The sequence below is a fragment of the Hippoglossus stenolepis genome, chromosome 24 (assembly GCF_022539355.2).
Source record: "Hippoglossus stenolepis isolate QCI-W04-F060 chromosome 24, HSTE1.2, whole genome shotgun sequence".
In the NCBI taxonomy this organism is placed as follows: Eukaryota; Metazoa; Chordata; class Actinopteri; order Pleuronectiformes; family Pleuronectidae; genus Hippoglossus; species Hippoglossus stenolepis.
The window spans coordinates 4,803,237-4,859,539 of record NC_061506.1 but is presented as its reverse complement, the minus strand read 5'-3'; the positions used below and the strand labels follow the sequence as shown (position 1 = coordinate 4,859,539).

General features: G+C 43.6%; 2 protein-coding genes across 6 annotated transcripts in view; both read right to left on the bottom strand.

Annotated features, from left to right (window-relative positions):
- Positions 1–281: 281 nt before the first annotated feature.
- On the bottom strand, positions 282–46,338 carry ptgfrnb (prostaglandin F2 receptor inhibitor b). Of its 2 annotated transcripts, none has more exons than XM_035150071.2 (15): positions 45,951–46,338; positions 41,127–41,239; positions 40,553–40,811; positions 34,490–34,897; positions 31,914–32,312; positions 24,429–24,575; positions 24,170–24,330; positions 23,886–24,006; positions 22,978–23,197; positions 22,710–22,897; positions 18,503–18,622; positions 4,814–5,000; positions 4,575–4,693; positions 4,430–4,480; positions 282–3,178 (listed from the first exon to the last, which is right to left on the bottom strand). In XM_035150071.2, exons 1-15 carry the CDS (start codon positions 46,000–46,002, stop codon positions 3,066–3,068), a joined length of 2,658 nt encoding a protein of 885 aa, XP_035005962.2. In that variant the 5' UTR covers positions 46,003–46,338; the 3' UTR covers positions 282–3,065. The 2 variants fall into 2 exon arrangements, with proteins under 2 accessions (XP_035005962.2, XP_035005963.2); XM_035150072.2 differs by having other exon boundaries at positions 18,515–18,622.
- Positions 46,339–49,012: 2,674 nt separating this feature from the next.
- The window catches only part of si:ch211-132g1.1 (T-cell surface antigen CD2), a 12,723-nt gene continuing 5,432 nt past the window's right edge, over positions 49,013–56,303 (bottom strand). For 3 of the 4 annotated variants that reach the window (XM_035150074.2, XM_035150076.2, XM_035150075.2), the window contains 8 exons: positions 54,728–54,823; positions 52,299–52,607; positions 52,124–52,197; positions 51,812–51,980; positions 50,885–50,953; positions 50,631–50,708; positions 49,802–50,109; positions 49,013–49,650 (listed from right to left, as the gene is read on the bottom strand). In XM_035150074.2, coding sequence (XP_035005965.2) covers positions 49,564–49,650; positions 49,802–50,109; positions 50,631–50,708; positions 50,885–50,953; positions 51,812–51,980; positions 52,124–52,197; positions 52,299–52,607; positions 54,728–54,806 — 1,173 coding nt within the window. In that variant the 5' untranslated portion in view covers positions 54,807–54,823 and the 3' untranslated portion in view covers positions 49,013–49,563. Of the gene's footprint in view, positions 49,651–49,801; positions 50,110–50,630; positions 50,709–50,884; positions 50,954–51,811; positions 51,981–52,123; positions 52,198–52,298; positions 52,608–54,727; positions 54,824–55,634; positions 55,906–56,303 lie in introns of those variants that run through there. The other variant, XM_035150073.2, reaches the window with a different exon arrangement.

Here is a 56,303-nt window from a genome sequence, read left to right as displayed (position 1 = left end):
AGGGTAAAATGTGGGCCAACAAGGACGGCGGCCATAATTAAATAACCGCGGCTTTATTCTGACTGAATCCACTGTGCCAGCTGTGACGTGCGATACAAACACTTCTGGTGGCGCTTTAGGTGAAGCCCAGTAGTGTTATGACCAGACTTAGCGCCCCCTATAGGCTGCAACGTCCATTTCCAACCAAGAAAACAGCATTATCGAATGGAATGAACAATAGACTACAATGATGGATGTCGTGACAATACCGTTAACTTATAATAATCACTTTACAAAATGAGTACATCTTACAAATCTATTTATTTAAAAAAACATAATTCATCATACTCATTGCGATAAAATGATCAAATGAAAAGACACTGGGGAAGCTTTGCCGTGACGTGTTCAGTGGTGCGTCTCAATGCTTTAAGAGATAAAAGCCCAGAGCTCTATTATTCACCTGTGAGCTCATGTACGTGTGTTAGTGATAGTGGTAAAAACCTATATTGAATATTTCCACAGCACTAACACAGAGTGGGCTGGGTTCATGGACACCTACTGGAAGTTTCTGTCACCATCAATCAAACCAAAACACACATCATCAATATTTCACAAAATAGTCAGAGGAATAAGCTCTAACGTCCAAACAGCAGCACCGATCGAAGGTTTGTTCTGGTATCCAATGTGGACGTCAGATTTCTTCCCTTTTGAGTTGATTCAGATCAAATATTGGTTTAAAATAAAGAAAAAAAGTTTAACCATACAGTCTCATATTGCTCATAAAGTTCTGATAGTTGCTTAAAACACCTTGTAAAACTATTTCAAATACATAAAACAAAGCTCTGTCCCAGCCCAGCCGGCCCGGCAGGTCATATTACTGAACTAACAGGTTTAATTGGATCCTGCTGAGTTTGAACACAAACTTCCTCACGTTGTGTGTTTTTACTGGAACTGTGGGTGTGTGTGTGTGTGTGTGGTCAAACACGATACACCAGTCACCACAAGTTCATTCACTTGCCATTAAAACACTCGTGCAAGATTTCAAACACGATTTCTTTCAATTTTACCTGTTAAGTGCACTGTAATAAAAGAAAAGAAAAGAATAAGGTAGAGATAAAACATCTTCATTTATTTGAAAAAGGGGGCGCAGCTCGTTTTGAGCGTCGAAATCTCTGAAACCACTTACAAAGGAACATTTTGAAAACATGTGCTTGTTTGCAGGCATTGGGTCGGGCACATGTTTAGCTTAGCACAAAAACATGTAAAACAGAGGGGACCTGCTAGTCGAGGTGCGTAAAACATCAGAGTCTCATTGATGTTTGTTGTAGAAAAATGGGCGGAGAAAAAGTAGGTAATTCAAAGTTGTCTCTGCATGGTTCTCATCACGGTAAGTAAATTAGGAGGTTATATATATCGTAAATGTGACTTATTATTGCTGTACGGAATTTGTTAAAACTGTACATGAACAAAAATGTTAACAACAGTTAGTGATTTCAAATCCTCCAACTATTTCGGGGGGAAAATATTTTTTTCCATCTGCCACAACAAATAGTTATACCACTGCCAATTGTCAGTTTTACATTTCGGTTTGTCTCTGTTTTTCCAACACATTCTCAGAACCAGATTGGCCCCTTGCTCCTGTTCTCGGTCTTTATGCTAAGCTAAGCAAACCAGACTCCGGGTGGAAAGGTCTTCAGAAAAAATTTATTTAAAAAAAGCAAATAAGCATATTTCTCAAAATGCGTCACCAGTTCTTTTAAAAGCCTCAAGATTTTCCTGCTCAAAAAGTTTCTGGCTCCGCCCACACTCTCGTTACACCAGTCGCGTCTTGATCAGGGGGAGTGACAGCTGGGTTTAAAGATCTGGATGTGGGACGCTTTGATGTCATCAAAACGAGACCCTGCAAAAGGGCTCGTGTTGCTCACGACTGACATCATTCCGCCTTGAAAAAAAACAAAACAGTACATGCAACTCTTTGTCTCGCATACTGTAACACAGCGCTCACACACGGTGTACGAAAACACACACAAGACTCAGGCAAAGATAACAGCTGGATACACTTCCGAATACCTATAAAAGAAGAGTGCTTGTTGTCGCCACTTTAAGCAGCTGTTCAAGTGTTGATCTGGCAAAAGATGAACCAAGCACACGTCGGTTTGTTCACATGTTGGCACCACGTACAGTATTTCTCACACACAACACACACTAACTGCATATCTCCTTGTAAAGCTTAAAAATGTCTCTTGATTTAAAATCTCTTAATTTTCAAAAAACTAGAGGTGAGAATAAAGGTTTATCTTGTCCCTTGGTTAAGGTAGGAATACTCTGGGGTGGGAGTTCTAGTGCAATGCCTCTCATGTGGGGAGAATACGTGGAGCACTTTTGTTTTGTTGGACGTCTGCCGCCCGGACGAAGGCGACGCTCAAACCGCGACCTCGTCCGGGGCACAGAAATAAGGCTCGGGCTGCCTAAAACATCAGCCTCCGCGAATACAAAATAACTTCAGCCATGTGATTGAAACCCGTGCAGACACAAAGTCCAAACAAACAGGTGAAATGAAACGCCACCTCCGTCTCTCCAACGCCCAGCTTCCCAAATTCAACAGGGTACGCTGGCGTGCCTCTGAGATCCGATAACAGGATCAGGAAGACACTTTGCAGGAAGCCATGGCGTTAGAGGAAATCAAAAAAAGGAAAGCATGTCGTCCAGCCTGAGTGCTCCACTTGTAATCCCTAGTGGTTACAGAGGCAGCAGATGTGTAAGTGGTCCTTTATTCCCAAGTGGCAGTGATGTCTCAAAAGTCTCCTGTCCCTCCAAACTGCGGACAAGTCTCCAAGGCTACTTCCTCGGCGGTCCTTGTAAAAAATAAAAGCAAACAGTCCCCTGGTCCTCCACTGCAGAGCTAATAAATCCAGAGCACCTCAGGTACACTCCCGTTTCCGAAGCGGTACGCCGTTTTACTCCCAACGTCCGTCGCCCGGAAACAGCTTCGTGTCCCAGAAATCGTCTACGGGCGTGTGTCTGTTGAGTGTGTGGTGCTTCCTGTGAGCGCTGCTGCAGTGTGAGGGCGCGGGGGAAACTGTTTGTCAGTCCATCTCCAGGTCCATCAGTTTGTTACGCGAGCGTGGAGTGTGCGTGGTGTTGCGGCAACAGCAATGGGCGCAAACCAGACCCAGGACCAGAGAGAAGAGGCCCACACCTACAGAAACACAACAAAGTTAAAACGAAGCCATGTTCCCTCTACTAGGAGCGTTACGGTGGCCAAGCAAATCATCCACTAGAGGGCAGTGCAGAGGCGAAGGTGGAGGAGGTTGTGATAATGTTCCTCTTGGTAAAGTAACTCGTTAAAGAGTTAGGCCATTTTGAAATTTCTTCCTCATGTCCTATGATGGTTTCTCTTGAACTATTGGCTACACTCCCCCCCCCCCACGATTTCCTGTGGTACTGCCCGTCCGTTTCCGTATATAATATCTAACGTGAGCTTAAATTTGCTTAATTTTCTCCAGAACCTCACCTGCACTGCGACTGAACCCTTGTCTCTTCTCTGGCTGCCTCCTCATTGCTACTGGGATGAAACTTTTAGGGACCGACTCAAAAATAAATCCTTAAAATGACTGACTCATGCTAAAAGCTGCATTCAGACGAGGGACGGACATTTCTTGTTGAATGTCCCCCAGCCAGAAAAAGCAGTATCAGTTCCCTTTAAAAAAAATATCCGATCGTTTTTTTTTTCCCCGGCTATAAAAAGACTGATCAAATTCAAATTCTTGCAGCTGTCAGACTCGTGTCCCGAATAACAGCACAGTCAGCGAGTGAAGTGCAGAGCGGCACAAAAGAAGAGTTACTCCGGTCCATCAGTCAGCAGTTTCAGCGGAGATGTCCACGCTGACGGCGAGCATCAGCGAGCAGTTCCATCCTGTCCCCGTGACTTTGGGGCAGGTGCCACACTCCTCTGAACAGCTGCTGCATTTAAACTACGCTTCAAACTCAACATTTGACTTTTAAAACTAAAGAAAAACTCCACATTTCAACAGATATGAAGCAGAAGTTGATAAATTGTGCGGCTGTTTTCATGACGTTTGCAGACAATCATCTACAGTAAATACAGCATTGGAAGAAAGACACTTCTTCAGAGCTGATTTATTCTCAGCGGTCGACTGGACAGATGTTGAATCCGACTTGTCAGCGCTATTTAAGGACTTTGGCAGAATCAGAGATCAAGATATTGCTCTTGAGGAATGTCCTGATTTAAGTTTTGTTTCATTCCCCTGTCTGTCTGTCTGCCTGTTTGCTTGTTCGACAGCAGGATTACGCAAAAAACTACGCAAAGGATTTCATTGTGTATAAATTCGGGCGTGGATCCGGAGAAAGGGGCGGATGCAGGAACTTTTTTTTATCACTGTCTTTAACATTGCGAGATAATAATCAAACAAAGGATGTGTAACATTACCTATTGAAGCTGATGCACCGTATAGAAGAGGTAACTGTAGAGAGTCCCACACTAAAGAAGAAGCAGACAGAAATAAAGTTTAGCATTTTCAACTTTTTTATGGTATTAGTGTGGCCATGGTGTGAATTGCACGCTCGCTCCTCACCAGCGAACTGGACCGTGAGGAAGACTCGGGAAGACGTCAGCTCTCCGGCTTGAGTCCAGGCTCCCGTGGAGGCCGACAGGTACCAGGGCGTGGCCACGCAGTAATACTCACCGCTGTCACTGGAGAACACAAGACACACACAAACACATGTTCAGACGCCGCAGTGCAACTATGATGTGGGATAAACACTCCCGCCCACAGGGACCACAACATGTTTACCCATAAACACACTCACTCACCCGTCCTGAGTGCCGAAGATGTTCATCAGGTAGGTGTGCGTGTCCCTGCGCTCTATGGCAACTTCGCTGGAGGAGTTGCGCTCCTCCGTCTTCACGATGCCGAAGCGGTCGACGCTGGCCACCTGGGTCGTCGTCTGTCCACCGCGCAGCCTGGTGAAGAACCAACGCACTTCGTACGCCAGGTCGTCTGAAAGACACGAGCGGCATTCATCAAAAAACAGCACACAGCTCCAACTATCCTTAAAATAAGTGTTTATATGTTTCAGTCATGTTGAATTAGATAAATATGTGTGAAGAAGACATTTTGGAAGATTGTCTCATCCTGCTTTTGCAGCATATTCTGCACCACAGTGAAATGTGAGCACGGATGTCACTCTGTCGGGGGTGTGCTGCTTCAAAACAGGTGAAAGAAAAGACATTTAGACCCCGTTCAGACTCCACCTGCGATCCAATCTGGTCTAAATGAACCCAAAATGCAGCCTGAGATCTGTTTCACTTGAGCGCTCCCCTTCAGTAGCATCACTTGTAAAGGAAGTAGCATGTTATCACTCCTATAATTCAAGGCATTTCCTCTTTAGCCAATCGGCACAGAGAAAAAGAGGCTTGCGCGCTTGTGCCGACTTCTATTCGTGCAGGATGACGTCAGCCCTGAAGAGGCAGCGTTTCTCCAGGAAGCTGGAGGACGTGTTTATTCCAACCTTTCATCTGCATCAGCTTTCATTCAGAGTTACCTATGACATTATGGAAACTGGGGAGGAGAGCGTGTTATTTTTGGATGTGCAACGCAGCCCTAATTTCACTATGGTAACTACAGGAGAGAAGAGGAAAATAAGGAGGATCAGTCCGAACCTACAGAACAACTCCATTAAACGCTGGACATGTGTCACAAAAAGAAAGATGTAGTGACGACAAAAGAAATAAAACAGGGACCCGAGAGTTTGTGATAATAGATGTAATCTTTGGAGAAGGGGCGAGCGAGCTAATTATTTCCAAGAGAAAGACGTGTAGAGAGAAAGAGAGACAGAGACAGGAGGCAAGAGAGACAGAGAAGCACAAACTAGTCATTAGTCTGTCAGGGAGAGAGTACGAACACACACACACACACACACACACACACACACACACACACACACACACACAAAACCCCATGGAGCCTTAGTCATCCTCTGTCATTTCAGAGACAAATAGAGAATACACATGAAAAAAAAAAAGAAAGGAACATTTGGGAACGACAATGCTGGAGAAAAAAAATAAAAAGAAGAGACAAATGGTGATGGAAAACAATTATGGAGGGAGATAAAAAAAACAAAAAAGGAGAGTGAGAGATGGAGAGATGGAGAGATGAGGAGGAGGAGGAGGAGGAGGAGGAGGAGGAGGAGGAGGAGGGAGGGAGAATGGAGCGAGCATAATGAAGAGAACGAGTGAGGAGAAGAGTGAACGCACCCAGAGCAGAGTAATGAATCACATCTCAATTTCTCTCCCCCCTCTTCACTAATGGTTTTAATATCCAAGTGCTACATCATTAAAAATCAGTAGTAGTACAACAGCAGCAGCAGCAATAATAATAACTTAGGCCTCTGATTCAGTTTCAGGTCCCATGGTCCTAATCTTCGAAGCCCCTCAGTCTTCACATTTACAGCACGGTCACAAATACGTAATCGCTGGCTGAATGTGGGGATGGGACGGAAATCTGTGTGAGATCTGTGTGAGATCTGTGTGAGATCTGTGTGAGATCTGTGTCAGTTGAGGTTGGACGAGCGGTTTTTGGATCGTGAGAAAATGTGCAGTGAAGGACAGAGGAGGATGCTGGCTTTGTTTTGGGCGAGGAGGAGGAGGAGGAGGAGGACGTGCCACTAACAGCTAAGTGGGGATCAACCACACAAACGTTGTTGCTATTGGCTGAGGCTGTGACGTCGACGGGCAAAGTTCACCAACCGAGTCGCTGCCTAATAAACGTGAGGACCAATCAGCTAACAGCCCTCACCTGTGCTGATTGATCCTCTGTGGTGCAGGTGCTCTCCCAGCCCCCCCACCTCCACAATGGCCTAATAATAACTTCAATCTAAACCAAATATTATAATATATATATATATATATAAATACTTTACATGATGTACAGGTATACATACAAAATTAGCATCTAACCATCAATTTACTGTGCGACATTCATTAATATTACTGTACTTTAATTATCCTTTAATTCTGTATTCGATTACACAGAAAACTTCCTTCCAAACTGAATGAAGGACAAAACTTAAGTTTCTAAACTGCTCTTGCAGATTTCAGTGATGATTATTTCCATTTGATGCATAATTTAGAATAACAGATAGAAACACGGTCAATACGCAGTAATCCAATTAAAGCGACAGCAGTAAATTTGCAAATTCATTCTTGTCCGGCCCGCTGAGATTTCTCTGTAAAGTCTAAATCCTTCACTTCCTGTTAGTGGAAGAAGTGGACACGCAGACGCAATTATGGCAAATCAGCTGCACCGCTTCTCAATTAGCTGGAAGGATTGGGTGTCGTCTGGTGGGGCTGGGAGAAGTCGACTAGACTGAGCGTCCAGGGGAAAAGTTTAAGATCGCAGCTTTAAACGCGACTTCAAATATTTCCGTTTGTTTAAAATGGCATCTGCCTTTTAGACATGTTGCTTGAATTAGTTAAAAATCAGTATTTTATATTTTCAGTGCACAAATTCAATATCTAATACAGTATTTGTTATTTAAATTAATGACTTTTAAACCTACAATACCTTAAATAAATCCCTGTAATAATGGTAAATTTGTATATATTTCTATTGGGAGGTAAAATCTGAATTCAAATTACTTTTATCATAGTAATTATTTTAAAATTAGACACCAGATTTGCACAATAAAGAAAATAAATAAGTGTCAAAGACATAAAACGTCCTCTCACTTTGTAAAATCGGACAAAAGTGACGTGATGCCGGTGATGCAGATGCATTAGGACAGAGTAGACTGGTGGGTGGGCGGGGGCATTTTTACTTGCAGTAGCCGAGCGCTCCATCCAGCCAACGAGGAGGAAACAGGAGGTGACACTAAGGGAGGGTGAACTGGCCGGCTGACCGACCACACACACACACACACACTCACTCACTCCAGACTCGCTGACCAGAATCAACTGATGAGCAAAGTTCTGACAGTGAGGGAGCGATGAGTTAGCCGTTAACCTCCTGAGGAAAACCCACACGGCTCCTCAGTGCAACATTAAGACGCCATCTCTGCAGGGAGCAGCGCTTCTCACACTCCAGCTGCAGCGATTCACCCAAAACCGAGCACAGAACTAATAATGAAACAATCGTCAAGTTTTAAGTTGCTTTTTCCTCATTTCTCATCAGTTTTGGGGCAATAAAATAAATTGGTGACATCACTTTGGGCTCTTGGAAACTGTAATAGATATTATTTTTGACGATTAAAAGCTCAAATCGGTTTAATCAAAATGCTCCAAGCTGTTTTCTCCTCCACCATATTGTCCACACATGAGGCTTTCCCCCGCAGTAAGTCTATCCTCCACTGAGACCCTCGGCGCAGGCGGAGCGAAACAGAGCGAGGACCCCTCAACATACCTGACCCGTCCGCTACTCAGGGCTCCCATCTGCACATGCTTCAGTTTAGGAAAAACAAGTCGAGTTCCTGTTTATCTAAAGTGGAGGACGGCTTTGGTACTTTACTCTAATGCAAACACAAACATGAAAATATCCTGTGGCAATGTTGTTGGAACATTTTTAAACATATCGCTGAAAAGATGCAAGAAACCTGAGACGTAACGGGACCAGACAAGTTGAAAACCATCCATCACAGTTTGCAGCCGGACGCCCTGCTTCAGCTGTGACCTGTTGTGCAATGAGGGATCGTCAGCGACACTTCATGAGTGACAACTTCAAATTTCACCTCCTATTGAAGTGGATTCTTTGGATAAACTCTTGGTTTGTTTGCTGGCCTGAATGTTGCAGGTCAAATAGGAAACCCGGCTGTTTTAAACCAAATTCATCCTTTAAATAGATTTTATTCTCGACTTTACATTACGAGAAGTGCATTCCATAAAAGAAATTACATTATTCTAATGACAACACATTTTATTATATTTACTTGAACAGAGAGGACGGGATTTATGAAACTACTTTAAATCCTTTCCATAATCGCCATGACTACATTCTTCTATAATCACATCATTTACAAAACTGCCTCGCTGACAGTGAAAAGACACTGTGACGGCCCGATAACACCAGGTTAGAGTCTGACACCGCCGTTAATGATCAAAGAGACATTTTGCATAATTCCGCGGGACTGACACGTGAACTCCGCTTGCTTGTTTCTGCCACGACGCCAGCATTTCGAGGAACGGAGATATAATTAGAAAGCCTCTGCTTCCTCGCAGTTAGCCTCCATCCCTCGCTGTCTTTGTTCTTGACGAGGGAGCGGACAGAGAGGGATGGGGAGTGAGGGGGGGGGGATTTGAGATACTTAGCAAGTGAGGAGATTATTGTGTTTATCGCACAGCCACGGGAGGCACTTGAACGCATCTCAAACCGTATCTTCGGAGAGCATGCCGTATCACCAGAGACACCGTCGCCCTCCCTCGTGGGAGTATCTGATCCGTCACCGGCGGGCTGACTCACACTTGCCCACAGCTGTTGCTCTGCTGAACGTAGACATGCAGCCGCCCTCCCCCCAAAAAGGACCTCTCTACCCCCCGTGTACGACCCCATGAACTCGCTGACTCCCACCCAACAGTCACCTCATAAGCTACAGGCTCTGTGTGCACTGTGCAGCTAAACCAGGATCCATAGAGAAGTGTGCGTGTTGCTCCAGACGTGTGATCGTTGCTTTGTCGTTTTCTCCAATTCAGAATGTCATTGCATTTAGAGGATGAATGTGTGATTATCTGTCCACAACAAGTAATCACTGCTACACAATGTGACATCCAGCATAAGGCCTCAGTGAGTCTTTTCTCATTTTTTCCAATCACCACATCTCGCGTGTGGAAATGTGTGTCTATTCGTACAAGACCACATAAACACACAAATATCACGAGAGACGCAGTTGGGGCGCGGCCTGTGACGGAAGGTTCTTCACCTCGCCGTTGTGTTTGGCTTTTCCAGAACAGCTATAAACACGTCCGCCGTTAGACGTGATCAGTTAAACATACTGAACTCTTAACCCAACCCCACGGCAAATCAAGCAATGTCCACACGATGTGATGCAGCCTGTGTGAGAGGCCTCGTCTCGGTGATCCTCAGAAATGTTAACACTAACAAATACATTTTAAAGCAACATTGTTCCTGGTATGCTGGTATGAGGATGCAGCTCTATGCTCCAGAGCTTTTAACCGTTTTTTCATTGTTGACATGAGAAAAATATAGAATATTAACCTTGTACATAAAATTTGAACGGCAGAGTTACGGCAAAGCGTCTGTGTTAAGTGAAAATCAGCTGTCAAAAGTTTCCGGCGGCCGTAATGAGTCGGCTCATTAATGGAAGACAACACCAGCTTCACCACTGTGTCAGCCTCATGACTAACAACGCAGGTTTAGGCGCGGCAGCTTCAATGAGCGGGAGCGGCGGGTTGGTGGAGGTGGCGGTGGCGCTACATTGTGGTGATTGGATGGCAGCGGAGGAACTACAGTGCATCTCTAATAGAATATCTGGCTCCTGTCTGAGCTACTAAAACTAAAATGGCTGTCTGTGGAAATGAAGACGGTCTGATTGGATTTCTCTGGATTAATCCCTGGAGGAGAGTCCAAGGCGTTGAAGTGCCTGAAACACACACACACACAATTACCACCAGTGCTTCTAATGAAAGTGTGTGTGTGTGTGTTCTCTGCTCCATAAAGCACAGCACAGCACTAGTAGAGTGGAATACTAAACACTATAAAAACACTTATCAAGTCGCGCAGAAACAAAGCAACTGGGAAGCAAAGTTTCCCTCGTTACTCGCCGCGCTGCTTAATACGACCTCTGGTAAATAAATGCAAATGTTACTGGAGATGTGTCATGTTCTGGTTGCAGATTCACGAGGGCAGATTTTAGCAGGTAATTACAAACATTTTAAAAGATATCCGATTTTAAATCTTTAAAAAAGCAGAGAGAAATCCATTTGTATGGGTTGTATGTTAAATGCAGTTATTTTTTATCTATCTACTATTATAGTTTCATATCAAAAATGTGTAGTCCCAAAAATTTTTATTATTGGTAAAAATTATTGAAAATATCGTGACCTTAAAACATCACAGGAGCGAGTCGGCAGCCGGCGTCCATCTTGAACGCACCTATTATCACCACCTCCTTTTGTTTGTTGACAGGTAACCTCGTCTCTGTGCTGCCCTCTAGAGGACGTATTGCTTATAACCATGCCAACATAAAGGACGTACTTACGTATCTTTTCATACGGAAAGGAAGCAAAAATGTACCTTTATTACCTGAACAAATCTTATCCCCCTAAAATCCTCAATTTCTTTCGGATTCCTTTAAAGCTGCATCTTCGCTCCCATTCTCATTTAACTGAAGACCTAATGGAGTGAAAATGATGGCGCCGCTCTGCCTTTCTATCTGCTCAACATTTTCAATTTGTGTTTTACTGTCACCCCGTCCTTTCCTCTCCTCTTTCTCTCACCTTCCTGCTTATACACCACTCCCCCGTATCCGTCTTTCAGTTGGGATGGCAACCGTTCGCTTTACTTATTCACAACAGGATAAACATCCCGAGCAGTTCAGATTTATAGTGAACCTGAGAAGAAGAGGTACTTGAGGCTGTCATCTGGAGGCCACTGAATATTCAAAAATGATTGTTTTTGACAACAAATGAATAAATAACTAGTGAATAAGTTCCCTGAAACTTTTAACTGAATGTTTATTTCATGCATCCAAGTTCGTTTGGAATGAAACAAGGACAGAAAGTGTTTTTTCCCACTATAACTCAAATATGGACATTTTCCTGCTTAGTCCTTCAGATGTAAAAAGGCAAACTCATCTGCGTGCAATTTTCTAGAGTTAAAGTCTGCAAACAATTCAGATTATAGAGTCATATATAATTGTCATATAATTATATATTAGTAATCAGTTTTACGTCAGAATTGCTACAATGTGCTGTAAATGTTCAAAAATTACCGATACATTTATAGTAATTTGTATTATTAATCAAAGGTCGACAGTATCTGGACAGAATCAACCAAGTCATCACTGTAATTAAACATTAATCGTACAAGTAACCGTCAGGAATTTGACCACGTCATACTGTGAAACCGGTAATCGCGTCATCTATGGAATGTGTGACAAAAAGCTACAAATGAAAGGTGTGTAGTTCACACACACACACACACACACACACACACACACACACACACACACACACACACACACACACACACACACACACACACACACACACACACACACACACACACACACACACACACACACACACACACACACACACACACACACACGAGAGACTAGTGTACACATGTTCAGAAACCCTGCTGGTATTTCTCCCAGAAAAACAGGGTGCATTTTGGGAAGAATTCCTGAGTCACGTCTTGGATCTAGACTCCCAGTACTGGTGCAGCTCTGAAGCCACAAAACAAAACACCTCAATCAATGTTGTGTTTACTAAAGCAGCTTTGATTGATTTAACTCGTGTGGAGCCAATATCAAATAACTGTCAAATGACAAGTTCTGCCTGCATCTTCATATCCCAACATCTGCAGCTGATTTTCAGGCATGATAGCTGACAAGGAAGTGAAGCAATTACCGGTCACATTTTAGTGAGGTGCTCACCTGCTCCTTTAAAAGCACAGGAGCAGGTGATTAACACCTGGCAAACATAAATCTTATGGTAAATATAACGATACGTCCGTCTCTCTCCTGTTTTGGCTCCTCTACCGCTCATTCCCTCCTCGGTCTCTCTTCAGCCCCCTCTCTCCCCTCCGCACTCACCAAATTACCCAGCTGTCTTTCCAAGGCCGACAGGCAGCCGTTAATTAGCCAATCTCACGCTCCGTTAGCCAGCCGCGGAGACAGAACGAGGTAGGGGAAGAATAGTTGGCGAATAGATGGAGAGAAGTGGGAGTGAGGGAAGTGGAGGGAGCGAAAACCAGATTGTTAAAGTGGAAAGAGGAGTGAATGGAGGAGGCAGTAAATGGGGGAAGAGTGGCTGGAGAACGGCGTGCAGCGTTTTCCTGAAAAGAGCGACGAGAGAGGAGGGAAAAAAGAGCGAATTGTACCGAGGAGGATGAGGAAGAGTAGCTGAAGAGGGGAGAGAGGGATGAAAGGAGGTTGGAGAGCGAAGAAGATGAAGTGGTGAGGTGATGACAGAAAGTGACTCACTTCATTAACTGTTTCTGGGGAATTAACAGCGAGCTATATTCAAAATGAACTCACTTGTTGCAACATAATCAGGTTAAAATCTCCACTCAAACTGAAATGAATTGCACAGGACGCCATGATTGCACAGCCTCTATTAGCACAAAGGAATGAATGATATTACTGGGAAAAAAAACCAAGCGTCTCCAGGGGTGTGTGCGGCTCTAAGAATAGAAAATCAGCAGCAAGTTGTTTGCTAAAACGTGTAAAACCCAAGGAAATATGAAACAAGACACTGGTCAGACAGGGGGTGGCGACTGGGTAGAGCAGCACGTTTCCCATTGCCGCATGCCAACACTATGGTCCGAACGTTTTTACCATCCACACAGTCAGACCTCATAGCTTCAGCTGCTGTTGTTTCATGCATTGCAGCTCTCTTAAGCTTGTGTACCTGTCACTCAGCATCTGTTGCACGTGAGGGTGACCTTCGTGCATGTGCACCCCCGTTACTGCTATAGATTGAACGAATTCTGTGGGAAACGCTGAGGTCTTGCAAAAGGAAAAGCTCTGGAGCAACTGACTCGGACATTTGTGTCCTCACATACAGCAGCTCTGGAAAATGATCAGAAAAATGTGTGGACTTCTGTGCACGTCTGAACGCAGCTCATGTGAATCTCTACTTTAGAGATTGTTGTTCCTTTACACGGAATCAAGATGGAATCTTGCCTCACGGTTTCCTTTTCCTGTTTGGCTGATGCATTCTTTGGAGGCTAAAAGGAAAAAAACATGTATATGTGTGCGTGTGTGTGTGTTTGTGTGTTTGTGAGCCAGTGGGGAACAAAGCTTTATTTCCTCGCTGCAGGAGCTGAATGGTGCGCTGTTATTTTAACAAGAGAATTTCAGAGCAGCGACAGAAAAAAACACACACACACCAATGCATTGAAAAGCCCCAAACTGTCAGTTTCAGCTTCAAAAGAGAGAGAGACAAATATCTGTAACGGTGATGTCATCCCTCCACCACTGATTTTTCAAGTGTGCAGCGTCGCACTAACACACACTTCCATGACTGCAATAACATGCCAGTCATTCCAGGGGTAATGAACGCTGTGCGTCTGCACGCCGCAGCACGCTCAAACAACAGCGAGGCAAAATGTAACACAGGGTCAAGAAAATAGCGACAACATCACATGTGTTCAAATTATATTTACTCACTTATTTTGCTAAATGACAACACTGATCCAGTTAACGTCGAGGACGGCTCTTGACATCAACTCTTCATTAACCAAGGTGCTGCAGACTTGACATATTTTTCCCACATTCACTTCCGGCGTGAACGAAGTGACGACAGGAGAAACAATTAATGTGAACTGAAAGCAACAAATCTCATGTGAGCCTCTGTCGACCAGCTGCTGCCCGAGGGTAGCGATGTGTCAAACTGCGAAGTGCGACTTAGACGTTAACGAGATTCAATGTCTCGTTTGCAACCAACAATATGCAAATGTCGCATCAGCTCGTTCTAGTGACGGACGGTCGGACGAGCTCAGCCAATGACCCCGTGACCGATATGACTGGGCCTCAGTGTTAGTGAGGAACAAACCATGGTAATAGTTAGTGACACAATTAGACAAACTCGTTCGGTGGCTCGGCTCAGCTCTGGTAGCGTGAGGAGGTCGGACAAGGAGCTCAGAGTAGAGCCGCTGCTCCTTCACGTCGATAGGCGCCAGTTGAGGTGGTTCGGGCGATTTATCACGATGCCTCCTGGCTGTCTTCCATAAGTGGTTTATCAGGCACACTCAACCGGGAGGAGACCCAGGGGTAGACCCAGAACTCGCTGGGGGGGGGGGAACACACACACGACACTACACATCCCATCTGGCCTGGGAACGCATCAGAATCCCATAGGAAGAGATGGATGTTTGGAATAACCCTGCCTAGCCTCTGATTTATCTCAGACATTTCAGTCACTGTCCCCCACAGCGTCATATAGGTTCCATACAGGCAGTCGCTTTGGAAATGCTCCTTGTACCACAGCTGCAGTCGCTTGTAGGTCACACACATAAACACACTGTATTTACCTGTGGGTCAACGGCATCGCTAATAAAAGGCTAAAGCAGCAGCCTGACTAAGAAGAGAGGAATAATGAGGCATATTTTATGTGCGAGTGTGTTTCGCCCATCATAAATACAAGCTGCAACAGGAGAGCACACACACACACACACACACACACACACACACACACACACACACACACACACACACACACACACACACACACACACACACACACACACACACACACACACACACACACACACACACACACACACACACACACACACACACACAATTCCTGAAGCTGCCTTATTGTGTCAGAACAATGAGCTACAAAAGGTGAAGTAGGAGGCAATCTACCACTTATTTATACACACACAGAATGTAAGAATACATGAAGGGACAAAGGTGTGGAATATGCTGTTACACCCAACAAAAGTCTCTGTGTGTGTGTGTGTGTTCTAAGTGCCCCAGAGGAAGTGAAGTTTTGGCCGTTGGCCGACACGTCAGCGCCGCACCTTTGTTGACACGTCACTCGATACCAGTTTGCTAATTGGTCTATTAACCTGCTGTCGTCGTTCACACTCGTGACACTGTCGCTCTCTGTGCACGGCCTTGTCTGAGAAACTGAATATCTAAATCGCTCTGCGCCGCCGAGCTCCACCGTTGTACAGAAAAACAACAACTGTTAAATACACATCAGCACTGTTGCAGTGGGTGACCCGTTCCCTCACATGTATCATAAACACGAGCTCCGCGGTTCATTTGAAGTCAGTCCCACATTAACCATCCTGCTGCAGTCACCTACTCTTAAGGAAATTCACTGAGCTTACTTTAAAAACCAAACTGTATATATGTGAGCCGTTTTAACAGATTTACAAGACAGACAAACAAACTCTGTTAAGGATATTTGTTGATAAAGAAACATTTAAAACCCGGCAGCCTTTTCCTTCACATGTGTATTTATAGACCTTATAATTAATTCTATGTCAAGCAACACATTTCTAGAGAAAAAAACTAAACAACAACAATAAAACCAAATGCCTCAGATTGTATTGACAATGTGCCTCTGGGCACAAATGCATAAGAGGGTCCCACCAACCCCCCGCCCTGTTCCTCTGTTGGCTCTTTGCAGGTAAACCGCTGAACCCTATTGGATGAAACCGCAGCAGAACTAACATTAAGAGAGACAATCTAAATCCTGCAAGATTGGTTTTTCCTCAACAGAAATTAAAACATCATAAAATAACATGAAAAAGCATCAAAGCAAACACGCGATGCAGGTTTTACTGTCCAGCTGGCAAACACATGTAATACACTGCAGTCAGTGTGCAGCTGTGTTAAGTACACAATGAACCAAACCCTGTGCTCCTACGCACTTCAGATACTCAAAAGTTGTTGCAATAGTCTCAGATTGAGATGAATGAGGAAATGAGATAACAGTTTGGTTCCTAAGGTTAGTTCCTTAAAATGTCATTGTTCCCGAGTTTAATGACAATAAAGATCTTTGGTTCCATAGTTCCTGGAACGTTTGGTTTGAAAAAAACGTCCCCAGGTAAAACGTGGTGTGCACAGTATGCAAGGCATCAGTTTTGAAGGGCGTCGTGTTTTCCTACGTTCATTTATTTCTGGTCTTTTTCAGCATCGGACTGGTACTCGTTATCGTAACCTATAGTTTCAGGACACCTGTAACTATAGGTTGGAATATAAAACTTACACAACTTCTATAAACAATGTGTTCGGTGCTAAAAATAACAATAATCACACAATATATTCATGAATTGCTTCTGTCTTTTCTTCCTTCCTGTAGTGAGCATGTTCATGCGGAACTCTGCTCTCAGCTGTGATACTGAGGGTGTGGGGGGGGGGTTTCTTCCCATGGTGCAGCTGTCTGTGCGCACACGCTCCACAACCTCCAACGCACCAATCCCTGCAGCGTTTCACTGTTAAGTGTTTATGTATGGGCATACATTACAGGCAGGCATGCATATGTACACAAGCGCACTGCTGCGAAGACACAGGTGCAAAGAAATGTGCTCGCATATGTCCGAACACTGCAGGAGACGGTGTTCCACTCTGCATGTGTTTGCACAATTATTTCCAAATAACCACACACACACACACACACACACACACACACACACACACACACACACACACACACACACACACACACACACACACACACACACACACACACACACACACACACACACACACACACACACACACACACAATGAGGGAGGACGTCTGCAATGTGCCTTATCTGCTCCCTATGTGGACGAAAGGTTGAAAACACATGTTGGACGGTAAAAGAAAGATGCACAGAGAGGAAAAGGAGGGAAAGAAATGGTGACAGATGGAGAGAGGGCGGTGTTGAGCGACGTCATGCGACACGTTTGAGTTAAAGGGTATGGAGCGACGAGGAAGAGGAGGAGGGAGGACAGAAGATGGATGGGTGTTTGCATAGTGGGGTGGGGGGTTGAGAGAGGGAAGAATAGATTAATGGAGAGAAGAGGGGAGGAGAGGTCGAGTTACACTGCAAATATATATATTTTTTTAAAAGGCAGGCAACATTTTTTTAACTCTAAATCTAAAATGATCCATTGTTGGTTTAAAAATATTGATTAGTGCAGCTTTAAGTATATTTAGCTGCTAATAGTTAAGCAACATTTTCAAAGAAGGAATTTTTATTACTCAGGGGTGTTTAAATTTACCTGCAGTGAAAATAATCATGTTTTTTAACCTGTTATTTCTACATTAATCTAATTAGAAGCAACCGCGATCTGAGAATAATACGGTTTAGAATGGAAGCGTTACTATTCTCACAATTCTCGCAAAATGTATCACCAGTGTTTCCAGTGGCAAACACACACAGTTAAGAAAACAAAAGCATTTACAGTAGTCGTGTGTGTGTGTGTGTGTGTGTGTGTGTGTGTGTGTGTGTGTGTGTGTGTGTGTGTGTGTGTGTGTGTGTGTGTGTGTGTGTGTGTGTGTGTGTGTTAACAAGAGCATGAGTGAGACAAAGCATATTTTTCATCTGTACAACTATTTGAAATGCAGGAGTCACATCATTCTTATTAGCAGCGCGGCTGACAGGTTGGCAGGTGCAGAACAAGTACAAAGAGTGTGTGTGAGAGTGTGTATTAGTGTGTGTGTGTGTGTGTGTGTGTAGCTACATTTACATTTTGTGTGTAAAAGAAAATGAAAAGTTCAGACAACACAAGAGAAAGACAGACAGTGAGTGATTGTGATTTGTAGTGTAACATCTCTGTGTTGTCTACCTCTGTGTGTGTGTGTGTGCGTGTACTGTACTTTGTGTCGCACCGGTCTTTGGTGAGGATCCAGAGACGCTGAGCGAGCACTCCATCTTGGCTGTTCTCGACGGATAAACACTGGTGTCGTCTGATTGGATGGCGATGGTGAAGGACGGGCCTGCAACAGAAGCACATGAGCTGAAATCAGCTTTATTCCACAAACACATTGGACGCAGGCAGCAAACATCAGAGAAACTGAGTGAGATGAGAAGGACTCGTTTAAACACAGGCCGCTTTTCAACCTGCGCACACTGTAATTCTGCTTTCATGTCCCCGAGGAGCGCTGGATGTGGATGTGAGCTTCCAGGGAGAAAAGAGTTCTCGAGCTTTCAGATGGCAAACGCTGCTTTAAAGTCGCGACGTGTGATTCGATGTGATGTGTGGACGTCAACAAAGAGAAACCAGCTGTGGTGTCGATATAAATAGATTAAAGAACGCGAGCTGGTAACACGTTCACATACAGTCAGCGGTTACGGAGAAGTTTATCAATAAGATATGTGTGGTCCGCAGTATAGCTCATAAAACCTGCCTCCTCCGCGTTAGCAGAATGGACAAGGACCCAAATGAGGTAGTTCTCGTCACACTGATGTTTATTTTCCGGTAAGATTAACCACACGTGAAGCCACGAGGAATGTTTTATTCGCCCCTTCGCTCGCTTTTTGGCGATCATGGAAGTCAAGCAAGAATGTAGCTTCTCTCTCATGCAGAAGTCATAGTGTTAGCAAACCAGCCTGGGATGCTACTAAAAAGCTCCTCATATTGTTCTCTCGTCTGTAAAACATGAAATGAACAAATTGATGACATCAAGTCAGTTTGTTTAAGGGTGTAAAAGTCGCCGCAGCCATGTTATTGTGGTTTCCTGTGTGTGGATAGTTTCTCTGGTAACATTTAAGTTGTTCTGACAGTTTTATTCCCCGGCCAAGAACGCCGCATTACTCACACTGTCATGTGCGAGCAAAGCGCTGTAAAATGCACGTGCTCGTAAACGGCATGCGGACGGATATAAAACATGCTCGTTCGGCCTCGGCCTCTCGGCGAGCTGTAAGTGAGTCAATCAGTCAAACAGGAGCATTCAAGAAACACTTTAGAGGGTTCAGTCTCCAAATGAGTCACGCAGCCGATATTTACATCTGGGCTGCTGCGGCCCGGAAGGTAGAGCCGGACGTCCACTGATCAGAGGGTTGTGGGTTTTTCCCAGACTCCCTCAGCGTGTATGACGAAGTGTCCTTGGGCAAGACACTGAAGCCTAACTTGCCCACGAGTACGGACAGAATATCCATATTTGTACCTTACGTTGAGCATTAATGAGCCTTTAAGCAATTTGAAAGCTAGAAAACCACTTTATAAATTCAGTCTATTAACAAATATCCATAGTTGCTTCTTAGAGGGAACATTTATTTACTTTGAGGGGTTTTTTTAATCGTCACCAGCATGTTTAGAAACTAATTTATTTCTGTTCTCTTCACTTTCTACAACTAGAGTTGTTTCTTTTAAGTCTCCGACCATTACAGGACCATGTTTACTGTAAACTGCTGCGAGCGTCCTGCAGCACCCCCTCCCCAAACAACTTCAGGATGTTTAGGGACGTAAAGTCCGTGAAGATCACTTTAAACCCGTCGACTGCTGTACTTCACGTCACTGAAGAATAACGTCTTAAATAGTGTCTTTAATTTCAGTGTTTGAAACCACTTCCAAAGCTGCGTTGTCTCATTAGTCTCAACGATGAGCGATGCAGAATTCATTAACTCCTACAATAAATACTCAAACTGCATCATTGCTCCATTTCAAAGGCTGAAGATAAATGAAGTGAATGAAATGACTTTTCTTTTACAATGTGGGTCTTTTGTTTGGTTATTGTTCTGATATTTATGCACCAATTTCAGCACTGAATCTGTCCCGTCTGCTTAATTATGTAAACCAGTTACTTGGAAATGAAAATTTAAAGAGAAAACACTGTACATCTACAGCTGAGTGCAGCTCGGACTGCAATTTTTGGTCCGACACGTGCAGCATGAAAAATCAAGTAGATAGCCCAGGGGAACGTAACCGGACCCGAATAGAATTTAAAAATTCCGTGCAACCCCGGCCCGGCCCGTCTGGACCCATCGGGAATCCTCACTCAGTCAAATCCGAAGGTGGCCAAGTCAAATTATTTGGATTACACCTCCAGCTTTTGTCATTTTCAACTAAGTGGTTTAGATTATATGACAGAACTATGGACTTTAAAATCAGATCCAGGTTGTAAAAAATACAGAATTTAACTTTTTTACATATTTATCAATGGCTCGATTTAAATCCCGGTTGATGAGGTTGCATTTTTCCCGCGGCTACACCATATGTATGTTGCTGTTCTACCGTTAAAAAAAAAATCACTTAAACACTTAATTATTTAACAGTAAATGTACCGGTGAGACTTTGCATTTCCACATATGTCCTCGCAGAAGATCCCCGTACAGGCTGCAACACCACAACACGTCTGAAACATTCAAGATACAGCTGGAACCTTGGGAGGCATGCCAGTTGCCAGCGTGCATGTGCTCGAAACACACACACACACACACACACACACACACACACAGCTTCTGTCCCCTAAGGCAAGCATAAGGGGTTCTTGCAAAAACTGCCCAGCTTGAAGCTTTAACGCTGTCAGAGAGTGTGTGTGTGTGTGTGTGTGTGTAGGGGTATTGCACTGTGTGGGGTCAACTCAAAATGTTAGACTTGGACACACACACACACACACGCACGCACGCACGCACGCACGCACGCAAGCAAGCAGAGAGAGAAAAGAAAAGCAGCGGTGCAGATCTCTGCAGCTGGCTGATTGGCCAAAGGGCTTCACTTTGAAGATGTCCCAGAGAAGGAGGGAGGGAGGGAGGGAGACAGTGGGGGTGAGAGAGAGTGAAAGGATGGCGGAGAGAACGGGGGAGGAAAAAAACAGCAAGCGAGAGAGACGGCGAAAGAGGAAGTTATGCTCAAGGGCTCCTGTCCTCCCCAGAGAAAGACAGATCGTCTTCAGCCTCCTCGCTGCCGTCTTTCCTTCTCACTGCACCGTCCTTGTATGTGAAAATGCAAACGTCCGAGTCAGTTGCTCTTTCAGCCAGCGCCCCCGCCAAGTCAAATGTCAGAATAAAAGTTGAAGAAAGCAAATATCTCAGGATGAAAAAGAGGAGCCATACACATAAAATGTCCATCTGATATTATTTGAGATTTAAAAGCGATATGATAAAAGTGAGAATGTGTTAATTAGGGAACTTTATAAGGTGCTGGTGTGTGTGTGTGTGTGTGTGTCTGTTTCCAGTCTTTATGCTAAGCTAACAAGCTCCAAGTTCGTTATTGGTCTTCTCTTTAATCAGATTTGTTGATGAGGTTCCTCATGTTTCCTTCCTTCTTTCACATCTCCCTCCTTAAATTGTCTCTTCTTCCTCTTTTCTACCTTTCGTACCCCCCTCCTCCTTCCACATCGCCGCTGCCCCTCGCTTTCTCTTCCTCCTCGTTGTCACCTCCCTCCTCTTCCTCCGCTTCCCGTCTGACGCTCCTTGTTTTTCCTTCTCCTGTCTCGCACTTCCCAGTCAGATCAAAGTAAGTTAAGTAGGCCAGTGGCTGTGGTGGGCGTTAAAGGGCTTAAGGTGTGTTTGTGTACATGCATCTTTATCTTTGAGCGTTATTAGGGAATTTATGTTGCTTATCATTAACTGTGTGTGGGTGGAGGATGTGAGTGTATGTGTGAACAGAAGTGCTAAATATTTCTATTTATAGACGTTTACTCCAGGATTTCCAGGGTAATTGCAGGGACTTAACACATATTTAGTCGCCAGTATTTGCTCAGAAGAAATGATTTGAATTAGTAAAACGGCTTTAAATTAATCATGAATCCCGCCGCAGTGTTAGAAAGTAGTTCCTCAATATTTGGTCTTTTGTCATGCTCTTTGTGCAAAGCCTGATTTCAGGAAAACTCATTAAACGAAACCAACGGCATTAAAAACAAGTGAGAGGAAACTTCAGTGGTGAAGTAAAGAGACATTTAGAAACACTAATACAGCTCAGTGACAATATTTAACTTTGACATAAAGGGAGTAAAGTGGGCAACAAAAGGTTCTTTAAGTGGTTTTTCCGTTTTAAATTCACATGTGGAGGTTTACTTTGAAGCATTACCCATGAGCCTCTGCAGTCACGACAAAAGACCAGAAAAACGTGCGCGGACCCACCATTTTCTTGGAAGTCGATCCTGACTTTGTTCGACTCGGCGCTCGTAGCTTTGGTCCAAGTTTGTCCCGGCTGCTGTTTCGTCCACGCTGTGATGTCACACCAGTAGAAACCTCTGTCGGACAGCTGGACACCAGCGAGGCGAAAGCGGAACTCTGCCGGGCCGGACTTCGCCAGAACTAAACTGTCTCTGAGTGGACAGAAGAGAGATGTAAGCAGACACCAGTACATTGTTAAAATGTGAATGTATAGATTGTTGTAGGTATATACCTCCTGTTGGGGTCTGTGGCTCCTCCGTGCTGCACCACATTATCGGGGCTGAGAGTCATGATGGTTCTCACGTTGCCCTCCAGGCTCTCCTGCGATTGGATGAGCACCGAGTAGCCGGCCTCCCCGAGGTTCTCAGTGGTCACGGTGCAGCTCATCTCGAAGGTAGCCCCTCCCACTGAGGCTTCACGGACACGTTTGGCCACGACGTTCAGAGACGGACCTGAAAACACAACCGGCCCGTCGATTAATCGGCGAAAACGACTTTGACAAGGACATCATTCATCCCACCGCGGTGTCAGGAGGTGAGGAAATCCCCGACAGGCTGACAGGAAGTGATAGGCGATTACACTGATTCAAACAGGCTCACATACACGGAGAGCAATAGAGTTACATCATGGCTCAATTAACTGAGGGCAGCAAGTTCAGCGTGTGCGACTGAAATAGAGACATGTTTGTGTGCGTGTTGTGAAAAAGACAACGAGAGGTCTGTTGTTGTGAGGAGGGATTTTTCCTGTGAAGTCTGGAAACCACATCTAGACATTAGAGCTTATTCATAAAATGTAACAGCGGGGTTGCTCTGACTGGTTGGAGTTTAAAAAAAAAAAAATCATAAATGTGAGTTAATGCTTAATTCCTTTTTTTTTTTATCTCTCCCACAAGTGACTCGTTAAATCGCAGAATACGACCTTGAGTAGCAGGTTGCATGTTACGTGCAGAGACAAGGAACGATTAGAGAGAAACAAAAGTAAAAGTTGAAGAAGTCCATTATGCATTAATAAACTAGAGCCTGTGTAGTTTGTTGTAATGTTTAGTACAAATCGTGTTATTAGAAATTCATCAATCTACCATGCTTTTCTGATTTGCGTTGAATTCTTATGTGTGTATTTGATTTTTTGGTTCTTCCTTACGTTTGGTATCCCATTGTACAGTCACCGGCGAGCTCTTGTGCTCCGTGATCTTCACCATATCACCCTGGCTGCTGGCGCTCCACGCAGACACGGTGCAGGAATACTGGCCCATGTCGATCTCCTGCAAAGCAAAAGTGAAAACTAGTCAGTCATAGACGTCACAGAGTTGCTGGTTTCACTGTTAGAAGATAGGATTATGTTTATTCCCATTAAACTGTCAAATATCGGTAAATATTGAAATCACAAATGTTTCTGTCTGCCACTCTTCGTTTGAGTTTTCCCACCTGAGTGCGGAGGATTCGCAGTTTGAACGTGTTCGGCTGGACTCTGGTCAGAGACATGGCGCCGCTCTTCAGCCGGTCGGAGTACATGGCCCCCGGCAGCAGGTTGCCACTTCCGTCCAGGGAGCCGATGTGATGCGAGGTCTTGGCATCACCCCCTACTCCTGCAGGAGATCGGACAGATGAAAGAGTCTAAAAATGTTTCATGGCAATTCTATTAAAGATTTAGAAAACCAGCTGAGGTAAAAAAAAAAAAAAGTACCTGGAAGCGCGGTGTGTTCCCAGGTGATGCCCAGTCGGCCTCCCAGGGGTACGTGGGTAATGTTGGTGACGAGGCAAGCCAGCTCTGTGGGTTCAGCTGTCACCTGGGGGTTCACGGCCGGTTCAAGGGTCAGCGTGTAGCTCGGCTCTGGGAAGAAACAACAAGAGAGATGGAAACTTACTATTTTTCATTATGCAGTTTAAACTTTTAGAAATGACTCGCATCCGAACGGGATCTTAGACACTTTACACAGAATCACCAGACGAATCCACAGTGAATCCTGCTTTTTCCTTTCAGTGGTTCAGTCCTTAAATAGAGCTGTGTGACAGAGCCAGGCCACAAAAATAGACCTGAAATAACACTGTTAACAGTGTGAGATGAGGTGTGCGTCAGTGTTAATAGGGTGTGTGTGTGTGTGCGCGCGCGAGTGTGTACAGTAGGTGGGGAGGCAGGTTCTCTCAGTTAGACATCCAGATTGCACCTTTACACATCAATAAACAGGAAACACACACAAAAGATTACCACTTGCCTAACAGTGAGGCATCTGAGCCACACACACACACATATAAAAGCAGTTACTGGTGTGTTATTAGTGTGTCGACGTGCCAGTACCTGCCACCGACCAACACACACCCAGATTAAACGCTATACATACAAAGTGTGTGCATGAGTGTGTGTTTGGCAAAGGACGGGTTTCTGCGTGATGTCAGCTGGACGTCACAGACACACACTGACTCATGCACCGTCACCATCTGCTGTGACACACACACACACACACACACACACACACACACACACACACACACACACACACACACACACACACACACACACACACACACACACACACACACACACACACACACACACACACACACACACGATAGGAATGTGTGAAGGTTTCCTGACAAATAGCCACGTGCCTCTTTCTGTCCCTCGAGAGAGAGAGTAACCAGTCCTTGCTCACGTTCAGCTGCTCCGATGCTATACAACATATAAAGACATATACTGGAAGTGACTGATGTAGGTGATCTAGGTTTTGAAAGTGGTGAATCCTTACAGAGCAGCTAATAAATGTAGGAACAAGTCACAGAAGATACAGTGATCAAACCAAACCTTCACCAAGGAGGTTATGTTTTCGTTTTAAATCATTTTCCTGAAACTAGCTGGAAGGACGGGACATGGGCCAAGGAAGAGAATTTTTGGGCTTTGAGCCGGAGAAATAGTTTATGGATTTTGGTGAAGAAAGAAAAATAAATCAGGCACATTTAGACGTCTGATATCTGAGTTGGTGCAATTTAGTGCGGGTTGATTGAAATGAAAGGGACCGTTGGGCCTCTTTGAAAAGTGTGTGCTCTATTAAAAGCAATTCTCTTAAATTTGTTAATTTTAAAATCTCACCCATCACAAAAAGAACTGTCGCAGCCACTTCAACCAGCATATTTCTAAAAGGATTTTGGTGCCTTCCTCTCAGCACAACAAGAAAGTACAGAGTGTCGGAGTTGTTGTTAGTCTGGATAATATCAGACATTACGAGCGTTTACGACTTCAGCAGAGTGACTTAGTGATTTGATTGAGGCGATGTGCGGTTTCTGTGAATATAAATATATCTCACATAAACAAAAAAAAAGTTTTGAAAAGGAAGGAAAGAGTTTTTTAAGCGAGTGGTTCGGGGAGGAAGAGCGAGAAAAAATAGGTCAATGTCAATAGCACAACAAACTGCTTTCATCTGCGTCGCTGCACGTGTTCGTTTTAAGGAGCTCGTCTTAGTTTGCAGCGAATCTGATGGAGGTTTGCCACAGACTGGTGTGTTTCCACTGTTATAGTGTCCAATTCATTATTTTAAATAATTTGGGCCTCAGGGTGACTTTAACCTTGTTTTACAGTTTGTCCTTGTGTGTCAAAATCAAGATTGTGTCAGTTGCTAATGTGAGTAAAGGGTTTATACTCCGAAATAAATTGTTTAATACAATTAACAGCAAACCATAGTAGCCGCTTACAATGTTTAAACCACACATACATGTTAAAAAACTTTGTTTTCTCTAAACAGACACAGAAAACATGTGTGAACTGTACATCCACTGAATCCAGTGATGGTACCATTGAGTACGGCAGGGAGCTGAACTACCAACCAGTCAGCAGGAGAGGAATGCTGTATTCTGCCAAAACAACCAAAGACGTTCTGGTTTCTGTGCGCAGGAGTGTGTGTGTGTAGTTCATTTGTGTGTGTGTGTGATAGGAAAAGCAGATATGAATAAGCCACTCGAGCCATTCCCTCTTTCTGTCAACACGCAGCGTCTCACAGGACGCAGGGGAAGTACGAGCTGACACACACTGAGCAGACGTACATGCAGCATCGAACATTACAGCTACATGTAATCAGATTGCATGTGTGCAGGCAGATTGCAGTAATCTGTTACTACCTATGTCAGGTGGCTCTGTCATTATGAGACAGTCTCATTAAATCCCATTGAGAAGTGTATTCATTTCACATTTTATGAGCGAAATGTGAATCACTATTGTTTTCGCAATCTCATTTTCATGCTACATGCTTCAAATCAACAAATGAGCCGAGCTTGTCACGGCATCCTGTGTGATACAAAATATGCTAAATAATAAACACTCCAGACTCCAGTCACAGGCGCTGAACTGTATAGATGCTAAACCGTCATAAAACCACAGACTGGAGCGTCATGCAGCCGGTGGCGAGGCACAGCCTCCTTAATTTAGCTGCTTTGAATTTCACCGAAGGAGAGATTTTCACCGAGTTTAGAAAAACTGCCTGAAAGCTGCAGGAAACAACTTAAACCGTTCCCTCAGGGAGGAAAAAAAGACGATGTCATACGTTTAATCCTGCATGAAATAAAGTTGACTGAAGTTGACGCTTTTATTCAGGCAGCCCACGCTATTTTTCTTTTTTACATTTATAAAACCAGGAACACCCTCAGGTGTTCAGACTGACATTAGCACAGTGAGGACGAAACAGCCCACTTCAATGAAACAACGTGTTTGCCAATCACATATTCGAGGTAGATCCTTTTGTAGCGTGAATGAGTTGATTCCACTATTAACGCCAACCACCCACCAGTGCAGTCTCAGTCCCTCAAGGTGTTCCTGACATTTTGCATTCACAATATGAATATGAGGTCACCATGACCTTTGACCACTCAAATCTGACCAGATAATGTGGGAGTCTAAGTGGGCCAAATAAAAAACAGCTTTGATATGAAGCGGTGCGGATAAAAGGACCACGTTATGGGGGAGGGGGTAACCTCAGTCCGGACCTGAGCCACATCCACCGGCTCTTCTCAGCGTGGAGGAGCAGCTGAACCGCACAGGGATCCACTCGTCACCGAATTCCTCATGGTGTCGAAGCGGGGGGTCAGTCGGGCCAAAGAGGGACTCAGTTCTTCTGTTGTAAGTGGCTAAATTGCATGTCGGACATTTCCATGTCACATGCACACATTTATCTCGACTTAAATATTCGGATATGCTATGAAAATTAAGATGTTTGTTTTAGAAGTCGTCTTTTTTGATTGAAATGTCCACTGACAACAATTCCAGCTGACACAACACACACATTTCTCTCGGCCTTGGCTACACTTCCCTTGTGTGTGTCTGTGTTGTGGGGAACTCTTAAACAAGTTCTCCAACTCTTTATGTGCTTCCTGGTGAGCTGCGCTTGTAGCAAAGCATCGTGGGAAGAGCGAGCAACCTCAAGGCCGCACCATCAATAGAATAGGAACCGACTAGTGGACGACACACACACACACACACACACACACACACACACACACACACACACACACACACACACACACACACACACACACACACACACACACACACACACACACACACACACACACACACACACACACACACACACACACACACAGTTTGAGCTAATATTAAAAGGGTAGTGAGGATGAAATGTGAGCTGCACTCAATTAGAAATGTTGCTCTCATGGTGTGTGTAAGTGTGTGTGTGCGTGTGTGCCGGCAGACGCTGCATGAAGGAATTTATACCCTCAGGCAAAAATGTAGGAGTTCCACCAGTGAGAACAGCCTCATACCCCCAGTATGTGGGACAAACACACACGCAGCGATAAAGATGGTGTTTGAAGCATGAATGTGTGTGTAGCATTTACGCTTGAGAAAGGCACACTTCCATTAGTTTGCAGATACACTCACACATCCCCGTAAATACACACACACACACACACACACACACACACACACACACACACACACACACACACACACACACACACACACACACACACACACTACACAACGTGGCAGATATTGACAAAATGTACTCGATCATGCAGCCTGATATTTCAGCTCTGTGTGTGTGTGTGTGTGAGAGAATGAAGCCTGGTTGATATTTCTAAATGTAACATGGATCCTCGAGGCTTCTACGAACCTCTCTACATCTACGAGACACGGCTGTGATTTTAACTGAAGGCTTGAGCTGACATACAGGATGTACAGCACCCAGCACACTGACACTGACACTGACACTGACACTGACACACACACACACACACACAGTTCCGTCCACTGAGGATTATATGGAACAGTTTAGTTATGTGCATGTCTATTACAGTAAATTATAGAAAACAGAAGTGTCCCTACGATGAATCTCATGTTTCCTGTGAGAAAAACTGATTTATCATCTGAAACTAGAGCATTGGGTCTGCAGAAGTTCTTCACAGTGGCTCCTTATGGGAGATGTAGTTTCCTTATTGTATTGGCAACTGCAGACAGATGTTAGAGATGTAGAATAGAGAGATAATTTGTGTCAGGCAGAACATAAAGAAATTTGGTCTTTTGCATTACGAGAATAAAGAATTAACGTCAGCAACTGATGAGCGAGAAGAGAAAGAATTTCCTTGTTACTTAAAATAAATCTTACGAACAATGTCATCGGTTCGTCTGCCGTCATATGTGCTGATGTTAGTAGTTTGATATATTCTTGAAAGTTCAACCTTTATCTTGAAGTTTATTAAGTCAATACTTGTTTTGCACAAACAGTATGAAGAAGGAAAGCAAGAATTTATAGTAAATACTGTAAAATACTGGCAGCCATAAACTAAACTGAACATGTCCTGCTGCTGCTTTTGTTTCACATAAAATTTCAACTAGAAAACAGCAGGAGCCTTTTGTTGCAAAGTAGCTGTGAAAACTCCGATTTATTCTCTTTGAGCTTGTGAAACTTGGAGAAACATTTTGAAGGAAGCCGACGACCACAGCGGAAAATTACAGCTAAAAACAATGGAGGAAGTGACGGCAGAGCCACGAAAACACAGGACGAATATGAAGCTGTGACCATAGTCGTCCATTTGACTTCCCAAAGTTTGCAATGACCTTCTAATCATCACAGAGGTTACCGTGTTTTTCTTCAATTGCATTGGTATTTCATGTAAAGTATTTATTTGCTAAATATCTTTCGGTGGTAGTTTTACGCAGAATTTCAAAACCGACAAAACTAAGGGGAAGTTGGATTTTATTTAACATGAAAATAGGCTTCGGATTTGTTTCACTTCTCAATTCAGGAGAAATGAAAACTCAAATGATTAAATTAAGAAGATGACAGCAGGTTCTCAACAACGTGAGCATTACGAGACAAATCTGATCAAATGTGTCAATATTAACAGGTTCATTACTTTTCCATTTTAAATCAATAAATACTCATTAATACCAATTTAATTGTTGTCCTTTTGACGTCAATATAAAGAGTTTTCCAGCGGAGTTCGAGAATATTATGAAGCACCAAAGCAAACTGGACTCTATAAATATTAATGAAGATGGTTAACTGCCACCGCCCTGAAACAATGGCAGTTGCACAGTAAACTTTTAGCCGAGTCGATGCGCCAACACCCTTCAGGGGGAATTCTCCAAAGCCTTGAATGTGCTACTGTAGCTGAACTGAAAGCGATTATGTAACAAGTATTTACTTATTCATTACAGTCCATTTATTTCATTAAGATGTGGGAATAGGGAGTTTGACAGAAATCCATCTGCTGCTGGCTCTCTGATCAGTCGGGAATCTGCAGAACCCACAGAACACGGATCTAACGGGACAGGAAGTCAACGCTTATGCCAACAAATAGTTCCTGAACGGAACTCCCCAGAAAACCATGTGTCATTCTCACGATTCAGGGTTTGTGCAGATTAAACAAAGAAGAAAGAAACAGTTAATCAGGCGGGAATCACTTCAAGTTGATGGTGGGTGGATTAAGTTTTTAGCCATTTGCCCGTTATTGATTATTTACAGCAGAGATATGAGGCTCAACACAAAGGAATAATATCATTTTTGGTTTTGGGAGCAATTGATGATACGAAAACTCATTTAAACGTCTAATTCAAGGAGAACTTTGAAAATGAAGGCGATAGTGAGCATCTTATTATTGTTTTTAGGAAACTATCTATTCAAGAGGAAACGCAAACTAATTCCATGTCTTGTTGCTTATCCAACACATCATCTCACGAGCCGGCTGCACTCAGCTTCACACAAATAAAAAGGGCCGCGCTGTAAAATTCACGCAGAGCGAATAAGAGATGGAGACGGAGAGGAGCAGGGAGACAGAGAGACCTCCCACCACGCCAGTAATTGATTGCTGTGTCGACCGTGTTTGACACCGCCTCTCTTAAAAGGCAGGAATCAGAGCATCAGACACACACACACACACACACACACACACACACACACACACACACAGATATACAGTACACACACAAACTATCAGCATACCCAGAGGTAGCAGAGAGCAGGAGAGGCATGACTAATCAATTGTCCCCTCAGCAGGAGTCGACAGGCTGACTAGAGGATTAAAAGAATTTCCCCTTGAGACTCCGGATTCACTGGTACACATCCACAACTCGTGAAATCATATAGACCCAAGAACTTCTTCACCAGTGCTCTTTTCTTATCCACTGGACGGGACACCAGGATTTGTTTTCCGATCAGCGATGGGATTGATAGTTTAGTCGAGAATCGGCCGTGCTCTTTGTCGAGCGTTGCTCTTCATTCTCACTCAGAAACAGGATCTAAACAGCGAAGGGACGACGCTGCAGCAGTGCAATATAAAAACTCCACATGATGTGTAGGTTCACATCAGGATGACTTCCCCCAGCTGCAGTCACAACACAATGTTTCGTGCCCTAAAGCAAAAGGGATGCTGCAGCATGCAATGGGGAACGCTGAGAGCGACTTGTCAATAAAGTATCAAGTTTGGTTTCCTGTATGTATGGAGGCTCATTCCATTTGACATCCATATTTCATACTTAATAATTACCAATTAGTAATGTTTTTGATGTGTTTCATCATTTTGAACAGGTCATAATCAGGTGATTTAACTCTGATCTTCTACGGTTTAGGATTTTTAGAAGACAGAGTTTCAGAATTCAGATCAGTAATAGATAGATGTATATATATATGTCATGTATGGAAAAGATAAATGAAAAAGTTTCACTCACTGATCTGTGACACTTTCACCGTCACGGGGCTGGACTTCTTCTCAGCCGCCATGTGCCACCTCCCTCCTCCTCCGGCGCTCTTCCCTCCTTTTTCGATGAAGGCCCGGACGCGGCAGGTGTACTCCCCTCCTTCCTCCATGCTCACCCCCCTCACCCCTAGCCTGTACTCGCCGCCTCCCGTCCGCTCCAGGCTCACCTCGTCGCTCGCCGACATGTTGGCGATCACCACCCCGCTGCGCTCCATGGTGACGAGGTCGCGGTCACCAGCCAGCCAGGTCACTTCCAGGGCGAGGGCCTGCAGGTTGTCGGCGGTGACGGAGCACAGGAGGGTCATCGTGTCGCCGGGGGAGAGGAGCAGCGGCGTGGAGGGGGATGTGGCCTTCACACTGAGGGACTGACCTTGAGAGGACAGAGACAGAGTCAGATCCTTCACCCTGTTGTGTACAGGCGATATAGTTCATCAACAAGATCAAGGCTTAACAAACAGTGACGTGGTGGTAGAATATAAAACATCCCAACTCATTAGTAGTAGAGAGCAGTGAGCAGAGGACCCTGTGTGGCTCCGTTTGAATTTCACCAGTAATTCACTTTTATTCTGAAAAAGCTTGATTTGAAATAACTATGTTATATCAGTATAAATATTTATAGTGCATTTATTATAGTATTCTGACTGATTCTAAAGTGTTTCAGTCATTATTTAAATAAAAATGACTCATCTATTCGTTCCAACTGTTTTGTATTGTTACGTTGTTGACGACCCGCTCGATGAAAATAACTATTAGAAAGCACACAATGGTAAATTCTAAATTGTGATTTCTTAGACGTAACGAGGATATTAACACTTGGATATAGACAGAAAACCCTCAGAGGTGATGTTACGTTAAAGCGGACAAGATACACAAGCTACATATTCTTAAAAGACAATGTAAGTAGTCATCTATCAATGTCAGAGACGAACTTTAAAATCCTCTCGGAGAAAAGGAGTCCAGCAAATTAAAAACGACTGTCAGTCTTCTCTTGTGTGTCTTCAACCCAACAGTCGGATCAGCGGGTTTGGATTCGGTCTCCAGCAACAACCTATGCTGCAGTATGTGGTAAGAGAGTCTCTGTATGGTGTCTGCGAGAGGACAAAAGAGACAAAGCCCGCTCTGTTTGACTTTTCTCATCCTCTTTACTCAAGTCAGTAAGTCAATATGAACTGACCGGGACACAATGGACCTGGGACCGAGACCTCTCTGTGTGTGTGTGTGTGTGTGTGTGTGTGTGTGTGTGTGTGTGTGTTCTGCCCATCTCTGGTTTCATTACAAACCACTGGGTGTGTTTTCTAACACTTAAGAGGATACGGTAACCCAGAAAGATATAAGATATGGTGACCACAGCAACCACGGTGAATGAGAGAGAGAGGTGTGAGAGTGTGTGTGTGTGTGCAGGGGCCTCTCTCAGGACAGAATGAGACAGAAAGACGGGCAGAGAGGGTCACGAGCCTCCCGGGACTCTGCAAGAAAAGTCTCACAGAAGAGAGGATGCAGTTTAAAAGAAAAAAGCCGACAGCCTCACAACAGAGAGAGACGACTCTCCCACGTCTCTCCCTCTCCTCTCATCCTTCATTTTCTACCCACATCCAACACAGTGGCAGGGAAAACGGCAAACACATGCAGGGAAGTAGCCTCTTTTTATCAAGAAGCCAGAAAGTGCCACTTGAAGATTATCCCTGCAGGAAAAATAATCCACACATTCTAATTTCACTGCAGCTATAAAACCATTGCTAAGGATATGCAGGGAACCTCCGAATGCCACGTTTAAAGAGGGACTTATTACAACGTTACACCGATTCAGGGGCAGGTTGTGCTATTTTCGGCTCATCTCCATGTCTCCTAAACACAACCTGGGGGGTGGATGAACGCTGGCTCGTCTAGTGCTGGAACAAGAGCCTCTGGGTGGTGAAAAGCCACGAGTCCTCTTTCACTTCTTTGTCTTGCATTAACACTATTAATTAAGTTTATTTTGGGATTTGATCCAGAGGCACAGAGGGTAAGAATCCCAATCGTTGTGACTCAGAGTTTTCTTTTCAGGGTTTATCACCCGCTAACATCTTTTTCAGGTGCCGCAGACGAGAACTCCGATTTCTAATCCTGTGCATGTGACTTGTTATTTTTAAGTGCGAGAGAGAGAGAGTCACCTTCCAGCCTTACATGAGTTTAATCACCCTTGGTACAACAACAGGAAGCTGCCTTCAATGAACAACGAGTTTGTGAGGATGTCAATCGATGAAAATTAACGTCGCCCGCACCTTCCTGAATCTTAAACCTCCAGTGCAAACAGTGCGGTGCAGTCCCATCCATAGACTTAACATAAAGATGGACGACATGCTAACTCCTCTCAAGTGAAGCCAAAGAGGCTCGATCGCTGGATCACTGCGCAGACTCCGACTCCAAATGAGCCAGCTTAAGGCTCAATGTCCCAAAAATATACCCTTGAGTTTGTTACTAAAGATTTATTGAAATAGAGTTAATTTAAACCAAAATCAAACATAGATGTTTCCTCAGTGATTAATGCTGTAACCCTTTGTATCTTACCTGTAGGAATAACTTTAACAGTCCCCATCTCTTTCATGTTCTCCACGATTTGTATCCATTTCCCTCCACTTTCATGTGTCCACTCTGTTCCATTGCATTCATAGGTCCCGCCGTCCGACGTCGTCACTCTCGATATCACCAGTTCAAACTGTCCGTCCTTCCCAGGGACCAATCGGATGCCTCCGTCGGCGTAGCGCCGGGTGAACTTCGGCCCCGTGACCACACCGCCCTGGGGACCGAACGTCAGGATTTCCTCCGACGTCGCGCCGTTCTTCAGCGACCAGGTGACGGACAGGTAGGTGGGCTGGGTGAGCGTGCGGGTGACGCTGCAGGAGAGCGTGAGGTCACTGCCCTCCGGGACTTCTGGGGGCGGGGTCTGCGGGGAGACGCTGAGGGTGTTGGGAATGACTGGCGGGAAGAAAGAGACATTTGAGGAATACATTAGTAAGACTGTAGAAGAGGAATATCACTGAACACAAACCGAAGACTATGTATATGGAGATAAAGATGAATTCAACATGAGTGTAGTTTTCTCTTCTCTTCCTTCCTTTACATTTTATACCTTTAAAAATACTATAATATATGTCAGACAGTTTTAATTGAGGTTACATGCTGGTTCAATCTACTTTTGGACATTTTGGAGTTAAGTACAAATCAAACATCTTGTTCGTTATATAAAAAATTACATTAGTGGTTTTTATATTTTTCATTTTACCACAACACTGAAGATAAACTGTTTATTCTGGTTGATAATCAGCAGAATATTTGCATTTTCCCTCATTTTTCTTCATCGTCTATTCCTGGAGGCGTATCCCGAGCTGGGATCTTGTTTACTGCAGTGATCACTTTACAAAAATTGGTTATTTTTGGGAGGCGAAAAAAACAAAAATCAGCAGAAAACAAAAGCAATGACACTACAACATAATCAAGGTACAAAAAAAATAAAAAAAAACCCTTTCCCTGCGCTGTTCAGCATTCATCTTCTCCACCCACCCCACTCCTCTGTGCTTTGAAGCTGAGTGGGGTAAAGCTCTGTATACATGTGGGGTATGAATGAGCCTGAGAGGCACGTCTGATTAAATACTGATGCGGTGAAATGGAAGTTCATGCAGAGAAAAAAAAAAAAACATCAAAAGGAAGTTAAAAGGGGGGAAATGGAACAATTTCAGCTAAAGTAATTATTAAATGCAGGTATTCATTGGGCGGAGTTACAGGATCATAAATAATGATGACACCTCGTATTTCCACATATTATATTCTAATATGAGCTCTTGAGATTAGACAAATTAAAATGTGTATGATCAGCCACTAGGCGACTCTCAACAAAAAAAACAAAAAAAAAAGATCTAGTTTGATGATGTCATGAAGCAGCGTGGGATCGTGGGAGTTGCTGTCCCCCCCCTAATTTACGCTTGACGTAGTCCGTGCACGACGCTTAGTGTCATCGCAATTGTCATAACGACAACAATCACAGTTTCGTGCTTCCTAGGAAGTAGATGGGCTAAAGGAAGTACAGCTGCCTCTGCCTCCTATTTCATATTTACATGATTTGATTGGCTCGCACCTGCTTGAGTGTTTACACATGATTTTATTGGGTTCTGCTCAATTTCTAACGTAAGTTCGAACCCTAATGCATCACGGTAAATGAGCAGGATTTCAATTAAAGCCTCCCATGCGAAAGACTTTGCACTGAGGTCTAGGTTAACGTCCGGGGATTCTTTAAATCAACACAGAGTGGCTCTCAAAGTGTCACACAGAGTGGCTCTCTTGTCAAGGTCAGCGGCTGAAGGAGAGCTAAACCAGCAAACATACTGCACCAGACAAAGTCATAAATTTGTGATTGATTGTGTGTGTGTGTTCATAAAAGTTAATGACTTGCCTGCTCACACACGGCACAGTAAACTCTCTCACACCGACACATTTACCATCAGTGTTTGTTTTTGCTCTGATAATGAACAAAGTTCTTGCTCGATTTCGACGCCCGGCCTCCCGGAAGCGTTCGGAGGGTCACGTCCGAGCAGGTCTTAACAGAGCAGCGCTCGCCGTCGCTTTGTTTCTTCCCTCGCTATGACTCATGCAGCAGGCGCGGGAGAGGCGCTCTGTGAGAGGAGAACACTGCCGCAGATCTTTGCTTTCACGCCAACAGCGATGAAATAAGGTTTTACCTCGGCTTTCCACGACAGGGAAATTAAAGAAAAAGACATTAGATGCTTTGATGAATGGCATCTGCAGCGGAGACACGGGGGGTTAACAATAAAACTAAGTGGCAGACTCAGATTTGTTTCGGGACGACTGCTGAACACATATTACTGTCTCAGTTTCATCATTATCACCGACTTGTTTTGATCCTTTTCATATAAAAACACAAAATACCACAAAAAAAACTGCACAATATGAAAAAGAGCTGGGTGTGTCCTCGTGATACTGACTTCACATAACTTAAAATAATAGTCACTCTAAACTCTCCAAGTTTCATCCCAAAATACTTAATACATAAATAATGAATGATCCGGTTTGGAAGCTAATTGTCGTCGTGTTGGAAACGAGTCCAAGAGGCGACAGATGGCTGGGGATGAGGAGTACGAAGCTAAGCATTGTGGGAATTATACTGGTGCCACATTTAAATCCTGTGGGAAAAACAGATTTGTATGTATTCAGAAGAACAAACTGCTCATCTCATCTGTAGGTAAATAAAACTTAATAAAACAGTGGATGACTGTGTTTTTAGTGGAGGTCAAATGACTCATGTTAGGTCATGAGGCAGAGCCACGCCACCGAATATGATCACTCCCACTTTGTGTGATGAACCTGGGCCGATGGGATCTTACAGCAGGAGTGTGTGAGCCTCAAGGTCTGATCTGACAGAAAATCCCACTGAAAGGTTTTCAGGCTATAACGCATGATTAATCCCAACTTTATCCATGGTCATAGGGTTTTTCAATTTTAATACATTTTTCTCCACTCCATTTATTTATAAGCTGAACCAGCAGTCGACCTCAGACCAGAAGACACATGTTATCCCCTTTAAACCAAAATGACAGAAAAACAATTCCCCTTAATAACCTGCCAATTCTGCCCTCCCCTCTATCCCCCATGAGAGAGAGTGCTGCGTGTGCAGGTGAGCATCCTCCAGTTAGTGCTGCTAAATAAATCACAGGATCAGCAGTAAGTTGAAGCCGCCTGGTCCTGCGTGGACAGGACCCAAAACAAACAGGAGCAGAGACGTGTTCAGAGGGACACAGCAAATCTCGGCCGGCGTGGCATCGACAGACACCGCATTCGATGTAAGCATCAACTCCAAACGCTAATCACCTGGGGATAAACCTCCAAGTAATATTCCCACCAAGTTTAGCAAAAATCCGTCGATGCATTGTTGAGTTATTTTGGACATACATACACACGGGGGGGGGAAAACAGGGTAATCCAGCACAAATGAGAACCGTTGGAATCAACAACCAAATTCTACCAGTGTACAAACTGGGGTGAGTGGGACAGAGGGCACAAGCGTCACCCCCTAGTTAGAATGAACTACTCGCCTGCTGACTGTAACCCTTTATCTTGGGCCTGTGCGGCTTTTTAAAAATTACATTTCTTTATATTTTGGAGAATCTGCATCGTAAAAAAAAATAATTACTTTGGCTGCTTTCAGTCGCAGTGATTCCCGGACCGTGTGATGTCTGTGTAATAGAATTGAACATCGGCTTCAAAGATTACTTCCTGTGGAATTCCTGACGTGTATATATATGTATCTCTACAAAGTGAGGCTATAAACAGGACAGTGGTGGACACTAATAAGACTTGCAGTGGACGTCCGAGCACACAGTGGTGCTGCAGGGACGTGAGCGTCTATGGCAGATAACAAAGGCAGGACAAATAATCTGCGTTTTGCTCTATCAATTAAAATTAGCCTGAAAGGAGTTTTCAAACCCTCAGCGACCTCCACTTCTCTGGTTTCTTACATAACCAAACAGCCTCAGTGGAGCTATGGAGGCTCACTGTGTGTGTGTGTGTGTGTGTGAGAGAGAGTGTGTATGAGCGCTGACGAACGAGGTGCACAAGTCTCGACTGGTAAAGAGCCTCCAGCACCGAATCTAACTCATCATCTCTGTTAACGACTGACTGTCTCGTACGTACACACACACACACACACACACACACACACACACACACACACACACACACACACACACACACACACACACACACACACACACACACACACACACACACACACACACACACACACACACACACACACACACAAACAGAGCTGCCTAGTTAATTCAGGTCTAAATTTAACAAGGTGTCTGGGGAGGCGTGCTGGGAAGCAGGGAGCAGCGGAACATGATGGTGCATTACCGAGCTAACTAACCTGCTGTCAGACAATCCCTCTTTGTGACTGCATCCCTCAAATTTCAGAAACACAAACACACACTCGGAGACAGACAGGGGGACTTGTTGTGTTTTAAGCATCCTGCCTCTTCTGGGATCGGGTTAACAGCGGATTTAAACGAGCGCTGTCGCCGAAATGCGCGTTTAATTAGCAACTGAATAATTATGGGGGAAGAAACCCAATTAAATTCAAAAGAAATTGCTGAGCACGAGTTTCCTCTGTTTCGCCCCGTTTCTTTGTCAGAAAATGAAAAATTTAAACTGTACACAGCGAGTTCTGAGGACGATCGGAGGAACCAGAGAAATGTTTCTGGATGTGGTTTCTGTCCTTAAACAGAGCGAAGGATTCCATCTATCGCTTTCAGTGAATCATAAGGTGGAAACCCCCCCTAACCCTGGTGGAATAACATGTGTGGCAATATTTCAAAAATATTAATAAAAACCCAACGATTCCAACAAGAGGAAAGGATTTATTGAAGAGTGGAGGACGTCCGCTCGTGGTGACTAAATCATGATTCACGGTTTTACTGTTAGAACTTTGTTAAGGGCAGGGAAAGATAATGATCTGGTTAATTATTAAAAAGTCAACCCTGCCTCAAAGCACTTTTCGTTTTTACGATATTAGAGCCGCGACAGTTACTTTGTTTTTTAGTCGTATATAAAAGTAAAAATACACAATTGTGTTTTTAAGAGAAGAGGAAGTGCTGCGTCATATCAGCCGTGGGGTGAGGCAGGGTGGTAAATACGGTTTTATCTCCCGCATAATTATTTGACTTGTCTGGACAGTTCAGTTCTACTAAAACAGGTTGTATTGGTTTTATTGCTCTTCAGCAGCTGCTCCCATAGACACATTATGCTCATATTCAGGTTCCTCTTTTCAATTAGGGTTTAAATGAGGCTCCAATTCAAAAAATGCAGTCTAGAAGTGCCTCCGACCGTCTGAAGTAGTTTGTGATCCAACAGGGGGCGCTCACTGTCAGCTTGGCCCTCTTGACCTATCAGTAAAGCAAGGCGGTAATGTTACGTTCTTTCGCTGTGTAAATGGAATCCATCACAGACTTGCCGCTAGGTGTGCCTTACGCAAATGTGACGAGGCGTTTGAGGACCAGTGTTTTCTGTGGGGGAAAGGAGCTCCCTTTAACGTTGACTTGGGCTTTTTTAACTCCAAGTTGAAATCTCTTAGCTTCCGTTTCAAAACCTTTCAGGTACTTTGAGTCTAAAATACACTGTCGATTAGTTTACAGTGATAAGATCACATAACTAATTGTTTGACAATTTCCCCAACTCTTTCACCCTCTGGACTGTTTTCCTTTAAATGTCAGACGATGGTATTTATATTCTGTGCTCAGCATTTGTGCTTCACGTTCCAAATCTGCGTCTCCCTGGCCTTCACTTGACACAAGCCAAGTTCTCCCACCTGACATCTGCTCCCCACCATGAGTGTGTTGACATGTGCACAGAGTGTGTGTGAGTGTGTGAGTGTGTGTCAAAGCCAAATTTACGACTATAATCATCTAAACCCAGCCGGCGTGTGTGTGTGCAGGAGAATATATACATGGTCTGTAGGGCATTACTAAGTCATGGGGATGGCTGTTAAATGAACCAATGAAGCCAGCTAGCTTCACACACATATACACACACACGTGTCACACACACAGTCCTCTCCCATACCAATGAGCTGGACCTGAGCCTCGTAGTTGCCGCTCATGACGGAGTCCGTACTCGGCGTCTGGCACCAGTAGAGCCCGGCGTCCAGCGCCTTCACCTCCGCTATCTTCAGATCACTCTCGTTGTCCTTGAGCCTCACCACCGAGATGTCGCCGGACGCCACGCGCTTGCTGAGCGACGGGTGGGAGTAGCTGGCGTCGAAGGTGGAGATGATCTTCAGCTGCGCCGGGCTCGCCTCCCTGGACATCTTCCACTCGAAATCCTGCCGGACGGAGAGGGATCGTGACCACCAAGCAAAATAGCGTTTCAAAGCAAATTTTATTTTCATAGCCCATATTGACGTCTTTGTTAGAGTTCCTATAGAATCTATTGCTACTCACAGCTATTCTGGATGGAACTTAAAATTTGCACTAAATATCAAGGGATTTATTTCCCATTAAGATATAATGATTTCATGATCCATTTGCAGCTCTCTGCATGTTCTTTGAAACTGTAAAACATGGCACATTGTTTCTTTGGAGTTGTCGTTTTGTTATTGACATCTTTCGGCATCACACAATAAAAAGTTGACAATCACCTGCTCACGAGGTCCCGAATACTCGTTGACGTCACATCTGATGGAGACCGGCTGACCCTCCACCCGGATCAGTGGACCGGGAGACACCTTCACCACTCGGGCCGAGCACCCACCTGCAGGGACGAGAGAGAATGTGAAAGAGAAAAATGAAACTTCAGCTGGATTTGATGGACGATGTATTGAAATCTCGAATTTCAGAAAGCAAAACCTCCCTGATCTATGAGCCACAGCATAAGCTGCTGCATAAAAATAGAATTTACAGGATGAATAGGTTTTATTCAGTTATCATTTCGAAGGGAAATACTTTATGTGCGTGTTCCATTAGGAGCAAGATGACTAAACAGACAGACTATGATTCATCATCACCGGCCAGGTTTTATTAATGGGACGTAAAGGGATGACGTTGACAGATTTGACAAACACGCTCATAAAAAGGAAAAGTCGCAATCTTGGACACGATGTCCCTGTTGCAACATACGAAACAGTGAACACACACACACACATACACACACACACACGCAGGGCTTGTTGTAACTTGACTGAACGGTATCGATAGTGACGATGATGCTGCCAGATCCTGAAGAGCGTACAGCACACACACACTCATGCCCAAGAAAGAAAACAGCCGCTGGTTATGGCAGCTCTCCAGCTGATCTCAAAGACCCCCTCCCCTAAAAGAACAGTGGCACACAAAGCGAGCGGGTCACTCTCCTGACATTCCAGCTGCATGAGTGAAGCATGCAGCAGCACGGCACAGGCCGGCAGAGCTCGCAGCTGGTTGGTTCGGCGACGCTGCTGCTTCCTGGTTCTGGCTGCAGGACGTCACACCCCCACCCCCCACCCTGACCCCGACGTCGGCCCACAAGCTGAAGGTAAAGAGGAGACGCTACATGCTGCTGGGGTTGTGTGGAGGAAGAATATCAGCAAACTACACTTGAGCTGCTTGTTGGCAGGTTATCAGTGTGGAGGAAAAAGCAGAGCCAGCGGTCCGACCTTCACTACGAGCAGGAAACTGTCAAGTGGTAAAAATTGGCATCAAATACGAGCTCAGATTGGGATCCTAATCGCTGTCGGTTACAGTTACAACACCGTGCTAGGGATTCAACCTTTTCTCATCCGATAACAAATTCCGATCACTCAGCCCCTCCAGAAGAAACGAGCCAATCCCATAACAGGACTCTCGTTAAATGTGAAATTACAAACTGTCCTTCGTCATGATTGAACAAATGTCCCCGATATGTCACAGATTGTAAATAACACACTGACCCTAGACTGTATTTACTATAAAAAATGGACGACATGACTGCAACATATGAGTAAGAGACCTCGCTATGTTTTGGGAACTGAACTGTGTCTTCATGCCAAGCATCAGAAAGTAGTACAAGCAGTTTGGCAGCAGACCCTCGGTCACATTCTTAGTGTTATCATCCTCAGATTGAATGTGACCCAATTCAAATAGTAATTCTGCAGCGTTTTAATTAGCCGAGAGTCTTGTGTAGAAACATAAATTTCTTCCTCGGAGCAGAAAATCTTCACCTGGATGGAGGAAGTGCTTCATAAATAAGCCCCGTGCTTGTGAGGTCCGGCGATACTCGAGCGGCTCCATCAACACTTGAGGGTTTTTTGGCGGTTGGCCTGGAGTTGTGTGCGCACGCCTGCTGAGTGTGAGCTTTTTCTGCTTTAGTAAGTAACAAGTCACAATGAAATGAGTCCCACACAAAAAGCTACAGTATGTTTCTGTTTACTATCCCCGACAGGAGCGGCCAATGGTGCAATTTATGAGATAAACCAGAGACGGGTTGCTGGTGACGGATTGTTTGTTTGTCCGCGATCATTTAACGGTAACAGCGAAGAGAAGAAGAAACTACGACGCCAAACAAGAATAACACTTTGAATTTAATGACGATGCAGCTGCCATACCTCAAGCTAATGAAACAAAGTGGTTTATTCAACTTCCAGTGTGAAGTGTCTGAGGTTCTTCTGCGCCGCTGAGTCATGAGTTTAACAAGGTCTGCTTCTTTCCGAATTCAAATCGCTTCCTTGACTACATTTTTCAACATGCAAAACGCGTCTAATGCAATTTATCATCCAACCTAAGGTGAGACAATCTATCGCTGCCTTTCTGCTCTTTGCATTTCCTTTGCTAAAAGGCTGATGGCTCCATTCGTCACTAAAAATGAGAGACTCAAAGTTGCTGGGCCAGCAGCAGCAACAAAGATATGTGGGTTTTAAACTCGATTTCCAGCCGGCCTGTCCGTCTCTCCTGAAACAAAACACTGCTCAGCCAGTGGAGCCTGAAGGCAGAAAGGAGGTGGGGTCATCCACTAAAGTCGTCTCAGGCTTGAACTCCAGAAAATTTACAAAAATGTTTCTAAGTTGACATCGTGGAGGGGAATTGACAGCTGGTGTTAAAACGAAAAAAACACACTCTGTTCACCTCAACTGTTTTTAGAGCGAATCGCCCTGAAAGAACCCGGTTGACTCTCAGTGAACTTCACCGTGACGTCTTGGCCGGACCCAAAAGTCATTAAATATTTCTCAAACATAGAGGGGGGTGAGAGACTTTTGCACGACAGAGGCGGACCGCAAAATGAAATAAATGTGCTTTTAATTTCAAGTTAAAGTTGGGCGTGCATAATCTGTGTAGTTACCTGAGCGTGCCTGGTGAATATAGTGTGTTTAAAGCTCCATCGTTTCATTTTAAAGTGTTTAAGTTCAGCAGGAATAAAATGCACATGCCTCCTTCAATGTGCAAGTATTTTTCATCCTTTTACCATCAATCAGGGGCGTTGCAACAGGGCTGGCAAAGAAAGAAATTGCCTGGGGCCCCCGAGCTAAGAGGGGGGCCCCAGAGAACAGCTGTTTGCAACAATTTAGTGAGAACCCCCTCAAATTCTATGACCGGCTGTGTCGAGACACAGCCCCATGCCACTTGTTTTATGCCAAAAGCTTCGCAATTTTTGCGGCTCTGTTGAAGACAAGAATGTCTCTATGCTTGTGTATGATGGTGGGGGGTTTGCACTTCAACTTTGCTACTGAAGGGGGCCCCCGTCCCCCCCCAGCCAACAATAGGTGTCTCTCAGCTCAACACAAACAAGTCGTCAGACGTCTTCAGAGTTGCCGCAGCAAAACAAAAATGGAACTTCATGAACAAAACTGTTAAACAGGTTGCACAAGCTCACAGGTTTTGACACATTGTCAGTTCACGTGGGAAATATGCTCGAACACGGCCAGTTCTCTGCTGAGGGAAACGAAACGTGGTTACGTTGGAGGGGAAGACGAAGTGGAACCATGAGGTTTTGTCCTCTGGGGAGTCTGCACACGAGTTTGATTTTATTTGCACCACGAGAGTCCAAGTTGAGGGGAAGCACTTCTGCCTCTGCAGCTCCAGAACACACAGCACCCCAGGAGCGCTGAGCGACATTTGATCATCTTGCTCTGCTCTAATTTAAGCCAAGTCCCTCTCTCTCTCAGTCTCTCACACACACACACACACACACACACACACACACACACACACGAGAATCCACTGTTGTGCTCACAAACATATGGCAACCACAGCATTGGTAAGCCCTGTTTAACCTTGTTTGGCCCGGAGGTAGAAAGGAAGCCGGTGAACAAGCCTGGGTTTGTCCCGGACTGAGGTGAAATCGAATGACTAAGCACTGGTCCTTTGGTTGCACGCTGGTGATCAGTCACACTGGTTTCACTCTGGTATGGACGCAATGCAAATAATAAGCATGATCATGATGGACGGTCTCGAGTGGCTTATTATGGGACCTTGATCACCTCATGATTGGTCTTAATTGGCGCAGGAGTAGTGATGGAGGCAGGCAGCGTCATTTCTTTGGCTAAGGAAGTTATGTTTTCACTTCTGTTCGATAGTTTGTTTGTGGTTGGTTTAATTGTGAACAGGATTACACAAAAACTACAGCACGGATTGCCACGAAACTTGGTGTAAGGATGCGATGTTGGTGAGGGAAGGGCTCATTCAATTTTGGCATGGATCCGGCTCTGGGGACAAATCCAGGATTTTTCTTTACTCTTTATCGATGCAACAAATTGTGTTTTTCAACATTTTCCTTGATTTCTCGCAGAATAATTCATGGGTCTAGATGAGTGTGAGCAATTTGGTGCAGATCCACATAAGAATCTGGCTCCAGTAGATTTAATTGTGGTTTCATTGAGCCTCATGCTTTAATTAACCTTAAAGCAGAATATGAATTAACCGTCCCTTTAAATGACAGACTCACATTAGCTAAAACACAACTGAGCAGCTGTTACAATACACCGAGGCAGTGCATGTAAGAGGGAAATAGCTGCAGCTCGCCCTCACAGGGGTGGGGGAGACTTCAGCACCGAACTCCTTTTACCAAAATGGCATTTTTAGCATTTTTCGCCTGTCGCCACACGCAGGAACGTCTGAGTGCGATCAAGATGCAAAGTGTCAATGTCTTGAACCAACTCTTCAATTCGGCCTCATTCACTGAATCAAATGACACTTGTTTTCCACTTAAACCCACTTTTTAAAAACCTGCTAAACGTGCCTCTGCTGCCATAGACATGCACATAGGTTGGTGGCAGCTTGGATGTGAAGGAGTTGGAAAAGTTTAAAATGGATTAAAATCGAGCGGTGCTTAATGGATCTGACACACGCCGATGTGACTAATGGATGTTAAAAATGTGAGAATTATTAAATGTGAAATTAATCGACGCGTGTATTTGTGCTGAAATGCAAATAAACTTTAAATTGGCATGTTTTTAAGTGAAGCGTCGGGTGGCCGGGAGTTAATTGGCAAACAACGATTAACAAAGGTTTCTTACCGATCGTGAAAACACAGAAGACGAGTGTGAGTAGAGAATAATCCATTTTCATCCCTCGCTTCTTCCACTCTTTCTCCTTTTTCCTTCACTTTCCTCCCTCGTTCCCTTTGTCCGGAGAAAGACGAGTCCTCCTCTCCCGCCGCTGCCGCTCCAGTAAAACTCTCAGATGCGTGTAGTCACCGCACCGCACCGCACACCGGGCGGAGCCGCGCAGCAAAACGGATGCACACCGTGAGTCCCTGGATCCAGTGATCCGGATCAAGACGAGATCGCGTTTACACGGTGCCCACAACACTGAACCGGCTTACTGCTGGTGTGTGTGAGTGTGTGTGGGAATGTGGGTGAGAAATGAGGAGAGAGAAAGACAGGGAGGGAGGGAGAGAGAGAGAGAGATGGCCGGAAGTTAGGTGAGTGTCTGGAGGAGGAGTGGAGAGAGAGAGAGAGAGGGGGAGAGAGAGAGAGAGAGAGAGAGAGAGAGGTGGATGTGAACCTGTCTCTATCATGTCACATGTTTCAGTGTCTGATGTGATGGACTCATGGTGTAAGTCTCATCTCAGAGTCTGTTACTGTGTGAAATATCAGAATAATAAGAATAAAATATGCATTTTGTATTTGGAGATAGCGACAACACCCGAGTTGTGATTCTGGGACATTTTTTACAGTGGCCCTGAGGTGGAAAACACAACGACAAGCCACAAAACATCACAATAAAGAAAGATAAATAACAAAAAACACGAGTGTATACAGGAAAAAACAAAGGTTAATAATAAAAGACAACGGTAGATAGGAAAACACACCAACAAATGATAAAATACAACAAATAAGAAAACACAAAAGATAAGAAAACACAACGTTCCTTGTCTTATCTTAAAAAGCTTGTCATTAAAGGTCATTGATGCTACCACCAGATAATGTTTCTCCTAGAACTTATAGACACACATACAATGAAAACTATATGTTCTGGTGAAAGGGAATATTTGAATTTGTATTTTGCATGAAAATGGTTCAGTCCACATGAGGATGAGAAACCACATTTCACTGTCTTCATCTCCTCCTGCTACAGGCTGCCGTCTTTAACGAGGCTGACACGGTCCTGTTGTCAGCTACTGTCCTGTGATCAGACCCACGCTGGGTATTTACACAGGCCGGCCGGTTGGGGTCAAAGGTCACCGCTCAGTCAGCCTCCGCAGGCGCACAGAGGGGGAGTGGGAGGAGCTGAGAAGTTTGGGTGTGTAGCCTCGGGGTCAAAGGTTGAAACTTCACGGGTCGTCCGCTGCGGAGCTAAATCGATAATATGGCTAATTTTACAGTGTGTGTGTGTGTTGTCGACTATTACTGTATGTGGTCTCAACACGCTGGCGTTTGCTGACACATGTGTGTGTGTGTTAGTTTGAACAGATGACGCATCTGTTCAAACTAACACACACACACACAGTAGTCTCCATGACTTCAGAGGACATTGCATTAATATCCTTGAGACTTACTTTAACCTTAACCTAAAACTAACCTTAGACTAATCCTACCTTAAACTAAACCTAACCTAAATCTGAACCTAACGTTAACCTCAACCTACACATAACCTTAACCTATCTTAATCAGGGTTACTCCTTATCTAATCCTTACCCTAATCTAACCTTAACCTAAGCCTCACCTAAACGTAAACCTTACCTTAAATAAAGTTACTACTTGCTTAATCCTAACCCAAACATAACCTGAACCTAATCTTAAACTAAACCTAAGCTTAAAACTGAATGATTTACATGACGTTGTCCCCTACCATGAGTCACACCCAGACCCCACACACACACACACACACACACACACAGTCTTCTCTTACTGCCAGTACTTCCCTGTCAGTCATTAACCAGACCACAGGTTCTTTCTTGTGCATCTGATTTTAATAGAGCCACAGCCTTTTATTCTAAACCACAGACCACTACCTCAGATAAGGGGGTTAGGGTAAACCCCCTTATCACACTGAGAGTCTGACAGAGAGTCAGAAAACCGTGGACCTCACATTTACCCGGCATTTCAGGAGAGACACATTCACTTCTCTACCTCAAACTCATTTTTAATGTTCGGTCAAAGCTGTAAAATAAAAATAAAAAAGTGTCAAAACTGTTTGTTTCAACTGCAACAAATCCCGTGTGAAAAGTGTGTGAGCTCTGGTTAAGCTCCCATGATGCATCTGCACGGTTTTCTGCAGTTATTAAGTAAGCAGAGACATGTGATGTCAACATTCAAATTTACTCTCCCTGCTAAAAAAAATCTACATTTTCAGACTTTTTTCCTTATTCCTAATTAAAGATATTTCAAACCAAAAATCAAGCCTGAGCTTTGAGATCAAATTTTAGGAGCTACAGCGCCATCTAGTGGTGGCAATAGACCAATACAGAATCCTTTTTCTCTTCTGAGCTTGAGTGGATATTTTTACCCTATGCATCTTCCCTTTTTTTTTTATCCATCCATGCATCCACCCATCTTTGCATCCATCCATCCATCCATGCAGTTACAATAATCTGTGTAGTACCAGTTTCTCCTGCAGAAGAAAAAACCTTGTTAATGAATCCCAGTGGGAAATTGCAGCGTTCCAGCAGCCAAGTCGCATTAATCATAAAATAAATGAGCTACATAAGAAGCAAAACACAATAAAAGCCATAATGAGTTTTGCATTTTACACACCTCCCTAATATTCTTCTCTTGTGAAACAGTTTTCTGACAAGGGCACAATTATTTGCAGCAGTGTGTGTGTGGCCGAGAACTAAAGTAGATTTTAAAATAACGAAATATAATGAGATCAGCTCAGAAAAACTGTTTCTGTTATAAAACTGCGGGGGAAGGAAAGAAAGGAACTGGTCGAAACCCACACACACACACACACACACACACACACACACACACACACACACACACACACACACGATAATAATCTTGCATCCTGCAGCAGCATCTGTACCACCAACCCTCAAAACCACACAGACACACATTTTTGTAAAAAAGACAGGATATGTGACTGACACACACGTACACACTCTTGCACAAGTGAAGATGACGCATTTTGAAACATTTCAGCCGCTGTAACTTTACTGGAAAAGTCACAGCATGATTAACAGCATTTATTCAAAAGACTTCACTGCACAGTTTCTCAATAAAAGTCCATAATAATAAGGAGGTACAGGTGTGTTCAAAGACAAAAAGTACATTTCATTAGAAGAGTAATTTCCCTGTATTTGTCAAACTCCGACACAAAAACGATAAAAAACAGCATAGAGAAGATAGGACTTGTTTTAAATGTACATTAAAACTGCTGTGAAAAGATTAATTGTGGTTGTGACAGTGAAAAACTGTCACACTGAAGAACACACAGAGACGAGAATAAAAATGAAATATCTAATATAGTTCTGAAAATGAAGAATTGTTTTCAAACCGTAGGTCACATTCGCACACAGAATAAATACAGAATGAAAATTTAAAAAATAGGGAGTCATAGTTTGAGTTAACGAACCTCTTTTACTTTTGGAGATTATGATCTACTTGATAAAAAACACATCCTGATGACATCATGGCGCCAAAAACAGTGACGTGTCTTCTTCTTCTTGACACTCGCATCACGTCACACTCGCGTTCTGGGAGTCTTCGACCTGGGCTGAGGAAGAGGAGGAGGCTTCTCGTCATCTCCGTTAACATCTGCTCTGCTGGTCTGAAGAGACAGGAAAATAAAATCTGATCGTATGCTTTACTGGTAATTAGCTATTGTTCCAATGTTATCTGATGCGGCAAATGCACAAACGCCACCAGCTGTTGCACATCTCTACATGCAGTGTTGTGAAACCTCCACTTGACCCTCCTACCTGAGCAGGTCTCCTGGGGCTGGGCTGGGGGTGGCCGGCGGGGGGCTCTGGGGCTCTGGGACGGTGCTGTTTGGAGCGATGTTGGCGAGGACCAGTGTGGCCGGCCGGTTGCTGCTGCGGCTGCTGGTGCTGGTGCTGGTCCTGGTGCTGGTGCTGGTGCTGGTGCTGGTCCTGGGGCTGGTCCTGGTGCTGGTCCTGGGGCTGGTCCTGGTGCTGGTGATGACGACTGGCAGGATGGCCATGCTGAGGACATTGGTGTTGCTGCTGTTGCTCAGGGTCGGCCCACCTCAAGCGGAGCTCCTCCTCATCTGAGCATTAAAAGTAATGATGAGTCCAAAACTTTGTCTTTCTTTATTTTTGGCAAACATTTATAAAACCGAGGGATATTTTCTAGTTAAACTTGTGCATTGGATGCTCACATTTTCATATTTCAGCGGATGTTGTGGTCATGCCAGAGTTTTGAGGATTTAGGTGCAGACCACGTATCTCAGTTTCTAAGACACACTCAACTTTAGATAGTTACCTTAACTTAAAGTGTGGACACCCTATTGACTTAGTACTGAGGCTACATCCAAACTACAATGCAGGGGTCATGTGATGGGAGCCTGACGAATCAACAAAGTTTATATCGTAACCGAGACGACCCAATAAGCAAATGGTTGTGTCTACGTCATTGTTTCCAAATATCTCCGTTCCCAAATGCACATTTTGTCCAGGTAGCTAAATTTTCATCATCACACTTATCAAGTATTTATTTTAAAGAGTGTACTGTGTGAAATATTGTTAATTCTAAATTTGATCACAAACTCAACAGACAAAACAAACGTACCCTTCTTCTGAATTCTTTTCTTCCGTTTGGCCCGGACACAGCAAACAATGACGATGATTATCAGCAGTAGAACGAGACCTGATCAGGATGGAGAATAATAGCGATTTGATTAAAACATGTAAAAAATCTAAAATTGCACATTTGAGTCAGGTTTCATTCTTCTCAAGTTTATTCCACAGTATTTCCACTCAAACATACACATGTGTCACAATACTGAAATGTTAACATGGAGCTACACAGGAGAGCAAACCTACCTCCACCACCACCCACACATATCCAGGTAATTCCCCAGAAGTCGGTAGGGAAAAAAGAGAAAAAAGAGGCTGAAGGAGGAAAGATGGGAAGAAAAAAACACATTAAATATTGATTTCATGTGAGTTCGTTTAATAACTAGTTTTATTCAAATTACTATTTTCGAGTGTTTGATGGACAGTTGATAACGTTTGAGGTGATATTGTGCTACTGTAATAACCCAAGTACAATAAATGAATGGGCTGAAAGCAACACACACACACAAACACACACACACACACACACACACACACACACACACACACACACACACACACACACACACACACACACACACACACACACACAGAGCATCGATATTATGTCCAAATAGTTTGATAGATGCAATGATCTGGAAAGTAAAATTAGGAAATTAGGGATGTATTGAAGAAAAAAACCCTGGAGATTTCGAGAATATAGTCATAACATTAAAATAATTAGGTTGTATTAAAGAAGAAAGTCATAATATTACAAGAATTAAGTCGTAATTCAGAAGAAAGTTGTAATGATACAAGTTGTAAAGGAGAATGAAGTCGTAATATTTCAAGAAAACTGTCGTAATTGAGAATTAAGTCGTAAAATTATGAATAAAAAGAAATGTCTTTTTGCAGAAAATAACCAGCAAGGAGAACTTGTGCCCGGAACTTCCATAAATATCACACAGATGTAAACAGCGATAACCTCACAGTCGACCACAAACAACCATATCCTCCAAGAAAGAAGAAACCCAGCTTCCTGCACAATCTTCTCAAAGTCTTGCTACTTATGATAACGTGGAGCTGATGAGCCAAAAGGTTAAGCATTTCTGTATTTGTGAAACCTGTTGTACAAGATTCAGGATCTTATTTCCCCCTGGAAGTGGCCCTAATATATCACAGGATAATACTCACCATTGCAGAGGCCCTTTACAGATCCACTGGTATTAGAGCCGAGGCCGTTGGATACTTTGCAACTGAAGGAATGGTCTCCAACATCTTTGAGCTTCAGCTTCCAAACTTGACTCTTCTGGCTTGTCAGCTCTTTGTTATCCTGGAGCCAGACAAACTTGAGATCCTTGACCTGCGGGGTGACATATCATTAAAGGACACATTAGAGGATTATCATGAGAATTCAAATTATTAAAGTAAACCAATATGGGTTTTTATTCCCATTTTTATTTGCAAGATGCTCCACATGACTGTCACTGCTCCGTTTGCGCTCACCTTACCAACGTCGCAAGTCAGTTTGACCTCGGCTGTGAGACAGTCAAACTTCAATGTAGGCTTCGGGGCGCGATCTGAGTCGAGAAGAGTAGATCCATCATGATTCGAAGTGTTGCTTTTTATGCAGTGTGAATATAGAGGGATGATCAGAAAGATATAATATGTTGAAACTTACCAAATACACATAAACGCACGCTCTTTATATTTTGTACTCCCACTCCTTCCGCACTGAAAACCGTTGGGGTGTATACCCCCTCATTGGCTTTTGTCACATTCCTCAGATTCAGGGATCCATTTGAAAAAATATCATCTTTGCTCCCTGTGACAAACTTGTACCCCTTCCCGTTACCGATGGTTTTTCGATCCACGATGGTGTCAGAACCGTGCTTCCACTTCACTCTATCTGTGTCTTTCAGTGGGTGTCCCACAGGCACCGTGAAGGCCTCTCCTCTTGCGGCGGGACTGTCGCAATCGGTCCGAGACTCTTTGGAGGAGAGAGACAGAAATACAACGGAGAATGAGACGGGGCTGTATGAACGCCCCCATAACTGTTTTTGCAAATGTCAAAGCTTCATTTGTGGCCTACAGCTGCTGCAGTGTCCCTTACACCTCAAACACATGAGAGAAAAACACACACAGAGGCAGCCAGAGGAACATAACTCAAATGGTACAGTCTCTGGGGAACATGAAAGTCACCATCAACAGCTACAGCACATATTTTACGGTTCAGTGTTTGAGGAACAAAAGAGAAAGAGCTTATATTAAGTGAAGAGTTAGAAAATATACATTTTTACTGTAAAATATCAGTTTCAAAATCAGGTTTAATGATTGAGTGACTTGAAGGAGTCTTTCTTTCCCACTCCTCGCCCTGAACGTCTGTCTATGTAACTCTGCTGAGTGGGTAGATCAGTTAAAAAGAAAATTAAAAATAATTCTTAGCAGAGTTTGGTGGTTTTGTTACAGCAGGTCATATTCCCCGTTCAGTTGTGTTTCAGTTCAGTTCAGGTACTCAGCAGTTGGACATTGATAGAATTTGCCTTTTTAAAACATCTGCACAAAATTCACGTCAATCCGTCAAATAGCTGTTGGTGATGGTGTCGGCCGTCATCTGTTCTCGGCAGAATGGTTGATTTACAGTTACAGAGAGTTAAGTTGTATTTTCCGTGACATTAACTCACAGGATGTACGTATGTCGTACAAAAAACTTGAGTCCGCCAGGTCAAAATGAAACAATATAACAAAAGACATGAACCTTAGTTCGGACCTTAGTGTGACATTTTCACACTACAAGTGTGAAAACACCCTGAATGGGAAGTTAAAATATGCCTAAAATTACTTAAAAAAAAGAAAAAAAAAGCTGATATCTAAAATAAAAAGAATGAAAAAGTTGCATCATTCACTTGTGATAATGATCTTAAAAAAACAATAAACTTCCAGCACTCGCTCACATTTCTTTAAGATACTCTTTGCTTTTTAAATTCCGGATTCATGAAATGAAGTCTGTAAGAACCGCAGAACAGGCGACAATAACAGGAAACAACAGACAAGGGGGGGAAAGCCAACATTTTCACACCTTGATTCTGACCCTCTTCACAAAACTGGCTCAGTTAAACACCCAGACCTGAGGCGTCTCAACACTAAAACTGCATCTTGAGAGTTATGTTCAACAATGTGTTCGGTCGAGCACAAAATGTATTTCTTTAATGCATGAATAAAGATTAAATATTGTCTGGAGAGCTTGAAAACGTAAAAAGATTTCAATGATTTCATTATTTTGTTTATATCGTCCATCGTCACGAGACACGTCTATAACCTCAGTTTCAAGTGATAAAAGATTTAACACTTTAAAATATATAAGAACTTTTGGCTTTTTTTCACGTTTTCCACGCTCCATCCTTAACGTGGATTTGTCTGTATTCACGTTTTAATTCCTTTTGATTCCATTGCTAAAATCGTTGCGTCACCGTGACCAATCCCACCACAGCAGAAACGAGACTCGCGGCGCTAAGGGCCATTTCTTTCTGTCTGAGTCGGGTTTCGAACTCGCATTCGCCTGCGCAACATGTGACAACTATAGGCACGCAAATATAGATGAATAGAAGTTGAATATACAACAAATCAGAGCATCACACAAATGAAATAGAGCGGCTTCATCGTATTTTATATTTAAATGTCATAACTCATTATTTCACCAGGAATAAAGAATATATATTTAGAAAAACCTCAACCCTGACATTGACCCTGAGCTGCTCCCTTTGTGGAGCTGCATTAAAGTCTTTGAAGTGTTTTTTTGTGGCCAATTTTCCTACAACTTACAAACTACATGTTTTGAACCTGTGAGGAAAAAACGAATCGGAGGATGTTAAACATGATTGGATATGATGTTATACATAATTAACAGAACAAATCTGGGGTTGAAAACACTTAATGTAAAGTAAAGAGTACAGCGGTATATTAAAATCAAATATTCTTTGTTTGCTTCAGAAAATATCACAAAAAATAAAAGTTAAAAAGTAGCAGTCCGTTTGAAATATTCAGCGAAAGGAGAACATGATCTGATCTATCGATCTGTTCCACACTAAAACTACAAAAAAAGTTCAGTACCTGTGGAGGAGATGACGGAGCAGCAGAGCAGCAGCAGCAGAGTGATTCCAGAGAAAGCAGCCATCTTCATCGTCTTCATGTGAACTTCATGTTTGGCTGAAAAGAAGAACAGCCCCGTTGCATTATCAAGGTTATTTCCTGTCAGAGCGCGCTTTGATCATATTCATGCGTGTACGTGTGCATGCTTATGGTTTCTAAAGGAAGTGATCCAAGAGGCCCTACCTGCTTTCATCGTTACAGCATGAAACAATGCTAGTCTACGTGTACTGCTTCAGGGACTAAAAATATAATCTGTGACCTCAATTTAAAGATCATCACAACATTATCCAAAATAATTACACTTTAGATCATTTAGATCTCAAAGAATAAAAAAATCCCACTGCTTTCTTAATTTCAACTCTTTTAATTTGGGGTCACTAAATTTATAACAAGGTTTCAAACAATTGGTTGATGTAATCTTTTCCATTTGCTCTACACTTGCTGCCCGCGTTCACACACAAAGGGAAATTCAAATAGTATTTTTAACAAGTTTCCTCTTATAGTCACAAAATGTCAAACAGCAAAGTCATGAGCTAACGAGTTATAAAAAACATTCTTTAAATCGGTGTTTCATAAGGTAAATAAAGATGTTTTTGATATTTTTCTCTGAAGTTTAAAATGTGTCTTCTATCTGAAAAGAAAGATTTCTTATTCTTGTGGTGTAATCTGACAAGTAAGGTCATGCGATGGTCATTACAAATAAATGGATTTGCTGTTTATTTTGCTTGAATGAAAAGTTTTACTGACAACGGTATCCCCAAGGGGAAACGCTTTAACTGAAATGTTACGGCCATTGTGATCAACTTTTGTCTCCCAGCAGCCAGAAGTTGAGAAAATGCACTTTTACGTAGAAGAATAAACATCTCACCTCGGAAGCTTGGACCTCACCCTCTCTCTCTGACTGCACTACACAAATAAGTGGTAGGTGACGTTGTGTGTTGCTGTTGTTCCACTCGACGAATGCAGGGGAAATGTGGAAACATGTAGCTTTGATTAACAGTGTGTGGTTTCCCATCATATCTGAGCCAATATGAACTCTTTTAACTCCTTCCTAACCGTTTTTACTCATGGGCCGATGGAAAATTCCGTCTTGATACGTCAGCTAATATTCTTACTATTGGATCAGATATGAAGGGAATCCAACAAATAGAAATTAGTAAATTTAGTAAAAGGCATATTATCTCTTTGCGTGAGAGTATTTAAGTATTTTTACCCTTTCACTTAAAATTAAAAAAAAAAGGCTGGGTAGTTTCCATTTCCTAAAGCAGCTGGGCAGTGTGGTTGACAGGAAGTATTAGTTTGAATAAGAATAAATAGCAAGTTGGTTGGGGTCTATTTTCAGCATTGGATGAACACACGTTTAGCTCTATAAGCTGTTTTCGTGGTTAAGTGTGTCAAAACCGATTTGTGCAGCAGATCTCGAAGTGAGAGTGGACAGGGTTGTGGCTGCAGCCGCATCATGAGGAACTGTTTTCTGGATTTAAGCGAGCAGAACGTTTGTATGTCGCACACAAGCAAATTCAAGAGAGAAGACATA

Excerpts from the sequence above, each read along its gene's own strand:
- ptgfrnb (XM_035150071.2), bottom strand. The coding sequence starts at position 46,002 with ATGAAAATGGATTATTCTCTACTCACACTCGTCTTCTGTGTTTTCACG. Across the intron at positions 24,576-31,913 it reads GGTGAAAGTGTCACAGATCA|AGCCGAGCTACACGCTGACC; the intron begins GTGAGTGAAACT and ends GTTTCTTCCCAG. Across the intron at positions 3,179-4,429 it reads CGGTGCATCAGCTTCAATAG|GTGTGGGCCTCTTCTCTCTG; the intron begins GTAATGTTACAC and ends GTGTTTCTGTAG.